Source organism: Lactuca sativa, chromosome 5 (genome assembly GCF_002870075.4).
Source record: "Lactuca sativa cultivar Salinas chromosome 5, Lsat_Salinas_v11, whole genome shotgun sequence".
NCBI lineage: Eukaryota > Viridiplantae > Streptophyta > Magnoliopsida > Asterales > Asteraceae > Lactuca > Lactuca sativa.
This window is the reverse complement of record NC_056627.2, coordinates 293,875,946-293,947,659: the sequence shown is the minus strand read 5'-3', so window position 1 is coordinate 293,947,659 and position 71,714 is coordinate 293,875,946. Positions and strand designations below refer to the sequence as shown.

Below are 71,714 nucleotides of genomic sequence, written 5' to 3'. Positions count from 1 at the left end.
TTGGGGCGTCTAAGGCACTCTTCACGAAAGCATGAAATAACACCTTCCACAAACTTTATAAGAGCATCCTTTGTTACAGTTTCACTCATTCTCAAATATTCATCATGTGCATCTGCTGATGTTCCATATGCCAACACCTGCATAGCTCCGGTACATTTTTGTAATGGTGAAAGACTGTGTCTGCCTGTGGCATCCGTATAATGGCTTCCGCATTCGAAATCCACCTCAAAAATTTTCTTCACCATACGTTGGGTTGTCAACAAAGTAGTCTTTCATCAAATGTGCCTCACCCTGCTCACGTTCCCAATCACAATACCTCCTTGCTCTTGGGTGATCTCTTACGCTCATATTTGGTATGCTTATGAGTAACTCACTCATGATAACATCAAGTTGTCGATTTTGTTGAACAACTCGTGCTTCCCATTCATCATATTAAGTCATTCACATTCAATGAACCGGAACCATCTGATGAGTTTGCATTATGAGACATTTTTCAAATAGATTAGAAATAAAGAGTGAAATGAAGAGTTAAAGGTGGATATGAAAGTACGTAATGGTTATACTCGATTTATATAGGAAGCATATTGATTTTTTTGTTATTAAATGTTAAATAAAGATAATGTTAAAATAGTTTATCTAGATAAAATTCGAAGATCCAATAAAAAAGATGACACATCAGAGAATCTTATATTCATAAGATATTGGCATATTTTATAGATGATAAGATTATACTGAAAATGAGTGGTGTCTCTGAAAGATGATAATGACAACCCTGCATTCAATAAAGATGATAATGACAACTCTGCATTAAATAAAGATGATAATGACAACTCTGCATTCAGTAAAAGCGTATAACATATATTACAAATACATTGAAAGCATGAAATACAAATACATGATAAAATATCTTACAAATACATTAAAAACATGAGATACAAATACATAATAAAATATCTTACAAATACATTAAAAACATGAGGTAAAAATACATAACAAAATATCTTACAAATACATTAAAAGCATACTGAAAATAAAACATACACTTGAAACATCCCAAAAATACACTCCAAAAGTTTCTTTTTAAAATCATTTAAGAAAATCATAATGCATAAACATCATACTAAAATCACAAGTCATGTAACCAAAACATCATATCACTATACGGTATCAAAACCATGTATAAAAATATCAGAGTCTAAAACATCCCAGGCTATAAAATGTGGTGTGTGTCATGCAGTCATCCCAGACTCTTCCCCTTGCTAGTAGAAGTACCTGAAACCAAAACTGAAAACTATAAGCACGAATGTAACACCCCGAATTCAGAAGGTCAAGAAAGGAAGGAAAAGCCCCAAGTCAAGAGGTCTACTCGTCGAGTCCAGGGAGAAACTCGATGAGTAGGAGCAGATTCTTACGTCGCGGGTTAAGTGACCTACTCGACGAGTCGGTGGACCGAATCAGCGAGTTGGTATGGGTTTGGAAAACCCTAAGTTCGGGACCTGGTAACCCCCTATTTAAGCATCTTATTCTCTTCTCTTTGCCTCATTTCCAGCCTCCAAGACCAGAACCCAGAGATATCGACACCCTAATGCTTGTGAGCCACTTTTGAGAGAGTTTTGTGTTCTTGAAGTAAAAAAGAAGAAGAGGGAACTTGAAGGCTCAAGGAAAGGATTGTGGATCCAAAAGTAGCTTCCCCATCTCATCACTTTCTGGCAATCAAGTCTCTAACTTGATCATTAGTTCATTAGATCTATTATTTTCCCCTTTTTATGAAGATTTTGGTCCAAGAATGGTTACTTGTGGGATTGGACGTCCCCAAGCAAGATCCTTTCATATATAGAAGTATTTAGGGTGGTTAAGGCATAAAGATGGAAGCTTTATGCCATTAGAACTCCCCATGCAAGGTTTAAGAGGTTGTTTTGGCCTTTTGAGCAAAAAAGGCCATGCATGGAAGTAAAGGCAGTAGCTTTGCATGTTATTCCGACCCTAGAAGGTTAGATCTGGATCTTGGATGCTTTGTGCCCGACTGAAATCTTCTGAATAGAATTGGACTTAGAAGGACTCGACGAGTTGATCACAGGACTCGGCGAGTCAAGCCGTTTTCTTGCTCAAAACCCTTCTGTTAGTGGGTATGAGTTGAGTTGGAAGAGGACTCAGCCAGTTGGGTTCATTATAGACTTGAAGATCATCGTACTCAACGAGTTCAAGGATTAACTTGACGAGTCCAAAGCAATATCCCTAACTTATGAAGATGGACTCGACGAGTTCAAGGGTGAACTCGGCGAGTCAGATGAAAAAGGGTCCTGACATGTTTAAAGGTAAACTCGACGAGTTCAAGGAGAGCTCGACGAGTAGGATCGGAGTCTAGAAGTAATAGGTGGATTGTGGGACTCGACGAGTTAGTGGGTCAACTCGGAGCGTTGACTTTGACCGAGTTTGACCAGGTTTGACTTTTGAAGGTTTTGTGGTCTAAGTGTTATTTTGGGTATTGATAGTTCAGGGAGCCGAAGGATCAACAGTTCAAGAGTTGTCGGTTAGCGGTCAGAAGTCTTTCAACCAATCTTCAGCAGTGCGAGGTGAGTCTCCTCGCTGTGTGTATTGGTCTACGGCCATAATGCCGACCCATTATGTTTATGTTTATGTATAGTATGAAGACTCGGGGTTAGCCCTAGGCACTTATTGTTATATGTTCCGGGTTACGGTCTGATGTCGGGAGAGGCCAGAGGAATGTTATAATACTAGAGGTCTTTGTGATTCTTGCATGTGTAGGTATGATAGATTCTGGGCTGAGGGTCCGATGTCGGGATAAGCCTGAATTATGCTAGATAGTAGTATGTTTCCGGATCGGGAGTCCGATGTCGAGGAAATCCCGAGGAAGGTTCTTATGTTGTATGTTAGATTATACTTGTTGTCTATATGATACTTGTATGTACCTGGTAGGGAGGTGAGTGTGGGCGCGGTCTCGTATCTCATCACTAGCTGAGTATGGATGGAGTTCTATATCTTAATATTAGCAGCGTAGGGGCGAGGCTCGTGATAGGAAGGGAGTGAGTGTGGGCGGAGGCCCGTATCTCACTACTAGTAGGAGTATGGACAGGGTTCCACAGTTTCTCAGTAGCAGACCAGGGGCGGGTGATAGCTTCATTTGATTACTTCTTTATGTAGTTTATTTTTAGTTAAAACCATCTCATTTTAGTTAATCTTCATGCATATTTTCTCTTTTTGTTATTTTTCTCCTTTACCAGGTGCTTTCTAGTCTTTTGAGCTTATTTGCAGGATTTATCGAAGAATTTTTGTTATTGGTGGCTTAGAAGGATGCGGGACTTATGGATGCTTGTGGTTTGCTTGTGGATTTGGAGTGGTGCGATTGGGCTTGGTGCTTGCATAAAGAAGAAATCAATTTGGACTTAATTTGTGAGCAAGGATGATGATGAGGCGACGCGGAATCGAGCTACAAGAATGTAACATCCCCCTCTGGCACGTATCACAATATTGTCCGCTTTGGGCCACTTGGCACGAGGACTTCCCAGGGGGTCACCCATCCTGGTACTACTCCCGCCCGAGCACACTTAACTGCAGAGTTCTTATGGGATCTGCTGCCCTCACGGCTTTAAAACGCGTTGTGATAAGGAAAGTATCCACACCCCTTATAAGGAATGCTTAGTTCTCCTTCCCAGCCGATGTGGGATCAGATCTAACCCACTTTCACCCCCCATTATAGGGTTCGACGTCCCCGTCGAACACATCGACCCGTGCCCTGGCTTTGATACCATTTGTAACATCCCCCTCTGGCACGTATCACAATATTGTCCGCTTTGGGCCACTCGGCACGAGGACTTCCCAGGGGGTCACCTATCTTGGTACTACTCCCGCCCGAGCACGCTTAACTGCAGAGTTCTTATGGGATCTACTGCCCTCACGGCTTTAAAACGCGTTGTGACAAGAAAGGTATCCACACCCCTTATAAGGAATGCTTACTTCTCCTTCCCAGCCGATGTGGGATCAGATCTAACCCACTTTAACTGTGACATCCCCAAAATCACGGCCAGAAAAGACCGGTTTGTTTATGCTTTGTAAAAATCAGAGTACTTCTTTTAATGAAAGTGTTGCGGAATTTGTTCCCAAAAAAAACACAATAAATACGTTATTAAAACATTTTCGAAGAAACGTATTTTATTCACCTTAAAACGTTTGGGATTTCATCGTTAATACAGAAACATAAGCATAAACAGAACTTACATTTGTTTACACTAGTGATCTACATCTCTTTAAATCTCTCAGTGTAAAGTGACTTCATATCAACACCTGTGATATAAATAAGCTGAGTGGGTCAGGTTGGGAAACCTGGTGAGTACATAGGGTTTTCAACCCACAATAATATAATTATTATGTTAAACAATCAAACAATCCACCCAATTACCCATCCCCATTATCTTCTTTACTCTTAAGGATTTAACCTAAGAGTCATCTATCCTGCATTCGTTTATTCCGAAGTCCCTTACTTCCAGGGTTATAGGACTGGCACTAAATCCATAGCTGTCAATGTTCGTTCGTAAAGCACTAATTCCATAGCTGCTATAGTCTACTCATCGGGTACTAAATCCATAGCTACCAGTGTTCATCTAATAGGTACTAAGTCCATAACTACCAATTCCTAACAGGTACTAAATCCATAGCTACCAGCGTCCAACTAATAGGTACTAAGTCCATAGCTACCAATTCCTAACATGTACTAAATCCATAGCTACTAACGTCTAACATGTACTAAGTCTATAACTACCGGTGTTTGTCCAATAGGCACTAAGTCTATAGTTGCCAACGTATACTCTCATCATCTTATATCTCTCATCGTTCATCTACCCATGTCATACCCAACATATTCGTATGAAATACGTATACAGTTTAAATTATTTAAAACATGTATAAAACGTTCATCCAGCATAGACAGCAAGTATTCAGATAATATGTACACATAGCACGTAGTTTATATAAAATACTTCATATCTATGTGTAACATGAAAGGGACTATGCACTCACCTGGGAAGGTAGTGACTCGTCACTCGGACAACACTTCGATACTCTCAAAACAATTATCCCTTGACGAAACCTAGTATCAATACCACTAGGGTTTAGTCTAACGATAACCGCGATAAATTAATAGTCTAGCTATTATTATTATTATATAAGCGTTAAATAACACTCAATATAACTCATAATAATAGCCCAAATACTCATTATAAGTTCCTAATAACGTTACTATATTAAAACATAAGCTATTCTAAAGATAGGGTAGGCATAGCTCACTTACAGCGGGTTTTCTCAAAAACCGGGCTTCGTTGGAGCAGCGTTCCCGAGCCGAAAGGCTCTTTTCTCGAGGCTCCGGGAGCCTCGGGGCTTCCTTCGGGTGCTAGGGGGTTTACCCCAGGCTTTAGGGGTTAGGGAGGCTTAGAGAGAGAGAGGGTTTAGAGAGAGGAATAAGAGGGTTGAGGGGTGAGGAAGTTTGAATGCCCGGCACCTCTATTTATAGGGGTGCTGACTGACCTACTCACCGAGTAGGAGGACCTACTCGCCGAGTTGGTGCATGTGGCAACCTTCTGGTGGTGCCACGTGTCCAATTCTGGTGGTGCCACGTCACCCCTATCGCGTGTCAGCCTTCAAACTTAGAAAAATCATAACTCTCTCATACGAGCTCCGTTTTCGACGTTCTTTATATCCACGCATAGGTAAAATCAAGATCTACAACTTTCGTTTAGACTCCGTAGGCTAATTATCGACCGATCTTAAATTTAACAGTAGGAGGCGTTTAGACTGTTAAAATGACCGCGAAGAATTCGTAACTCTTTCATACGAACTCCGTTTTCGTCCATCTTTTTACCGTTGAGTTCCTATTAAAGAGATATTCAACTCTCATTTAGGTCGCATAAGCCAAAAACCGCTCGAACTAAAATTCGAGTTTCGGGTCATGCACTGCTAAGCCGAATCTTAGAAAAATCATAACTTCCTCATACGAAGTCAGATTTAGGCGTTCTTTTTATGGATTTTCTCGGTTGAACATATTCTACGACTTTTTCTTAGATCACTAAGGCTAAAAAGTCATCCATCGTAAATTCACTATTTACGTCTCCCGGTGTCATGCCGGTTTTGCCGTAAAACTTTGGCGGGTCATAACTTCTTCGTTATAACTCGGATTTAAGCGTTCTTTATATGTACAGAAACCTTGAGACATATTCTACAACTTGGTTAAGACTATTTATTATAAATAATCTTTTGTAAAAAAGTCGTTTTCGACTCTTATCTCCTCTAAATTGATTAGCCCGGATCTGCGGGCGTTACAAAGAAAATTGAAGGAGTATTGGATCAATCATTAGAAGGATTTGGAATGGCACAAATGGTCTCTAAAGAGTTATGCATGTGGACTGAAGTTGAAGAATTGAAGGTTGGGCTAGGTTGCATGCTCAATGGCCCAAGTCCCTCATTCAGCGTGACCCACGCGGTCCGCGTGGACCCATATGCGGTCTGCGTGACTTGTGTTGAGTTGATTCCGGGTTTTGACTTGTTGAATCTATTTGTGGAAGTTTGGTGGGTGGCTTTTGGCATCTTTTTGAATCCGAAAATCAGCTCCCTTTTGCTGGAGATTGGAGCCATTATTGAAGGGGATCACTTGAAGAACATAAACCATTCTCTCTCAAGAAAGCGTTTGAAGATTTGAAGGATTTTTGGAAGAATAGTGTAATTTCCTTCCATCTTGCATCTAAGACAATGTTTGGTACCACTAAACTATATTGCTTTTCTTTTACCTTGGTCATGCTTGGCTAAACTTTCATTTGGTTGATTAGGGTTTAACCCATGGATGATTAGTTGCTTTGAAGACTTATTATTATATTGTGTTTGAGATTTATGGAAATGTTTTCTAGTTAAACTTCTTGTTGTGTTTATTTATCTTTGATCATGAGCTTGGATGAATGAATGCTTGTTTTTGTTGACTAATTTCTTGGTTAAGTAATGGATCTTCAAATTAGTAAGCAACAAATGGTTTATATGTTTGTTTTCATTTCATTTAGACCATGGAAATGTTTCCTCCATAATGATAATGTAAGCATTTGATTATCTTTTGGACTTGGTAACTCTTATAACTTAAAGCTAATTGATTTTCACAAGATTTTATTCTTCATTGATTTTGTGACTTCAATTAAGGAAATGTGTTAAGAGCTCCTCTAACCATTTTAATTTCTAAGAAGATTTGAGGCAATTTGTGTTTATAAATTGCTATAGCCAAGCTCAACCAATTCACAAGTGTTATTCCATTAAGTCTAATGATAAGTCAATCATATCATCCATGAGGTGTACCCAAAAACCAACCAATTTTACTTCATTTAATTTAATCCAAACTTTCACTTCTTTACTTGTCATATTTTCATTCTAGCTAGTTTTAATTTTGTCAAACAATCAAAAAGAATTACCCCCCCCCCCCCCCATGTTACTTTTAATTTTGTTTTGCAAGTGTTTTACAAAGAGATTTACATAGAGATTTAAATTGAAACAATCTCCGTGGATACGATCCCTTTACCACTATACACTATTTTAGTGTGTAATATTTAGGGCATTTATTTTGTTGGCCTCGACAACCACCAAATTTTGGCGTCGTTGTCGGGGATTGGTTTATTTTTAATCAATTTGTTTTCTATGCCCAAATCTCAGCGTACAGGTGACTTGATTTACAACCCATAAATCGAAAAAGAAGCAAGGCGTTTGGCGAAGGAAAAGCGAATTGAAGGTGGTCAAACTTCTAATCCTCACGGGGATCCGGAAGTTGAACCCACTTCATCAAGTGATATGGAAACCGATTCTAGTCCATGTAACAACGTAAATTTTCAACACAATTTTTCATTTTAAAAACATACATTTACTCATAAAATATTGTCAAAACATATTGTATCAAATGTTATCATCACAAAACATCTCCCCAGAATCTCAAACATAAACTCCTGCCGGCGCCTTCCCGCGCTCATCACTGGTACCTGAAACACATATCACAACAACTGTAAGCATAAAAGCTTAGTGAGTTCCCCAAAATACCGCATACAACACATACGCCACTCGAGGCTATAATACGACCCTCCGGTCGATGTGTCTCAGCGGGACCCTCCAGTCCCATAGCTCGTTGGACCCTCTGGTCCGGTCATAGCTTGTTGGACCCTCCGGCCCGGTCTATAACATCATACACATACATATATCACATAGCACATAAACTCATACGTAACACATAAGACCCTCTGGTCAACACATAATACCACTCTAGGTAATGTATAGTGAGAAGACTCACCTCGGTGTCTCGGTAAGTATCTGACTCGGTAGAAATGTGATATATCCTCCGCCTAATCACATAAAGTAAATACTCTCATAAATACAACTGTACTCAACCCTAAAAGTCAACAAGTCATCGGTCAAACTTTTCCCGACTCGTCGAGTGCACTAGGGCGACTCGGCAAGTCTACACGTGTCCACTGACTCTCTTAGTCCTTCTCTTGGCACGTCGAGTACTTCCCCCGACTCGACGAGTTCCACCTGGCATGAATCGCGGGGCCACCCCGACTCAACTCGCCGAGTCTCAAGAACAACTCGGCGAGTTCAAACTTGAACTCCGACTCCCCTAACTCTCCCTGACTCACCGAGTTATTCCCCAACTCGGCAAGTCCACTCACTGAGTGATTAACGGGAAACCTTCATACTACTCGCCGAGTCTGCTCTTCGGACTCGGCGAGTTCATGTCATGCACAAACTCTATACCACTCCTAAGGTCAGATCTGTTCCATACAATCATAGATTTGGCCTCCCCAAGCATGATAATCACGTAAAGCTCGGACCTTGGCACTCATATAACATCTAAATGGTCCAAAATGGTGATTTAGCCCCAAAAATGACATCCCATGCTCATGGCTCCCAAAATGACTCATAAAGCTCCAAGGGTTAAGGTCTCTGGACCTCTTTGGGTCTAGATCCAGAACACAAACTCGAGAAGGGACCAAGTGCTCTACTTAATCAACCTCTAAAAGGGTTAGAAAACCCTAACCTTAAGAATCAACACCAAAACTGAAGAAGGTCCGAGAATAATACCTCAATACAATCTCTATGAGCTCAAAAACCACCAAAATTGCACCTCCTTCAGCCTCCTCTTGCCTTGGTCACTTCCTTCTTGCAAAAACACCCACAAAAGGATCAAGAATGGCCTCTCCTTCCTCACAAACTCTCTAGATCTCTTAGGGTTTCTCTCTGGGGGTTGGTGGCCGCAAATGACGGCCCTAAGGGACTTTAAATAGGTCTCAAACCCTGGAAATTAGGGTTTCATTAAACAGCGTGGACTCGCCGAGTCCGCTCATGAACTCGCCGAGTCCAACTGTGAACTCGCATGCAAATCCGCGACCATACTCGGCGAGTTTTGACGCCAACTCGTTGAGTCTCCCCACAATATCCAAAAATAAAAGAACAAAATATAATACCTGAGAATCCGGATGTTACAATTCTTCCCCACTAGAATCAGACTTCGCCCTCGAAGTCTCACTCTGCAAACAACTCCGGATGCTACTCACGCATCTCATGCTCCGGTTCCCAAGTCAACTCCGACCCTTTCCGATGCTGCCACTGGACCTGCACCAGAGGCACTTCCTTGTTCCTCAAAACCTTGATCTTCCGATCCCTGATCGCCACTGGTCTCTCAGCATAATTCAGGCTCGCATCCACCTGAATATCTTCTAATGGCACCACTGCCGACTTGTCGGCTATACACTTTCGCAACTGCGACACGTGGAAAGTGTCATGAATCTGACCCAACTCTGCTGGCAACTCCAAGCGATATGCTACCCTGCCTACCCTCGCGATCACCCTGAAAGGACCAATATATCGGGGCCCCAACTTGCCCCTCTTTCTGAATCGAATCACTCCTTTCCAATGAGAGACCTTCAGGAGTACGAAGTCGCCGACCTGAAACTCGAGCTCGGACCGGAGTCTGTCCGCATAACTCTTCTGAAAACTCTGAGAGGTCAACAACCTCTGTCTGACCTGCTGGATCTGCTCTGTCGTCTGAAGCACAATCTCGGTGCTCCCCAACACACGCTGCCCTACTTCTCCCCAGCAAATAGGGGTTCGACACCTCCTCCCATACAACAGCTCAAAGGGCGGCATGCCAATGCTCGAATGATGGTTGTTGTTATAAGAAAACTCCGCCAAGGGCAAATACGTGTCCCAACTCCCGCCGAAATCCAACACACATGCCCGAAGCATGTCCTCGAGCGTTTAAATCGTCCGCTCACTCTGACCATCAGTCTGTGGGTGGTATACGGTACTAAAATGCAGTTTCGTACCCAATTCCTCATGAAACTTCTTCCAGAATCTGGAAGTGAAACGTACATCTCGATCTGAGACAATCGAGATCGGCACTCCATGCCACGATACCACCTCTCTCACGTACATCTCTGCCAACTTCTCCGCGGAAGAGCTCTCACTAATGGCCAGGAAGTGAGCACTCTTCGTCAACCTGTCCACAATCACCCAAATTGCATCGACACCCCTTGCGGTCCTTGGCAATTTGGTGATGAAATCCATGGTAATCTGTTCCCATTTCCACTCGGGAATCTCTAATGGCTGCAGCTTACCGTATGGACGCTGGTGTTCGGCCTTCACCCTGCGACAAGTCAAGCATCTCTCTACAAACCACGCGACATCCCTCTTCATACCGGGCCACAAATAATCCTTTTCCAGGTCCAAGTACATCTTAGTGACCCCAGGATGGATCGAGAATTTCGATCGATGAGCCTCCTCCATCAAAATGGTACGTGTGCCGCCCACGGACGGTACCCAAATCCGACCCTGAAATGTCATAAGCCCCCGGCTATCGGTAACTAATTCCGATACCAGCCCGACAACTCGCTCTCTCTTTTGGCTTTCTGGCTTCACAGCCTCAGCCTGGGCCCCACGAATAGCATCCAACACTGGGGTCATCACTGTCAATCTCAAACAGACATCTCGAATTGGGGTGCCCTCCGCCCTATGGCTCAATGCATTCTATAACAATAGCCTTGCTCGGGTGGTACAGGATCTCACAATCATAATCCTTTACCACGTCCAACCACCTCCTCTGGCGCATATTCAGGTTGGGCCGATCCATCAAATACTTCAAGCTCTTGTGGTCCGTGTATATCGTACACCAAACCCCATATAGATAATGTCGCCAGATCTTGAGGGCGAACACTACCGCTCCCAACTCCAAATCATGAGTGGGATATCTCGACTTATGAGGCTTAAGCCGCCTCGATGCAAATGCTATCACATGCCCCCTCTGCATAAGCACTGCTCCCAATCCGGATATCGATGCATCACAATATACCACAAAATCTTCCATCCCTTCCAGAAGGGCTAACACTGGGGCTTCACATAATTTCTAGCGAAGTGTCTCGAACGAGGTCTGCTGCTCCGGACCCCAAGAAAACGTAACACCCTTCCGGGTCAACTTGGTGAGTGGCACGGCGATCTTGGAGAAATCCTTAATAAATCTCCGATAATAGCCGGCCAAACCCAGAAAACTCCTGATATCGATGGGTGATCTCGGCACCTCCCACCTCATGACCGCCTCAATCTTGGCCGGATCGACCAATATCCCATTCTGGTTAACGAGGTGCCCCAGAAACTGAACCTCTCGTAGCCAGAACTCACACTTGGAGAACTTGGCATAAAGCCTCTCCATTCTCAGAACTTCGAGGATCTCCCTTAAATGCTCCTCATGCTGCTCTCTGGATCTCGAATACACCAATATGTCGTCGATGAACACAATCACTGAGCGATCCAACATCGGTCTGCACAACCTGTTCATGAGATCCATGAACACCGCCGGTGCGTTGGTGAGTCCGAAAGGCATCACCACGAACTCGTAATGCCCATAACGAGTCCAGAATGTTGTCTTCTGGACGTCCTCCTCCCGTACCCTCACCTGATGATAACCAAACCTCAAATCGATCTTGGAGAACCAAGATGTTCCCTGCAACTGGTCAAACAAATCATCGATCCTCGGTAATGGGTAACAGTTCTTGACTGTTAGCTTATTCAACTCATGATAATCAATGCACATCCGGAGCGAACCATCCTTCTTCTTGAAAAAAAATAGGCGCCTCCCATGGCGAACTGCTCGGCCTGATAAACCCCTTCCCTAGCAGCTCCTGAAGCTGCGAGGATAACTCCTGCACCTCCGGAGGCGCAAGGCGATAAGGCGCCTTGGCGATAGGCGCAGCTCCCGGAACCAATTCAATACCGAACTCTACCTGCCTCTCCGGAGGCACACCCGACAACTCCTCTGGAAACACATCCGGAAACTCACGCACTATCGGGACTTCATCAACTGACTTTGGTCTCTCTGAATCAACCCTCACATCCATCACATATGCCACAAATCCCCTACAGCCCTGCTGTAGACTCTGTCTTACTCTGGCGGCCGAGCAAAATGCTGACCTCGTACGTGTACCCTCGCCGTACACCTTAAGAACTCCCCCACTAGGGTCTCGAATCGTCACCAATTGACGCTCGCAATCTATCACAGCTCCATATCGGCTCAACCAATCCATACCCACTATAACACACACGTCCCCCATCGCGATCGGAACCAGATCTATCGGGAACTCCGCACCGAAGATCTCAAGGACACATCCTCGAATCACATCCGAAGCATACACTGCTCGCTCATCAGCTATGGAAACTCGCAGAGGCCGATCCAACGCCTCTCTACAGATACTAATATGCTGACTAAATGCTACGGAAACAAACGACCGACTCGCACCCGAGTCAAATAATACCAACGCAGGCACAAAACTCACAAGAAAAGTACCTACGTATATCATCATATAAGCATAAAAACTCAACTCAAATAAAAGATGAAAAGAGAATACATACCAGCCACAACATCGGGCGCCGCGCGGACCTCCTCCGCAGTCAACTAAAATGCTCTCCCACGAGCCTTCGGGGCCTCGGCCTTCACCAGCCGAACCTCGGTAGCCTTAGTAGCAGGCGCAGATCCCTATGCTGATCCCCGAAGAAGCTGCAGGCACTCGACCTTCCGATGGCCGGTCTGGTTGCGATGAAAGCAAACCGAAAATCCCTTGGGGCAATCCCTCGCGATATGCCCCTCCTTCCCACACTTGTAGCACACCCCAACCCTGCACGACCCCTCGTGACTCTTACCGCACTTCCCACAAGTGCGGCCCTTCGCGCCCCCAAATCTCGAATCAGCGGGTCTAGCCCGCTTGGCTGCCGGCTGAGACTGAGCCGGCCGCCGATCCACCCTCTGTGACTCGGCCTCCTCCCTGGCCTGAGTCTCCAACTCGATCTCCCTCTTCCGGGCATTTGCCTGGAGCTCAGCAAATGTCCGGTAAGTCGAGTTCGCCATGAACTCCTAGATATCTCTCCTCAGCACACTCAGATAACGGCTCATACGAGCCTGCTCAAAAGACACCTGCTCAGGGCAAAACATCGCCCTCTCATGAAACTTCCTGGTGATCACTGCCACAGAATTAGTACCCTGCTTGAGGGTCAAGAACTCCTGAATCAACCGTTCCCTCTCCACCGGGGGAACATACTCCTCTCTGAACATAGCGGTGAACCTCTCCCAGGTCACCTAGGAGATCTCAGCCAAAGTGAAGTTCGCCGTCACGAACTTCCACCAATCCTTCACTCCCAGGCGGAGCTGGTTCAAGGCGAACCGAACCCTCAAGTGCTCTGGACAAGAACACATATAGAAACATCACTCGATGTCAGAGATCCATCTCATAGCGGAAATCGGGTCCTGCGTCCCGTCGAACTCTGGTGGATTCGTGTTGCTGAACTCCCAGAACAACACAAGTCACCTCCCTGAGGTTTGGCAGCAGCAACAGCAGCAGTAGCTGCAGCTGCAGCAGCCTCAGTCAGCGCTGCGTACCGCTCATCAAAAGTCTCAATCAACGTGTTCTAGATGTCCCCAAACATCTCAAGAATCTCAGCCCAGATGGCAGCAACCACCTCCTCATGAATCAATCGACGGATCTCCTCGTCGCTGACACCACTACTCTCAGGTGTGAGTTGAGTCCCAACCATGATGCCTCTGAAATACAACAAAAATTATCAGATACTCGATCGAGCATACACATACTCGATGACGCAACCCTACTTGTCCTCCGTTGTCCAAAAGATTCTTACTTGGAATGCCCACTGATCCAGGGTCTTCAGTAGTACGGGCCCAATACTACCGACCACACCACATCAGCATTCACTCCAAGTCCTCCTCCTATGATCTTGGATTACAAGTACTCTATTATCATGAGCTCCTAACTGCTATCTACTCGTTCTCAAAGCATCTCAGCAGCAAAAATCTCCTAGGCTAAGGCATCACAAATCAGGCCACTCTAGTCCTAATATGTATACCTAGCCTACTCTAGCATGCATAATGTAACATAACATATCTCATAACACATAATGTAAGGGTACTTTTGGGGATTCACCGTTTGGGCGTTGGCTGAACGTACACACGGCTCTGCTCTGTTTGTCTCAAAACCCTTTTTACTCTTTTTAAAAATTTTACTTCATTATCAAAATTTTCCTCAAATCCTCAGTTTGAGTTCAGATACGCCCGAAGATGCATCCGAATCCCTCAAACCAAGGCTCTGATACCAACTTGTAACAACGTAAATTTTCAAAGCAATTTTTCATTTTAAAAACATACATTTACTCATAAAATATTGTCAAAACATATTGTATCAAATGTTATCATCACAAAACATATCCCCAAAATCTCAAACATAAACTCCATAAGTGTGTACGAATCATGCCGGCGCCTTCCCGCGCTCATCACTGGTACCTGAAACACATATCACAACAACTGTAAGCATAAAAGCTTAGTGAGTTCCCCAAAATATCGCATACAACACATACGCCACTCGAGGCTATAATACGACCCTCCGGTCGATGTGTCTCAGCGGGACCCTCCAGTCCCGTAGCTCGTTGGACCCTCTGGTTTGGTCATAGCTCGTTGGACCCTCCGGTCCGGTCTATAGCATCATACACATACATATATCACATAGCACATAAACTCATACGTAACATATAAGACCCTCTGGTCAACACATAATACCACTCTAGGTAACATATAGTGAGAAGACTCACCTCGATGTCTCGGTAAGTATCTGACTCGGTAGAAATGTGATCTAGCCTCCGCCTAATCACATAAAGTAAATACTCTCATCAGTACAACTGTACTCAACCCTAAAAGTCAACAAGTCATCGGTCAAACTTTGACCCGACTCGTCGAGTGCACTAGGGCGACTCGGCGAGTCTACACGTGTCCACTGACTCTCTTAGTCCTTCTCTTGGCACGTTGAGTACTTCCCCCCGACTCGACGAGTTCCACCTGGCATGAATCGCGGGGCCACCCCGACTCAACTCGCCGAGTCTCAAGAACAACTCGGCGAGTTCCAACTTGAACTCCGACTCCCTGACTCTCCCCGACTCACCAAGTTATTCCCCACCTCCCAAATTTTCATGGATTGGAGAACGAAGACCCGCATAAGCACTTAAAGATGTTCCACATTATTTGCACTAGCATGAAGCCACAAGGGTCAACCGATGACCAAATAAAGCTAAGGGCATTCCCCCTTTTCATTGGTCGATAAAGCAAAGGATTTTTTATTTTATCTTCCTCCGGGGTCGATCAATTCATGGAACGACATGGCAAGAGATTTTCTTGATAAATTCTATCCTGCTTTAAGAGCCTCAAGTCTTAGAAATGAGATTTGTGGAATCCGCCAAGGTCAAAATGAGACTTTTCATGATTATTGGGAGAGGTTCAACAACTTTTGCTATAGTTGCCCACAACACCAAATTCCGGAACAACTCCTCATTCAACACTTCTATGAGGGATTGTTTCCAATGGAGAGAAGACTAGTTGATGCCTTAAGTGGTGGTGATGTCTTTAGTAAAACTCCACAACAAACAAGACAACTTTTCAACACCTGTAACGCCCCATTTTCTGGTATGTAATTTAAATAAGTATTTTCATTTCTTAAGGGGTACTCGACGAGTCTGTAACCCGACTCGTCGAGTAGAGACATGACGATCACGCAAATTGAGTTGGCTACTCGATGAGTCCATATGCTGGGACTCGGCGAGTCCGCTTGTCTGGATGAAGCCCTAATTTTAAGGGATTGCACCCTATTTAAACACATTTATGCGCCCCAACCTTGCCTCCATCACCCTCAGAGCATTTCTTATCAAACCCTAGCCTCCTTAAAGAGTGCGTGAGTGATTGTTGCCTTGTGAAGGAACTTTTGGTGCATTTTGGAACAAGTAGAAGAAGGAGAAGGTTGAAGAGTTCAGGGAAGAAGAAGTAGATCTGAAACACACTCCTTTGTGGTCATCTTTTCTGGTAATAAAGTCTCCATCTTGCTTATTGACCTTATAGATCTAGTTTGTCCCCAAATGGTTGATATTAAGCTAAAAAACCCCAAATCCTTTGTAATAAAGCCTTATGATCGTGTTATACTTCAGATTTGGCCTCTCTTGAACTCCAGGTGCTCATTATAGCCATCTTTATGCAATCTTGGCCTTGTTCCAAACCCTAAGTGCTTAGTATTTGATGAGTTTGGGTATTTTAGCCTCATACCCTTGTGCATGCACGTAAAGTTGGAAACTTTACGTGTAAAACCAGTCCTAGAAGCCCAGATCTATGTTTTGGAAGCACTGAAATCGATTAGAATCAACTGTATAGTAATAGCATGCTTGGGACTCGACGAGTTGTTCTTCAGAATCGATGAGTTATTCATACGACTCGGTGAGTCACAGACTGGTCGTGATCATATGTTGGAGGAGAACTCGACGAGTTGTTCATACAACTTGACGAGTTGGATGAAGTTAGACTCGATGTTAGCATCGAGGAAGAACTCGTCGAGTCTTTGCCAAACTTGACGAGTAGAAGCGGGTAGAGGTCTAAAGTGGATGATAGGGACTCGGCGAGTCCGGTCAACAGGAAGTTGACTTTGACTTGCCCAGGGGTAAATAGTCATTTTACCCTGAGATTAGTTATCAACATTTGATTTAGTGTTTATGGGATTTGTAGCCGGGGAGTTCCGGAGCAGCGGTCAGGCAGTTTCAGATTTAGCATCTCGGCAGCCAGCGTTATGAGGTGAGTTTCCTTCCAATACGAACGGGTCTACGACCATAATGCCGGCCCGTTTAGTTAGCAGTAGTACCGGACTTTGGTCCGATGCAGTGGTTCAGTGAGCTTGATGTCTTTGTGATTCAAGCATGTCTTTGTGCTATGTGTTATGGACTTCGGTCCGATGTAGTATGTAATATATGTGCTTATGTTAGTTGATATGTTTATGCTATGTTATGCTCAGTTAGTTTCCGGACTTCGGTCCGATGCAGGGGACACAGTCCCGGTCAATTCCGGATTTCGGTCCGATGTAGTTAGTTCTGAACTTCGGTCTGATGCAGGGGACATGGTCCCAGTTAGTTTCCAGACTTCGGTCCGATGCAGAGGGCAAGGTCCTGGTTAGTTCCAGACTTCGGTCTGATGCAGTTTCCAGACTTCGGTCCGATGCACTGGGTAAGGCACAATAGTTGTTTATGTGTTATTGTATGGTATGTGGTAGTTTGGTGGAGCTCACTAAGCTTCGTGCTTACAGTTTCAGTTTTGATTTCAGGTACTTCCGCTAGCAAAGGAAGAGCTCGGGTTGATGGTATCGTACCCATTACAGCTTCAGTTTTATCATGGGAGTTTTATTCAGACATTTTGTTAGGATGAATACAGTTTTGTTTTGACATAGTTAATATGACTTTTGAGTACTCATTCTATGGTTCTTGTTATATATGACATTGGATGATATGATTTTTAGTAATATTAAAACAGAAATTTTTGGGTCGTATGTTGGGTCGTTACAACACCATAGCCACGAATTCCCAACACTTTGGCCCGCGCCAAGACATGAAAAGAGACACACAACACAAAGTCAATGAAGTGGTATCATCGAACCTAGAATCTCAAATCAAAGACTTAACCTCCGTTGTTTAAAAGCTAGCCTTGGGAAAAACTCCACAAGTGATGGTTTGTGGGATATGTGCAACAATGGGACACCCTATGGATATGTGCCCCATTCTTCAAGAAAATGCGGAACATGTAAATGCCACGGGAGAGCTCCAAAATTACCACAACAAGCCATCTAGTTACCAAAATGCTTACAATTCAAGTTGGAAACCAAATCCCAACATGAGCTACAACCCAAGATCATTGCCTCAAAATGCATTGGTTAGACCATCCTATCCGCCACCACAACCTCATTACCAACATCCACAACCACACTATCAATCCAAACCACACCCTCCACACCACCAACAACCTCCTCAATCCCAACCAAGTAGCTCCGGAATGTCTCTCGAATACATTGTCAAATCCCTAGCCACTAACTAGCACCCAACAATTCCAAAAAGAGACAAGAACTAGTATCTCTAACCTTGAAGCGCAAATGGGAGATATAGTTACATCCATAAGAAAGTTGGAGTCCCGTGGGAAATTGCCTTCTCAAACCGAAAAGAATACTAATGTCAATGTGGTGACCTTGAGAAGTGGCAAACAAGCTGGAGATATTAGTTCAAAGAAAAAGCCAATGGATGAAGAGGAAGAAATAGAAGTCATTCCCATTGAAGAACCTATGGTCAAGAACGATGCACAAGCTGGAGCCCGAAGAAGACTATTCCCCTCGTAACACCCATAGCCACTCAACCGTCATTCCCCTCCCGACTTGCAACTTCGAAGAAGAAAATGGAGGAGAAAGAGATTTTGGACACCTTCCGAAAGGTGGAAGTAAACATTATTTTACTTGATGCAATCAAACAAATTCCGAGATATGCAAAATTCTTGAAGGAGCTTTGCACCAACAAGAGAAAGTTGAAAGGAAATGAGAAAATCTCGATGAACGAAAATGCATCCATGGTTTTACAAAGGAAGCTTCCACCCGAATGCAAAGATCCAGGAATGTTCACGGTCCCTTGCAAGATTGGAGATGTCACTTTTAACAGTGCTATGCTTGATCTTGGTGCCTCTATCAATGTCATGCCTTATTCGGTGTATGAATCATTGAATGTCGAACCCTTAAGTGAAACCGGTGTCATAATCTTTCTTGCGGATAAATCAAGTGTCTTTCCTAGAGGTGTTTTGGAAGATGTCCTAGTGCAAGTAAACCAATTGGTCTTCCCAACGGATTTCTATGTGATTGACCAAGATGAACAAGTATCCTCAAAATCAGGCATAATCTTACTTGGGAGACCATTCTTGAAGACGTCTAGAACAAAGATTGATGTGTATGCGGGAAGCTTAACAATGGAATTTGATGGTGAAACAATAAGTTTTCACATTTATGATGCTATGAGGTATCCTAGTGATGTTTCATCCTTGTTCTTTGTTGATGTTGTTGAACCATTAACCCAAGAGTTGTTCGAGTTGTCTAATGGTGACATGTTGAAGATGGTTTTGAGAAAAGGGTTTGATTGTGAAAAATTAGCCAAGAAGTTAAAGCTCTACTCACTAGACCCCGAAGTTGAAAGATCAGTCAACAATTTGGAGATCAAGAAGACCACCCAATTTAGTGTGAAACAAATTGAATTACCTCAAACTCACACGAGATTGCCACCCTCCCTTGTCCAACCGTTGGAATTAGAATTGAAGATCCTTCCTCAACATTTGAAGTATGCGTACTTGGGAGACAACGAGACTCTTCCGGTCATCATTTCGACTTACCTAACAATGTGTGAAGACGAACAACTCATCAAGGTGTTGAGGGAACATAAAGAGGCAATGGGTTGGATGATTGCGGATATCAAAGGTTTCAGTCCCTCCACTTGTATGCACAAAATCTTAATGGAGGATGAATGTAAGCCGAGTAGAGACGCGCAAAGAAGGTTGAATCAGCCAATGATGGAAGTGGTCAAGAAAGAGATTTTGAAGCTCCTAGATGCGGGAATGATCTATCCAATCTCGGATAGCAAATGGGTGAGCCCGGTTCAAGTCGTGCCGAAGAAGACGGGAATCACGGTGGTCGAGAACAACAAAGGTATGATGATCTCCATCCGTATGCAAAACGGGTGGAGAGTATGCATTGACTACCGCAAACTTAATGCGAGCACATAAAAAGATCATTTTCCATTACCTTTCATTGACCAAATGTTATAAAGGTTGGCCGAAAAATCCCACTATTGTTGTCTCGACGGGTATTTCGGTTTTCACCAAATCCCGGTGGCGCCGGAAGACTAAGAAAAGACAACTTTTACATGTCCATTTGGCACTTTCACATACCGTAGAATGCCATTTGGATTATGTAACGCCCCAATCACTTTCCAACGTTGTATGGTTAGTATCTTTTTGGAATATGTTGAAAATATAATTGAAGTTTTCATGGATGATTTTACGGTATATGGAAACTCCTTTCAAGAGTGTTTGACCAATCTCACCAAAATTTTGAAAAGATGTATTGAAACAAATTTGGTTTTAAACTTTCAAAAATGTCATTTTATGGTGAGTCAATGTCTTTTTTGGGTCATATTGTGTCAAAGAAATGAATTGAGGTAGATAAGGCCAATATAGATGTTATTCAAAGCTTACCTTACCCGACTTGTGTTCGGGAAGTTCGTTCTTTTTTGGTCCATGCAGGTTTCTACCGACGATTCATCAAGGACTTTTCGAAGATAACAAGACCAATGTGCCAACTATTGCAAAAGGATGTTGATTTCGAGTTCAATGAGGCGTGCAAAGAAGCTTTCGACAAGCTCAAAGAGTTGCTCACATCCGCCCCATCATGCTGGCACCAAATTGGGATCTCCTATTTGAGATTATGTGTGATGCAAGCAACCATGCCATAGGCGCCGTTTTGGGTCAAAAGAATGGAGGAGCCTCCCATGTGATCTACTATGCATCGAGAACACTAAACAATGCTCAGAGCAACTACTCTACTACGGAGAATGAGGTATTGACCATAGTGTTCGCCTTGGAGAAATTTAGACAATACCTACTTGGTACCAAGGTCATTGTGTATTCGGATCACGCAGCTCTTAAGTAATTGATGACGAAGAAAGATGCAAAGCCTAGACTCATCCAGTGGATTTTATTGTTACAAGAATTTGATTTGGAAATCCGGGACAAGAGTGGATGCGAGAACCTTGTTGCCGACCACCTAAGCCGGATCACTTCAAATGAAACTCCTCTCCCTTTGCGGGACGAGTTTCTGGATGAGCATCTCTTTTCCCTCACTCAATCTACTCCTTGGTATGTCGATATCGTTAACTTTTTGGTCACAAAGAGGTATCCCGACACATTCACATGTGCTCAAAAAGACAAGTTGAAAAGTGATGCAAAATATTATGTGTGGGATGAGCCTTATTTGTGGAAACATTATCCCGATCAAATCATTAGGCAATGTGTACCCCAAAAAGAGTATCAATCTATTTTGCAATTTTGTCATGAATTTGCTTGTGGGGGACACTTTGGACCTAGTCGGACTTTGAGAAACTTGAGTGTGGATTATTTTGGCCAACCATGTCACGTGATTGTTACTTGTTTTGCAAAAGTTGTGAACGGTGCCAAAGGACGGGGAACATTTCACAAAAAAATCAAAGCCACAAAATCCAATCCTTGTTTGTGAATTTTTTGACGTATGGGGGATTGATTTCATGGGCCCATTCCCCGTTTTGTTTGCCAACGTTTACATCTTGCTCACGGTTGACTATGTTTCTAAGTAGGTTGAAGCCAAAGCCACAAGATCGGACGATGCCAAAACAGTTATCAACTTTCTAAAATCTAATGTTTTTGTGAGGTTTGGTGTGCCTAGGGCTTTGATTAGTGATAGGGGGACGTACTTTTGCAACAAGATGATGGAGTCTTTATTGAAGAAGTACAACGTGACCCATCGTGTCTCAACCGCCTACCACCCCAGACGAATGGTCAAACGGAAGTTTCTAATCGTGAGGTGAAGAGTATTCTTGAGAAAACCGTGAATCCTTCAAGAAAAGATTGGAGTTCTAGGATTGACGATGCATTGTAAGCCTATCGGACCGCGTATAAGACCCCGATAGTAATGTTCCCATTTAGGTTGGTTTTTGGAAAACCATGTCATCTTCCCGTGGAATTGGAACACCGTGCATTTTGGGCGGTCAAACAATGCAACTTCAACATCGATGAGGCAGGAAGGCATAAGAAGCTTCAAATTCAAGAGTTGGAGGAGTTGAGAAATGACTCCTATGAAAACTCAATGATTTACAAGGAAAGGACAAAGTTTTTCCATGACAAGTCCATTACCCGCAAACATTTCGAGCCGGGACATAGGGTTTTGCTTTATCATTCGCGATTGAAATTATTTCCTGGAAAGTTGATTTCAAGATGGATAAATCCGTTTGTTGTGCTAAAAGTCTTTGAGCATGGAGCAGTTGAGATCCAAAGTGAAGAAACATGGCAAATCTTTAAAGTCAGTGGGCATCGATTGGAAGCTTTCTATAAAGGTTTTAACGCAAATGTCTTAGATGTCATCCAATTGGATGCCCCGGTGTACAGAAATCAAAAGGGAACCACGAGTCGCCAAAGATGTTAAAGAGGGGAATTATTGGAAAACTAAAAGTTTTCGTCTTTTCTAGTTCCGAATAAATGTCGTAGATGATCCATTTTTGCATTTAACATCTCTTCTTCTTCCTTCTTGCGATAAAAGAATGTTGGATTTGAGGACCCGGTGTTCGTATTGGTCAAAGAGCAACAAAATTGGGAAAAATGGCAAGCCAACTCACGCGGACTGCGTGCACTCCAAGGGCAGTCCGCGTGTTTATTACAACTGTCCGCGTATTGTTTCTCAAAACGTCTGCGTCCAACATCAGCAAACAGAACAAGTTCAGTGAAATTCACGCGGACCGCGTGTACTCATGGTTTCGTCCGCATGTTTATTAAAACGGACCGCGTATCACCCTAAGATTCATCCGCGTGTAAACGATGCAAGACAATGTAAGTTCGAGGTTATTCATGCGGACCGTGTGTACCCGCAGTCGCGTCTGCGTGAGTTGTTGACCGAAGTTGACCCAGTTTTGACCGCAAATTAAAAATCCCTTATACACCAGCCGACCCTTCTCCTTCCCACTTCTTCTTCTCCCTTTCCCCTAACCTCCATTAGAGAACCTCCATCTCCACCACTAAAACTCAGTTTCCTGTCAAACCGCCGGTCGGAATTTCGCGAGACCACCGTCATTCTTCACCAATTTCCGAGCTCTACAAAGCCCACTAAAAAACCGGTCCGATCTGTTGTTGTATCTCGGGGCGCCACCAACACTCAACCGCTACTTTCCAGCCGTTTTCCGGCTAACTCCGGCCACCTCTCGCGATTCCGACACCACCATTGTGCTCCTCTTGGACAAGGCTACAAACCCCACCAAAATATCTCTCAAAGCTCACTGGAAAATTTCTCCGGAATTTCAAGCCATTGCCGGATTCGTCAGGTTTTCGCAGTAAATTGCTTCTCGTGGGAAAGCTTAAAGCTTGGGGTGGAGAGTTGCAAGATTTTCAAATCTCGAATTCTCGCGAACAAATTTTGAACTTTCAACGAAAACGGGTACTTTCTTTCCTTTATTTTAATTGATCAAGATGCATGTCTCTGAACAACCATTCATATGCTATTGCATCAAATGAGTTTAGGAATTATTTCTTGCTTTGATTGTTGAACTGCTTTAGAAGTCCATAGAGAGTTAGTTGGTGATTGGGACTGACATATCGTTTGTTGAGATTGTGGTTCGTGTAGTGGTTATTTTTCGTGCAGGTAGTCCATGTCCACATCTAGGAAGCGTCCGGCTGCTGCCCGAGGCAAGGCCCCGGCTAGAAATCAAAACGATGCTCCCGATATCCCAAGATTTCTGTAACATTAGGGGTTCTTGAAGGGGTCACCCAATTGTTCCGTAACATTAGGTAGGAAAACCTTCTCAACCTCATGGCACACACTTACGAGCTCCCCACTAGAGAGTTTCTTGCCGATTGCAGGTACGATAGCGAAAAAAGAAAATTCGCGTTCTAACTTCTAGGGGACCGAAGGTACATCGATTTTGCAATGATAAACGACATCTTGGGCTTGCCTTCGACGTCCTACTTGCTGAGTTCAATCATGAGACCTTTTGGATGGAAATCACCGGGAGTATCTTTTCGTGTGTCGGTCAGGATAAAGCAACCTCTATCATTCACCCGTGCCTCCGTATTGCCCATCGCATCTTGGTGTGTATAGTTTTTGCCCGAAAAGAAGCAGGCCAGGTCACCAAAAATGAGCTCTTCTTCCTTTGGTGTATGACGAGACATGACAGCCCACCAATCCCGGACTTTGCTTCGTTCTTTTTCCATAAATGCGCACACATGAGAACAAAAACGTCTGGTGATATTTGCATTGGGGGATTTGTCACCCTTTTGGCTCGCGGTCTTGATATCGAGCTTCCTGATGAATACCAGCCTGTTGATAGCAAAAATCTTTTGGATGAGCGCACTCTCATAAACATGCACCATATCCGTCGCAGGAACAGAAGCAGTTTCACATGTTATTGTCCTCAAAGGGTCGGATATCTCATTCTTCCCGACCCTCGAGTCACCAACTTCACCTTCCACGATCGCACTCAGTGGAGACTCGCGAGGACCATCACTCAGTCAGTCGATGAGGATGTGCTCCAGGATCAAGATAATGACGAGATGCATGTGGATGACGAGCCCAACGATGAGCCCACCCATGGTCCATAGCACGCCCAGCTACAAGCCCCTCCCGGGTACTACCTGCTCCCCCCCCCCCAAATTTTTCCGAGTGATTTGAGGCTCTCTGTGTCTCAAACCAAATCATGTCCCAGGAAATGCATCATATGTGGGGGTGGCACCAATCCCAAAACCATTTTGAGAACGTCCCACTTTTGCCTCCCTATCCATACCCTCCACCCACCCATCATTATCCCCCTCCACCTTACCATTACCCCTACCCCCAATACCCGTATCCCCTAGTTTAGGTACTTTCGCCTCGCACCAAGCATTGAGGAAAATTGTAGCACCTGGTTCCTGGTACGTAAATGTTATTTGAGTATTTCCTTTCTTTTAGCCTTGGACTCGGCGAGTCATAGGTCCAACTCGCCGAGTGGATGCGGGACCCGGGACACGTTTAAGTTGGCGACTCGACGAGTCCATATCCTGGACTCGGCGAGTCACAGCTGTTGGATGAAACCCTAAGTTTCAGGGGTTTGCACCCTATTTAAAGGACTTATCCGCCCAGGCCAGCCCCCATTCTCTCCCCAGAAGCTCCCAACCCTCGTTCTAAGCTTGATCCTTGAGAGTTTGAGGCTATTGTGTGTGTTCTTGAAGGTTTTGAGGAAGAAGGGGAAGTAGATCAAGAGGAAGGAAAGGAATCCAGACATCTTTGCACTCTTTCAGCAGTTCCTTTGAGGTATAATCCGTTTTTCCCCTGTTTCTATGCTTATTACTTCATGTAAGTCATTCTTGAGCCAAACCCCAAGTTTGTTTGTGCAAATTACTTCGTAATATGCTGATTGGCCCTTAGATCTAGGCAAGATTGAGCTCCAGGAGCTCAGATCTGTTAGCTTTATGGCCCCATGATGCTTGTTCACCCTAGATCTACCCTTTTGACGCATTTTGAGCCCTAAAATCCATATTGGTGAATATCCACACGTAAAGTTGGAAACTTTACGTGTGATTTGTGTCCTAGAAGTCCAGATCTGTGAATGGCATGGACTGGAATCGAGCAAATCTGTGTATTTAGTGGGTGCATGGCAACGACTCGGCGAGTCGTTCATATGACTCGGCGAGTCTGTTCGCGAGTCTCCGAGTTTGTCCCCTTTTCGTAGTGTCGAGTGAGCAGTGAGTCACGGGGTGTGACTCAGTGAGTCGGAAGCCTAACTCATCTATGGAGGTACTCGGCGAGTCAATGCCCTGACTCGGCGAGTTCAAGGCAATCTCCTTAGATCAAGAACAGACTCGGCGAGTTGTTCATACAACTCGGCGAGTCGCAGCATAAGTGTTCTTCGGGTGAAGATGGCCTTGAAGAGTTGTTCATACAACTCGGCGAGTCTTAGCTTAAGTGTTCATCGGATGAAGATGAACTCGACGAGTTGTTCATACAACTCGGCGAGTGGGATGAAGGACTTGAATATTGGTTAAGAAGGTGAACTCGTCGAGTCGTCGCCTAACTCGACGGGTAGGATCGGGATTCAAGGCAGTCGTTTGCGTAGGGACTCGGCGAGTTGGAAAGCCAACTCGGCGAGTCGGGTCAACTGAAAGTTGACTCTGACTTTGACTTAGGGAAAGGTCAGGGGTAAAATGGTCATTTTACCCAAAGGTCAGTGAGCATTGTTTGATTGAGTATATTGTGGGAATTGCAGCCGGAGGGTTTCCAGAGCAGCAGCAGCAGTAGTAGGTGATCAATTCCCACACAGACCAACAACTATTTCGAGGTAAGTTTCCTTTCCAGTAGGAACGGGTCTAAGGCACCAAGCCCGACCCGTGTAGATGAGATGCTAGTACTAGAGTGTGGGCCGAGCCCGTATCTCTCGGTTTAGTCAAGTATGATATATGTGATAATATGATAGAGTTGATTATACTTGTTGTCTACGTGATACTTGTATGTTATGGGTTAGCGGTTGAGTGTGGGCAGGGCCCGTATCTCTCCGAGGTTGGAGTGTGGGCTAGGCCCGTATCTCCCAGATAGCGAAGTGTGGGCAGGGCCCGTATCTTCTCAAGTGTGGGCGAGGCCCGTATCTCTCGGCTAGCGAAGTGTGGGCAGGGCCCGTATCTTCCCGAGTGTGGGCAAGGCCCGTAACTCCTAGTTGAACATTGGTTGTTATATGTTGCATGGTATGGGGTATTATGGGGGAACTCACTAAGCTTTGTGCTTACAGTTTCAGTTTTGGTTTCAGGTACCTCCTCAGCTAGGGGAAAGGAGCCGGCGCGGTAGCAGCATGTCACACACACACACTCCCTTGTTTCCGCAGTTACGATATTCTCTGGGATTGATACTCTGATATTTTGATTAGTTGTATGTTTTGGTTTTCAGACATGGTTCACTTTATGTTATGGTTGATCAAACAATGTTTTTAGTTATTAATATTTTCTAAAGTAATGTTTTTAAAACAAAATTTTTGGTCGTGAAAATTGGGTCGTTACAAAAATGCTTATTTATAAGCTTAGGGTGGGGTATTCCTTTTTCTTTTTAATTTATCATGAATTTTAATTAGGTTGCATAGCATTTTAGTATAAATTGCATTCATTTTTTTTATATAAAACCCCAAAAATATTTTATTTTCTTCTTTTTCATATTTTATTTTTGCATGGCATTTAGCTTAGGGCATTAGCATTCATGCATTATTGTTTTCTGTTTATTCTCACCTCTCTTGGATGCCATGGAACAGGTTCATAGTTATTGTATCATTATTGGTCCAGGATCTTGTTGCTATTTCACACATCGAACCGGGACCACTAGTTACAGTTTGGGATTTCATACTTGGGATAAAATGATTGTGGCTTAAAAAGGTAGGTGATCATGGCCAGGTAGTTTTCATGAAGAATTATGCATACAATACTAACGACTATAGGATATATTATAGCAATGGATGTCTTAGCCTTGCGGTCACAACCGCCGAGAGGATCATACTTGATCATGTTTGAACCGTTAGGATGAAACACTGGTGCTTGTCCCCGAGTAGAATCCATATCCGGTCTCTTTACATCACCATATCTTTTTTCGCGATTTTTTTTAGGATTTTAGAGAGTCTTTTAGCCCACATTAGGGCATTTTCTTTATTTTGGAAAATCAAAAGTTTGAAAAGGATCTTGCATATTTACGCTCCACACATGGTCATTTTCACACTTAGACCATTCGGATTATTATTTCTACCCATTCGGTTCCACTTACATACTTTCGGGAACCAAATTTTGAGTCAAAAGGGGTTTTCTATCTAGTTAAAAAAAATCGGTTCCACTTACATACTTTCGGGAACCAAATTTTGAGTCAAAAGGGGTTTTCTATCTAGTTAAAAAAAACAGCAGGCAAATTCCCAGCTGTAGAAATCTGAGAAGGGTGACTGGTTCAATTATTGAACAAAATTTTCCAACATTTTGGTCACCCGGCGTTTGATATTCATTTGTATAGGTTTGTTTTATTGTATTTAGATCGATTTGTTTTTCGCAAATTGGTGATGTTAGGGAGACTGTCGAGTCGGATACTACGGGAGGTTTGGGCCAACACTAAGTGAGCTGATTCCTACAACGGTGCCCGAGCGATTAAACCTAGTTACACATGAGAGAAACCGGAAGACGTGATATCAGAGTGTGCATTTAAAGAAGAGATCCACCTGAGCCCATCCAGTTGCTTTCTACCTACTACAAATGTTCTTCATTGTATGCATGTTCCATTGAGGTTGCGACTGACCATCCCTCCTTACTCATCTAGAGGAGTTGTCCTGGCTGTGGTTTATGTTCCCATTGTCATCGGATGAAAAAGTTGTTAGATAGCAGCGAGATCAATTTTGACCATGTTGACTAACGTTGAACAGGTTCCATGGTTCTATCCATTGTTTTTATTTTTAGGGTAGTTCATCCCAAGTTCATTTTAGTCTTGTCTTACTTGAGTACAAGTAAGGTTCAAGCTTGGGGTGATTTGATAGCTTCATTTTATTACTTCTTTCCGTAGTTTATTTTTAGTTAAAACCATCTCATTTTAATTAATCTTCATGCATATTTTCTCTTTTTGTTATTTTTCTCCTTTACCGGGTGCTTTCAGTCTTTTGAGCTTATTTGCAGGATTTATCGAAGACTTTTTGTTATTAGTGGCTTAGAAGGATGCGGGACTTATGGAGGCTTACGGTTTGCTTGTGGATTTGGAGTGGTGCGATTGGGCTTGGTGCTTGCATAAAGAAGAAATCAATTCGGACTTAATTTGTGAACAAGGATGATGATGAGGCGACGCAGAATCGAGCTGCAAGAAAATTGAAGGAGTATTGGATCAATCATTAGAAGGCTTTGGAATGGCACAAATGGGCTCGAAAGAGTTATGCATGTGGACTGAAGTTGAAGAATTGAAGGTTGGGCTAGGTTGCATGCTCAATGGCCCAAGTCCCTCATTCAGCGTGACCCACGCGGTCCGCGTGGACCCATATGCGGTCTGCGTGACTTGTGTTGAGTTGATTCCGGGTTTTGACTTGTTGAATCTATTTGTGGAAGTTTGGTGGGTGGCTTTTGGCATCTTTTTGAATCCGAAAATCAGCTCCCTTTTGCTGGAGATTGGAGCCATTATTGAAGGGGATCACTTGAAGAACATAAACCATTCTCTCTCAAGAAAGCGTTTGAAGATTTGAAGGATTTTTGGAAGAATAGTGTAATTTCCTTCCATCTTGCATCTAAGACAATGTTTGGTACCACTAAACTATATTGCTTTTCTTTTACCTTGGTCATGCTTGGCTAAACTTTCATTTGGTTGATTAGGGTTTAACCCATGGATGATTAGTTGCTTTGAAGACTTATTATTATATTGTGTTTGAGATTTATGGAAATGTTTTCTAGTTAAACTTCTTGTTGTGTTTATTTATCTTTGATCATGAGCTTGGATGAATGAATGCTTGTTTTTGTTGACTAATTTCTTGGTTAAGTAATGGATCTTCAAATTAGTAAGCAACAAATGGTTTATATGTTTGTTTTCATTTCATTTAGACCATGGAAATGTTTCCTCCATAATGATAATGTAAGCATTTGATTATCTTTTGGACTTGGTAACTCTTATAACTTAAAGCTAATTGATTTTCACAAGATTTTATTCTTCATTGATTTTGTGACTTCAATTAAGGAAATGTGTTAAGAGCTCCTCTAACCATTTTAATTTCTAAGAAGATTTGAGGCAATTTGTGTTTATAAATTGCTATAGCCAAGCTCAACCAATTCACGAGTGTTATTCCATTAAGTCATCATCCATGAGGTGTACCCAAAAATCAACCAATTTTACTTCATTGAATTTAATCCAAACATTTACTTGTTCACTTGTCATATTTTCATTCTAGCTAGTTTTAATTTTGTCAAACAATCAAAAAGAATTAAACACCCCCACCCATTTTACTTTTATTTTTGTTTTGCAAGTGTTTAACAAAGAGATTTACATAGAAATTTAAATTAAACCAATCTCCTTGGATACAATCCCTTTACCACTATACACTATTTTAGTGTGTAATATTTAGGGCATTTATTTTGTTGGTCTCGGTAACCACCAGCGGGGCCCAAGTTAGGCGAGGCCTTAGATCAGGGTACAGTTAGGGTATGATTATTATGTACTAGTATGTTATTTGACTGTATGTATGTGTTTAGCGTGTGAGGCCCAGAGATAGGCCGGGCCTAAGTGAGACATATTTGTATACCGAGCGGGGCTTGATGCAGGGCGGGGCCCGATGCAGCAGGCAGGGGCCAAGTATGTGGTTATGTGTATATGGTTATGCGTATGTGGTATGTTATAGGTTGCGGAACTCACCAAGCTTCGTGCTTACGGTTTTCAGCTTATGTTTCAGGTACTTCCGGTAGTGAAGGAAAGAGCTCGGGATGATCGCATGACACACACCAAGAAGTTTTAGCCTGAGATGTTTTTACTCTGATAATTAGAACATGTTTTTGAAATGATACTCTAATTTGATATATCAATCTTTAGTTATTATTGAAATGATTTGATACTTATGGTTTTATTAATGTTTTAAAAAGAAATTTTTGGTCTTGGTTTTTAAGATGTTACAAGTTGGTATCAGAGTCTTGGTTTAAGGGATTCGGGCACACTCTCGGGTGTGACTGAACTCAAACTGAGGACGCGATAAGAAAATTTTCAAAAGAAAATCGTTTTATAAAAAGAAATTTGAAAAGAGAAAGGATTTTGAAAAAGGAAAAAGGACTTTGAAAAGACAAAAAGGGTGTGGTGCATGCAATCAGCCGAGCTCAAGTAAGTTCTCCCAAATTACCCATACAAGTTTATGTTATGATATGATTATGTGATCAACATGCTAGTTAAGGATAAGGATCTAGGAAGGATGCCTTATATTCCTATTATATGTGATTGTTGAGTTGCATGCTAGTATTGGTTAGACAGTGGTAGGGTAGCCTGATTAGGTTATGCCTGATTATATGAACTTAGATCGAATGCTAGTACAGATTCTTGATATGTGAATATGATTGCTTGATTGTGTTATGGTTAGACTTTCCTTTTGTCTGAATGTTGCTTGCTTTGTGCTTTGTGGGACTCCGAGTGATGGGAGTTAGCTATTAGGTGAATACGTTAAGTCACATGTAATCAGGGTTGAATAATCTTAGAGTGTTGGATTTGACCCTATTGTGCAATTCTTGTCTGAGTCCTAACCGTTGTAGGGATGAGTCCTCTACTCAAAGGATTATCCGATCCTCGTTACATGTGATGGTATTCAACTGATGACTAATTGGCATTACAAGGAGACCTTCAGCAGCTGAGGACTGGTTAGGTCTGAGGTTTACATAGGGTAAGCCTAGGATGAGTTTAGTGCTGGGAGTAGTAGTAGTAGTGAAAGGGACTTGGTGGAGTCAAGGCAACTCTTGAGGAAGTACGGATAGATGTGGAAGGTAGTATGGGCCCGTATTACTGAAAGCAGAGGATCCATACTCGATTCAAGAGGGGCCAGGATAAAACCAAGGAACTTGTAGTGTGTGTGTGATCCCTCAGCTACTAAACATACATACCAGTATCACACAGACAACATTTATAGCTATATCTATCAATCAATCATATATCCATACTCAAACTAAACTACGAGATATAGGCCCTGCCCACACTCGACTAACTGAGAGACACGGGCCTCTCCCACACTCGGCTACTAAACATGCATATACGGGTCGGCCTTGGTGCCTTAGACTCGTCCTACTGGAGGAAAACTCACCTCGTATACTAGCTGTGAAATCTCGTGTAGGGAATTTTTGACAGCTGCTCCGACGACTCCCCGGCTATCAATTTCATAATAACACTTAATCAAAATCCGATAATCCTACTTAGGGTAAAATGAGCATTTTACCCCTGTTCAAAGTTAACGCTTGGGTCAAATTCAATATTATGGTTGACCCAACTCGTCGAGTTGCTCCATCAAGTCGTCGAGTCCTAGAACCTGAAATCGCGATCTAACTCGTCGAGTCTCTCCCTGACTTGTCGAGTTCCCAGGCTACTCACAGTCGCAATCTACTGATTTAACTTGTCGAATCCCTTCACCAACTCGGCGAGTTCTACCTGAAGCTAAAACGGGACAAACTAACTAAACACATCGAGTCCCTTTATGGAATCGCCGAGTTCCTCTATCTGGTTGAGCCATCTCAATGGATTAAGCTCCTACCCTTCAGATCTAAACTCCATACTTCTCCTACACACTGGGAATACACTTATAAGGGTAAAGTTTCCAACTTTACCCGCTATTAGTCCTTCTATATGGGTTTAGCTCAAACCCTAACTCTCTATAACATAGATCTTGGTCCACAATCCATAATATTTTAAACCAAAGCACACTAAAATGGATCTAGGCCTTGGACATCAGTTGGACACGTAAAGTTCCAAGCTTTCCTTCCATGCATGGCCTTTTAGGGCTAAAAAGACCATAATAGCGCTTTTAAGCTTGCACGGGGCTTCCATGGTCATAAAGTTTGCATCTTTATGCCATGGAACCCCTTCTAGATCCCATATCTAAAATGTAAGTCACTTTGGACGTCCAAATCCCAAAGACCAAGGTTCTTGAACCAAAACCCTCATAAAAATGGAAGTAAATAGATCTAAGAAACGAATGATCAAGTTAGAGACTTGATTACCAGAAATGCAGCAAATGGAGTGTAGTTCTTAGATCTACTCCTTCCTTTTTGAGCCTTCTATCTTCTTCTTCCACAAGCTTCAAAAGTGCACAGAGATCACTCAAAATGGATCACACTCTCAAATAAAGCTATAGGGTTTCGTGGATTAGGGTTTAGGACAAGGAGGCTGGAAATGAGGCCAAGGGGTGGAGATTAAGATGCTTAAATAGGGTGCAAAACCCCGAAATTAGAGGTTCACTCTGACAGACCTACTCACCGAGTCAAGGGCTCTTGACTCGTTGAGTAGGTGGCTGAAATCCCGTATCCAAGACTCAAATCTACTCGACGAGTCTAGGGCTTCCAACTCATTGAGTAGCTCTATAAAAATGAATAATTTGTAAATAAATGCGTACCAGAAACCGGACGTTACAACACTAAACTGTAATTAGTTTCCATAAAACATACACATTAGAAAACGTTTCATGTTTTCTTCTTCAGGCGACAATTGCTCCTTTTGTAGGAGTGTGTTCAAATGCAAACTCTGCATCTTTATTAGCTCCCTTTCATCCGTTTTTTGCTCCCTTTGTTGATCCAAGCCGAGTCTTTTTTTTTTCATTACTTCTACTTCACTATCTCTACTAAGCCTCATCACACAAATTTCTGCAACAACTTCAATTAAAGACTTACCTTTTTCTTTTCTTTTAGCTGCATCTCTACCTGTTGGACGTTTAATTGTTGAACCACCAATACTTGCCCCTTCTGTGTTGGATTGGACACAATAGTCTCCTTCTTTAGTAGACCTTGATCTTTTTGTGCTACCACCACTTTCTTCATCATCCACTTCATATTTAGGATGTGATCGTGTTGCATCATGATCTAGTTGTAGATCCCATTTTCGATGCTTACACATAACCTCATTAAAAAGAATCGTGTCATTGAACTTGCTTCCACTTGTCTCATATAACTTATGAGCTTCATTCTCAACATCTTTCATACTCATTCCAATTCTTCTTTTTCTATATGCTTCTCGATTAACACCAACCTATTTTCCAGCACTTTCATTAAGTCGTTTATAACAACCTTTCATTTAAGCTATGTTCTTATTACCAAACTTTCCTGGGTTTTCTGCTTGATTTGCATCTTATAGCTCTTTCACTTGTGCCCATATTGATGTTTTCTTTTGGTTTTTTCCATGACGCTTATATTCACTAACGATGCAATATGCTGACATTAAAGTGATATCTTCATCAGCATCCCATTTATCGCCTCTTGGATTTTTCTAGTATTTTGTGAAGTTTGAATATTTTCAGTGACAGGGAATTGATTGAGATTTGGAAATATTTGAGAGCTTTCATAACCTTGAAAATTTTGATAATCTTGAGGACCGTCAAGATTTAAAACGAAATTTGGATCCATAGTATCAAATAAATAAAAAAGGTTTAGAAACGAAGAGTTAAGATGAGATATGAACTATATCAATATTATACTCTATTTATAGAGAAAAAAAAAAAATCATGAATTTTAGTATTTTAACTATTTTTTAATTTTTTTTATTAAGATAATGTTGGATTTTTAAAGATAATAACCGTAATCTAAAAATCTAAATCTAAAAAAAGAATATACAACTACCCTTTCATTGTTAAACACATGGCAAGAAAAAGTTTGGTGAACTTTTGTGAACCTGGGTCGTCCATGTGGCCTAGGCCACAAATATTAATTTATTTATTTTTAATTAAAATGTGTGATCCATTCGTCCATATGCACTTATGGGGGTAATCTTATGGTCTAAAATTAAAAAAATTATGTGGTTTTAATCCTAAAATTAAGAAATTTCAGTGATTTTGATCCTTGGAAAACCTTAAAGGACGATTTTTACCCTTTTAATTTCTTTTTTGTATTTTTTATATTTTCCTTAATAATATATTAATTAAAAATAAAGAAATAATAAAACTGGGACCACCTTCTCTCTTCTCTCTCTCTCTCTCTCTCTCTCTCTCCCTCTCTCTCTCTCACACACACACACAACATTCAAGCAAAAAAACCCAAATTTTTCTCACTATTATTGTTTGAATCCGACATATTTGTTGCAAAATTTCATCCTTTCAAAACACCAACATCGATGATTAAAACCACCCTTCTCTATCGTACCCCACTTTCTCTCTCCATTCCTTCTCATCTTTTTCTTCACCACCCATCACGTGCTAATCCTAAATTACACACATACATAAGAACATAAAATCCAGCTGAACAAATACCCAACTAAACCTAGATGGTTTGGATCATCGATTTAGAGAAAAAGAGAGAAAGAGAAAACATAATTGGAATCTCTATTACAATTCAACTAAACTACAATCTTCACAAAATAAAAAATCAATTTGATTAAATCTCCATTACAAAATCATCAAAATCAGTACATGTTTTAACATCTCGATCCTTCATCTTAGTTTATCAACTTCGATAATTCATCTTCTTCAAAGAAACAATTTGATCATTCATCTTCGTTTCTTCATCAAACCTATTTCGAAAATCAAAATAAAAACATCAAGAACACTTGGAAATATCAAACCTTAAATCATCCGTTACCCCATTGATCGCTTTTGAAAACCCTAAAGCCTTCATCTTCGATCTCGAAATCAAACCATAAACCCTCTCTAAAAACCCTAAAGACCCTTCACTGAACCTGACAAACTGAAAAAAAAAAAAAAAGAATTACTAACTACCAAGTTTTTGTGGTGATCGGAGAAACAAGTTTCGGGAAGATAAATCAAGCGACCCAATAGCTAGTAGAAGCATGGTACACCATCAAGGGTAAAATTAACCCCATAGAGTTGCCATGTATGTCGTCAAAAGAGTTGGAGAAGAATCCAGGTGTCGATTGGGTAAAGAACTCGGATACACGATATTAAGTGGTCGTCAGTGAAGGATTGGCTAGAGGCGGAAGATGGTTTGGTCTCGTATGATTGAGTTACTGGTGTGTGTATGTGTGTGCATGAGAGAGAGAGAGGGATATAGAGAGAAAGAATGAGAGGTTTACTAGACAGAGGGGGATACCGGTGGAATGATTGGTTGGATGGGGTAGGATTTTAGTTTTTATTTTTTTCTAAATATTTAAATGTTGAAATTAATAAAGAAAATAGAAAAAGCAAATGGAAAGGGTAAAAGAGTCATTTCAAATTGTTCAAGGACCAAATCCACAAAAAGTTTGTAATTTTGGACCAATGGTGCAAGTTGGAAACTTTTAGGACTCCTTGCACACTTTTTTGATAACCACATGGACCAAATTTGCAGTTTAGTCTTTTCAAAACAACTTTATTTGTTTATTGTTTTTTTTAAAAGACAAAATTGCAAAAATGGTCCTTGTCGTATGCAATTTTTTGGGGTTTTAGTCCAAACCCCAAGTTTTTTGGATTCACGGTCCTTTTGGAATGATCTGTATGTGGAATTAGTCCTCGGACTTAACTTCCGTTAACTTGTTGCTGTTAACCCCTCATGTGCCTCTCATATGAGGGTATATTTGTCTTTTCACTTCTAAGGGACCATTTTTGCACTTGAAAAAAAATATATCCCTCTTTTTTAAAAAAAATACCTATTTATTTATTTTAATAATTAAAAAATAAAAGAGTTCTATTAGGTTTGAAGGTTTATAGAGGTCACGGTCAGACATTACATGAACTTTCGTTGGCTAATATTCCATTCTTGAATCCTTATGATTGGATTTCATTGTTCAATATCGTTGGAAAGGATGTTGTGAAGTATGGGCCCATATTACAGTTTTTGAGAATAATGATTCGGGAATATATCCTTGAAATTGCAAAGATGGATAATGAAATTGCAAATGTTCTTAATCGGAAGCCAAATTTGAAACCATTCACAGTTCCTGATGAAGTTGATCAATTTCAATTTGGATTTATTGAAAATAAACAATGGGGAATTGCTTACAAGATAAAGGAGAAAGAAGTGGTAAAGCATTGCATGGTGTTCTTATGGGATAAACACTTGTATTATACTTATATTCTAAATCAAATTATTGCAAAGGCTGAAGCGAACAAGTCAAATTAAGAAGGAGATATAAAGTGTATTTCAGACATGATCAAATGGTGGATAGTTATTCAACATACTTTATTGAATACTATTCCGAAAGTGTTTGAAACTGTACAGAAAACCGAAGAAAATACCACTACAACAACTTGACACAAAGGGGAAGATTGTTAGAGTTCGGATATAGATAGTGTCTAGTTGTATGTGTCTGTAATGTTTAATGTCTTTTCTTAGATTCTGAATTAAGTATTTTAGTTCCGATTTCGGAATTGTATTTAATCTTAGGTTTGCAATTATGAACCGTCGACTTATGATTCAATTCTAGTGTTTATTTGATGCATATATATAGGAGCATTAGTTAGTGGAGATGTAAGAGTTTTTGATATAGAATAGTTTTGCACAATCTATTGTAAATAATTGTTATCTCGAACCTCTAAGGTAAACATATCTTATTTACATCTTTGTGTTCATCAAACTATTTCATATCTTCATATGACGTTTTCATTTCCGTGTTCTTCGCTTGCTCGCCTAAGTTGGCTCCTTAAGTTGTGAAACAAGAACGAGATATCATGTTTTGAGTTTGCAGTAAAAAATCTACATGATGTTTGAATTGCAAAGACACATAATATGATATATATTTTCAGTTGGGTATATATCTTTCACATTGACAAACTTTATGAATAGTTAACAAACCAAATGATCATTTTGGGATATAATTTGAAAGCATGGTTGTATGATGATATTTGAGTTCCAGTTTTTTTTTCATTTTGGTGAATAACTCTAAATTTAAAGTGAAAAGAATCCATTAATCTTTGGAGAAAAAGTCGAAGAGAAATTAAATATCCTCCTATTTTTTGTTCCTACACATCATCCTAACCAATGAAATGGTCACATGCGTAACATTTAATGTTCATTTAATGAGATTTAATGATATTTTAGGATATTAATATGATACATATCATCATTTAAATTCAAAGTCCAGGGTTTGTTATTGTGCGGAACATTATTAAGGGTCGAAAAGCAGACTCCTTATAAACTTGAGGGTTTGTCCTCAAAATTTCGATGCAGTCATCCCCGTTCAATTTATCGGAGATATTGGGAGAGATCGAGCAGACGACCTGTTGGCCAAATATACATATACACACACATCTACGGAAAAAGAAAGAAGGATTGTCATGGCTTCAACCGCTGCTGTGCCGTTTTGGAGATCAGCCGGGATGACTTATATATCGTATTCGAACATATGTGCCAGCCTTGTGAGGAACTGTCTCAAGGAACCCTACAAGTCCGAAGCTATCAGTCGGGAGAAGGTCCATTTCTCCAGCACCAAATGGACCGATGGCAAACCTGAGAAACCTAGTAATTTCCTATCCTTATTTTAAGTTTTTCCCAATTATTTCGATTTCTAAGTCTCCTAGATCTAGGGTTTCTTCCACGGTGCGATTATTGTTGATTATATTCTGCTTGTGTTAATCCTCATTCGATGATCGTGATGGAGTTTTGTGTCTAGGCAATTTCTTTCTTTCTGTGATTATAAATGTATGATTGGTTACACAAATTGGAACCTGCAATTATGCTAATGTCAACAGATGATAAACTTATTGGATCATTCCCATTATGTCATGATCCCAGTTATTCTCTCTTTCCTATAAGAATCAGGAGAAAAAGAAATGAGCTTTTCCATGTCGATTGTGAAAAGTTCCATAGCTGTTATGTCAATTTGGAGGCTATTTGGCATTTTCTATGTTTGGGATTGTAATAATATGGTTTCCTGAACTCAATAAGCCATGTTTTGGCACCTATATTTTGTATTTTGGTAATGGGCAAATTTGTATCTTCAAATTCCATATATTAAAATTCCATATACTCAAACTGAGCATTAGGAATTTGATGCTATCCTTCGAGCTGAAATCATCTAACACACACATGCTAATCCACAATCACATACATGGTTAGAAACAGCTTTGTAATAGCAATGTACTATTAAGAGTTCACACACATTATTTTTTCCATGGTTTTTCCCTTTCACGTAAATATCTTAATGTATTTGGCCATTAATCTTCATAACATCTCTTTTTGATTTATCATTATTCCCTTTGTTTCCCCATGTATCATCTTAATCCCTAATGAATTCTTATTGGATTTATGCTTTGATTTTTTTGATGTTAATGTAATATAGTTTGTTTATATCTTCGAATAGATTTTTCTGACTCTTTGTTTTTGTCTATTGAACAGCTATTCGGTCGGATTCTCCTGATGAATGAAGGCAGGAAGATGTTACATTTTGCAATTTTTACTGAAGTTGATCAAGGTCATGCTTGTTGAATATTGAGGCCTTGTTTCTTGAAAAATGTTGGCAATAATAAATTTTTTAGTCATTTTTGAATGGATTTTGTGTGTTACTTTTTCCTATGTAAAATTACAAGCAGATTGCATTTTGATGAAATGCGAGGTTTTCTTTAGTATGGAATATGTATTATTTAACAACTCACTGACACCAAATATTGGTTGGATTCTGAATACCAATTACCAACTCATTTGACCAAAATCAATATAAAAATAATTAAAAAAATAATAATTAAAAAGCTTCAAAAGTTCAAATAAAAACGTAACTCTAGAAAAATTATCCTTCGAAGCAAAGCAATACTGGAAAAATAAAAAATAAAAATCGTCCTAACGAGTAACAACAAACAACAGTCTCTCAATAAGCGAAAGAGAAAAGTCTAAAATAAAATAAAAATAAAATGAAACAAACCCAGCAATAATTTGCAGATACATCGTCTAAAGTCTTAAACCAACTAACCTTCTCTCTCTCTCTCTCTCTCTCTCTCTCTCTCTCTCTGAGGTGGATATCCGGCGTAGCCAGCCACCGCTTTGATCCTTGATCCATCATCATTTCATAATTGTCTCTTCGATGCCGATTCATTACCCTCATACAATCATCACAAATTCAGATCTGAGCTTTTGATTCATTCAGCAAACGACTTCCGTCTCTTATAATCGTCTTCTTTACACCTATCTGATTCCAGCCCTAGATTCTCGTTCCTTCGATCTTCTTTTACTCAGCGATATGTCTTCCAAGCTGTCATCTCGGTCAAGAGGAGGCGCCCCTGTAAAAGCTAACTCCAAGGAAACCGGCCCCAAGCTCGAGGAAAATCTCAACATATTCAAGTCCGATAAGTTCGACGCCGATGGCTTTGTCAACTCCAAGTGTAATTCCTTGAACGAGAAGGTCAGTATCGCCCAAAATGCTTCATGCGCAGTCTTACAATTCTAATTTTAGGACAATTTTGTGAGAAATTGTAGGTATTCTGTCCATTGTTATAACGTTGCCTGAATATTTTTTCTTCAAGTTCAAAATATCTCGATAATTATAGTCTATATAACAATTCATCTATACTTCAAAGTCGCATTTGTGAATCTTTATTTCTAGTTATTGTTGTGCTATTGAGCATTGGCCTTATTTGCTGTGAGGATAGCTGCTTATGATCAACCAGGACTTCATCCATGTTAGAACAGCTAGTAGGTTCGGATCATCATTATAAGATTGTTCATTTCACCTTGAAATGTATCAATACTAGGTCTATATGATACTTGAAGCCACCCCTTCTAGTTCTAAGTTTTAACTAATGTTCATTTCACCATCAGATGTATCAATACTAGGTCCATATGATACTTGGATCCACTCCCTCTAGTTCCAACTAGTTTAATCTGTTACAACATGTATATCAATTCGATATATCTGATTAGGTATCCGTGTGCTTCTTGTGTTCGTGTTTGTTTGACATGGCTCATTATAATACTGCAAGTCATATTTGTAATCTGTGTTAAAGTGATGGATATATGCTATACCAAGAATCGTAATATCTTGTCAAGATCGTAACTATTTCCAAAAAAAGTTCGATTTGTCTGCTTCTTTTCGCTGTTCAGCTATTAATAGTAATTATTCAATCCCATACTATAACGCATCTTCCATTCTATTGATATATTGCTTCAATATAACTCACATGTACCTCATTCACAGGAGATAAGACAATTATGCTCATATCTTTTGGATTTAAAGAAAGCTTCTGCAGAGGAAATGCGAAGGAGTGTATACGCTAATTATACTGCATTCATACGGTGGGTCCTCTCTTTCACTTTATAATCTTAATCCAAAATGGTAACTAATATTGGTATAAATTCAAAAAATTTCAGCACATCAAAAGAGATATCAGATTTAGAAGGCGAACTACTGTCCATAAGAAACTTACTATCCACTCAAGCCACCATAATCCACGGTCTAGCTGATGGGGTCCATGTCGATTCTTTATCCATCACTCTTCCGGAAGGTTCCGGTTTATCTCCCGATCTAGACAGAGACCCTTCAGACTTAGAAAATTGGTTAATCGAATTTCCCGATATTCTTGATGTTTTATTAGCTGAAAGAAGAGTAGAAGAAGCTTTATCCACCCTAGATGAAGGCGAACGCATAGCTTCAGAAGCAAAAGGAAACAATTCACTAAGTCCTGTTGTTTTAGCCTCCCTCCAAACTGCCATAACAGAATGCAGACAAAGATTAGCCAATCAGCTTTCAGAAGCCGCCTCTCAACCCACAACACGTGGCAGTGAGCTTCGTGCAGCTATTAGCGCCCTTAAAAAACTAGGAGATGGGCCCCACGCCCATACTCTACTCCTTCAAGCACATTACCAAAGACTTCAATCCAACATGCAGAACCTTCGCCCTTCAAGCACTTCATATGGTGGAGCCTACACAGCTGCCATTTCACAGTTAGTTTTTTCTGTTATTGCACAAACAGCAACGGATTCAAATGCTATTTTTGGTAAAGAACCTGCGTATATCTCTGAGCTTGTGATGTGGGCTACAAAACAAGTTGAGGACTTTGCTGTTCTTGTGAAGAGACACGCGTTAGCTTCATCTGCTGCTGCTGGTGGACTTAGGGCTGCTGCTGAATGTGTACAAATAGCTTTAGGACATTGTACATTGCTTGAAGCTCGTGGGTTAGCACTTTGTCCTGTTCTTTTAAAACTTTTTAGACCGAGTGTCGAACAAGCACTCGATGCGAATCTAAAACGAATCGAAGAAAGTACAGCTGCTTTAGCTGCAGCCGATGATTGGGATCTTTCCAATTCGCCAGGTGTCACACGCCTTTCCGGAAGGTCCACAACATCCGTAACATCTCAACACCATAAGCTCTCGAGCAGTGCTCAAAGGTTCAATGTGATGGTTCAGGATTTCTTCGAGGATGTGGGCCCGCTTTTGAGCATGCAGTTGGGAGGGAAAATGTTGGAGGGGTTGTTTCAGGTGTTTAACTCTTATGTGAGCATGTTGATAAGAGCACTCCCGGGGTCCATGGAAGAAGAAGGAAGCTACGAAGGGTCTGGGGGTAAAATTGTCCGGATGGCAGAGACTGAAGCCCAACAAATGGCGTTGCTTGCGAATGCATCTTTGTTAGCCGATGAATTGTTGCCTCGTGCAGCCATGAAACTTACCCCACAAGGTCAAGGTCAAAATATTTACAAAGACGACCCTCGTAGACGCCCTTCAGGGCAAAATCGGAACACTGAGCAAAGGGAATGGAAGAGACGGCTTGCAGGTATTGTAGATAGATTGAAGGATAGTTTCTGCAGGCAGCATGCATTAGATCTTATTTTCACTGAAGAGGGTGATAGTCATCTTACTGCTGATATGTATATACACATGGATGGAAATGTTGAGGAAATCGAATGGTTCCCTTCTCCTGTTTTTCAGGTACTTAGATTATATTAAATCAATTATTTGTAATATATAAATCAGAATTGCTAAGTGTTGGTTTTATTGGTTGGTGTTGTTCAGGAACTTTATGCAAAGCTTTACAGGATGTCTGGAATAGCAGCAGAAATGTTTGTTGGAAGGGAACGTTTTTCGACAATGTTGTTTATGAGGCTTACGGAGACTGTGATTTTGTGGCTTTCAGAAGACCAAACTTTTTGGGACGATATTGAGGAAGGACCAAGGCCTTTAGGTCCTCTTGGTCTTCAACAGGTACATTACATGGTGATATGATCATGATTATGGACAAAAGACTACAAAACGGGTATTTGTGAGAAATAGAATATTTGTTTATGTTATGCGATGGAAATTTGCAGTTTTATCTGGATATGAAGTTTGTGCTGTCGTTTGCTGCGCAAGGGCGTTACCTATCGCGGAATTTAAACCGAGTGGTGAACGAAATCATATCTAAAGCACTTGCAGCCTTTGCTGCAACGGGAGTGGATCCATATGCGTGAGTGTTACAAATACAAATTATCAAAATATTTATGATTACATGAGTAATAATGGTAGGATTTTTTTTTTTTTTTTTTGGTTGGCAGTGTACTACCTGAGGATGAGTGGTTTGGTGAGATAAGTCAAGAAGCAATAGATAGGTTGAGCGGGAAGCCAAGAATAGCAAATGGGGAAAGAGATCTAAGCAGTCCAACTGCGTCTGTTTCAGCACAATCCATATCCTCCATCAGATCTCATGGGAGTTCTTGATTGTTTTGTTTGTATATCTCTTTCTCACCAACATTTCTTTTGTAGAATATTTTCATTTTTTCGTGCTTTTCTTTTCTTTCCGTTTCATATAATATCATTGTGTTAGATATGGGCATTACAAGTTTAGGAATTCTTTCTTTATGTTTCTCCAGTAGAGGGAGCTTTAGCATTTGAGCATGTAAATTTGTCTCCTTTCTTTATTTTTTATGACTTTTGAGTGCAATTTTTTTTGGTATTCTTTCACAAGTGTGGGTGGATAGATGCAATTATATTTTTTTCCAGATTTTTACCGAGTATGATGTCGATTGTTTTAATTCTGTTTAGTATGGGAAAAGGAATGACAATGACATATACTATAATAAAGATGTACAAACAATATTTGGTACCGATGAACTAAATAGATCCTTGTTTTTTGTAGGGTATAGAGATTTATATAAGATAACATTATTTTGCAGACAATTATTTTAGTATCTTTACGTTGAGGGGCTTGTTTTGTTTTTCGTATGTGATCTATGGTAACATTCTCCATTGGTTGTTAGAGTAAACAAATTTGGTCCTTGTGTTCAACAAAAACTGGAGGTTCAGAAATTTGGTCCTTGTGTTTAACAAAAACTGGAGGTTCAGTCAAGAGACTGGATTTTTTTTTTGCAAAAAATGTACTTGTTATGGTCATGTTTTCATTGGAATGTATTTGTCTCTTTTATTTTGTGCATTGAATATGATAAAGATAATGAATTAAACAGGTCTCTCTGGTAATGGAAATGACAAACACTATTGGAATGGTAGTTGTCTATGGAATCCGTATGGAATCCGTCAAGGTAAAGTTAAACCCTTAGGATTTCATGGAGTCCATCAAGGTAAGTTTAAACCCTCGGGTCAACGGCAAGCACCATCATGGCTTGATTTGTTCTTCCATTCATGCTCTGGTATGGAATAAAAGAAAACTAATTATGATATGAATATTTATAGTGTTCATGTATTGTACTTCATTGCATTACATAACTATGAAAGATTCGAGCATGTATCTTGGCAAACATTTAAAAAGTAAGATTTTTGTCCAAACTTATGTATCCTACGAGACATTTTGTTTTGGAAAAATGACTCAAGAGGCTAATCCACTGTTGATTTTGTTCATATATTTTTTTTGTTTTTTAAATATGCAATATACCATCTAACTTATTATTTGTGTTTATCATAACCCTTTTAACCGACTAACAAATGTGATAACCGGTCAAAATGATTATTATTTAGATCCGACTTTAACCCAATTGCTTTAGAAAAACCGTCATTCCCATCACTCAATATCAACACTTCATCGTCAATTTTTAAATCGTCATTCCCATCGCTCAATATCAACAAACATTGCAGGGAGGAATCATCAGTTTCTTAACAAATCCTAGGTGGGGAAACTGAAATTGAAACATGAATGAAAGGGCAGAGTAAGAGGAATGGGTGAATACATAGACCAAATAAACAGTGACAATGTCATAGAAAGAATCCACCACCACCCCCTTCACTCCCCCTTCTCCCTTCCCCGCAACAAAACACACACATATACACTAAAAATCAAAACACACAAATACAGAGAGACATATAGTGAAGAAATCGACATCATTTTGGATTCTCTATATGCCAAACCTTCATCTTCTATGTTCATCTTATTTTAACTTATGTGCAAAGAAATCGACAACCTTACCCTTGTTTTACTCACTTTTTTCACCCATAAAATAATCTCCATAAACCTTTGATGGATCGTGATCTGAATCTTTCATCTTCCCTTCCTACCATCGCCTTTCCACTACAACTTCTCCCTTCTCTATTCTCTATGCTTTGTGTTAATTAAAGAACCCTAGATCCGCCATTTTCTTTGAGAATTTTGGCTTTAAACGCTTTCCCGGTCAATGAATCTGTAGGGCATCGTACTACTTTGATGCTTCTTTGTTGTTGTGTGTATTTGAGGATGAGAACGATGGGCATGATGGTGGAGATATTGATGTCGGTGTTAAGGAGACGAGTGGTGGGTGTTTGTTGATGAGGATGGGTGATAGCAAACGAGGAAGATGAAAGTTGTTCGATTGAGAAGTGGTTGTGAAGCCGTTGGTGCTATTAGGTTTAAGAGAGAGAGAGAGAGAGAGAGAGAGAGAGAGAGAGAGAGACTTTATATTAAATAATTATATTTCATTTTTTTTTAAATAAGACAAAACTTTATAAATTGTTCATATAGTAGTGAAATGATGAAAATGTCCTTCACTTAACGGACAAAACTTAATGAAATGAAGCTTAAAGACCAAACATCAAAAGTTTTGAAAGCATAAAGATCATTTGTGAAATTTTTTGAACTTAAGAACTAAACTTCAAATCTAGAAAAAAATACAGGGACAAAAAATGATGTTTTTTCAAAAAAAAAAAAAAATTAAAAGAAGTTGTAATTTTTGTTTTAAAAAGTCTTACTTATATAAAAAAAAGAATTTTTTTAAAGAATTAAGGAAAGATTGTAAACATATTTGTATCACATCTATAACATCCATTAAAATGGACCAAAGTTATAACTAAAAAGTGGGGTAATTATTATGTAATGACCCAAAATTTAAGACCAAAAATTTTATTTTTATAACAAATAAACCATCATCCAAAACATTTTCATAAAAACCATAATGAAATTAGTATGTCAAAATCATCCAGTTACATCAGAGTCAAATAAAATGCGGAACAACATGGTGTGCGAGATGCAATATTTTATCCTGGGCTCTTCCCTTTCGATCCAGAAGTACCTGAAACATAAATTGAAAACTGTAAGCACGAAGCTTAGTGAGTTCCCAAAAACACCACATACTATACATATTAAACATATAATGGGTCGCCCCCGCCATCGAGCCCCGCTCGTAACATATCGATTAGTAAATAATGGGCCTTGACCGTCATCAAGCCCCACCCGACATTGGGTCCCCGTCCGTTATAAATACAAAAACATAAACACATGCAAGAATCACAAAGATAAATGGCATACAAGATAATCATCAGGCCCCACCCGATATACATAACAAATATCATACATGCAGAGTCACACATACAACTAACATCCTAGTCATAATAAATCATGGGCCGACATTGATGCCTTTGACCCGATGAACACATTGAGTAAACTCACCTCAAGCTGCTGAATATCTCAAATAAAGGCTCGGTCTGGTGATCCAAAATTTTCATTTTTATAACAAATAAACCATCATCCAAAACATTTTCATAAAAACCATAATGAAATTAGCATGTCAAAATCATCCAGTTACATCAGAGTCAAATAGAATGCGGAACAACATGGTGTGCGAGATGCAATTATCCCGGGCTCTTCCCTTTCGATCCAGAAGTACCTGAAACATAAACTGAAAACTGTAAGCACGAAGCTTAGTGAGTTCCCCAAAACACCACATACCATACATATTAAACATATAATGGGCCCCGCCCGCCATTGAGCCCCGCTCGTAACAGATCGATCAGTAAATAATGGGCCCTGACCGTCATCAAGCCCCACCCGACATCGGGCCCCGTCCGTTATACATACAAACACATAAACACATGCAAGAATCACAAAGATAAATGACATACAAGATAATAATCAGGCCCCACCCGATATACATAACATATATCATACATGCAGAGTCACACATACAACTAGCATCCTAATCATAATAAATCATGGGCCGGCATTGATGCCTTTGACCCGATGAACACATTGAGGAAACTCACCTCAAGCTGCTAAATATCTCAGATAAAAGCTCGGTCTGATGATCCAGAAACTCCCCACGCTAACTAATCAAATAAACCCAATTAATAATTGGTCCACAACCCATAGCTGGAATCCTAGTCCGATTGTCCAACACTCAGGGTAAAAGTCCATTTTACCATTTCCATGCTTGGCCCAAAACCGAGGCCTAAACCAATAACACCAAAAAGCCCAATATGTCCCAACTTCCTAAATGGGCCCAAAACCCATCATAGGCCTACATCCAAGAAGGCCCAAAGTCAGAAGGTTAATGGCTCAACAGGGCCCAAAACTCCTCTAGTCCAAAAGTATCCCAAACCGAAAAAAGTCAACATAAGTCAAAGGCAGCCAAGTACCCCGTCGTACTCAGGCTTACGCCCCGCATACTCCAAAAATCCTAAGTACACAATGCGTACGAGATAGGTACACCCAATGTACTACTAAACCTTGCATGATCGGGTCCGGGCAGCGTACGCGCAACATACACATAAGTATGCCCAACGTACGTGCCCATTAAGCACTTTTACCCTTAAGTGATTAATACTTGCACCCCAAAGCCCAAATTTCAGATCCAAGTCTTATTAAACGTCTTAATCCATAAAGTTATGAACTTGGAGCCTTTGCATGGCTCAAAAGGACCCCAAACCTCACTTTTAGCATTCTACTATCTCTATAATGACCTAAACACATGCATGGTTGATCCACAACCATCAAGATGCTAACTTTATGGACTAAGGACCGCACAAACATCAAGAGAAGAAACTCCTAACTCCTGGAGTGGAAGGAATTCACTAGATCTCATAATACGACTAAAAAGGGACAAAAACTTCATAAAGACTTGCTCTAAGCAAACAAGGAGAAGGTTCCAAGCTTTATGCCTTAATGAAGCTGTAAATGATGTGAGAAATATGGATCTAAAAATTATCCTTTGATCAAAGCTCCTTCTTCCAAGCTCTTCTTCTTCAACTTTCACCAATACATACTAAAACACACACAAGAGGGTCAAATCTCTTTAAAGAAGGCTAGAGTTTCGAAAGTGCACTCTAAGTGGAATGGTGACTGAGAAATGAGAGAATAAGGGGTCATAATGTTTTTTAAATAAGGTCCAAACCCTAAATGTTAGGGTTTGTCCCCTTCATGCGTACGTCCATCGTATAAGGAGTACACCCTGCGTACTACAGGTTTTTCGGAATTAGCAAAACTACCCCCCTATGGACTAAAACTGCAAAACATTTACATACCAAGGGTCAAAATGAGAGTACCTTGAATCGGGTGTCACATATTAAAAAGCTTTTTTTTACCAAATTTGTAAAAAAATTAAAATTTAGGTGTAAATTATAAAAACAAAAGTTTGAGAGGGGGCGGTGGCATAAAATTAATTGTTAAAAGAAAAATAAAGAAGTAGAGGCGGATGGATTCAAACCTAGTCTAGGAGGAAAGAGATTGTTAATATTAAGGAAAATGACTCAGGAGGGTAACCAACTATTGATTTTGTTCATATTTTGTTCTTTTCCTTTTTTTGTATGCAATATACTATCTAGCTTGTTGTTTGTGTAAACCATAACCCTTTTGACCGATTATCATAGCCGGTCAAAATGGTTATGATGAACACAAACAACAAGTTAGATAGTATATTGTGTATGAAAAAAAAGTGACCAAATATGAACAAAACCATTAGTTGGTTACCATTCTAGGTCATTTTCCCTTTTGTTTTATGTATTCTTTTATTATTGTGACATGTATCCTAGGATTCAGTGTGAAGCTATTGAGGGCATAACCTCTTTGATACGCTTTTTGGGACTCTAGAAGAATGGAAATTTGGAATTAGTATGACGGAGAACCATTATCTAGTTATCATTTTGCAAGGTAAACTTGGGTGTAGATTTATATTTTTTCCTATAGCTTTTAGCGATCTCTATTACCCTTTCTCTCTCTCTCTCTCTCTCTCTCTCTCTAATGAATCCCGATGGCACATTTGGCTCCTTCCTCTATTATATCAACGAGAAATCGGTAACCCTACAACGCCACAACCTTCCTACCACCACCACTACAATATTGACGAGGATCACTGACAAACCCATCCTCACCCACTCTTATCTAATTTAACATGGACATCCCTATCTCACCTATCCCTTCTTACCCCTATAACCCTCCACCCTGGATGCGAATATTTGATCACCAAAATACCCATCTCCTCACCCCATTTCCCCATTTAATCCTCTCCAGTATACTCTACTCTTGTCTATCATCGTTACTGCAAGAAAGGTGGGTTTTAAATCTTGAGTTTGGTTTTCGTGTGGGGAATCATGGAAATCACAAGTTCAGTTCTACAACCACTTTTTGTTGCTTCAAATTTATTACATAATCATTGCATGTTTTAAACCCCAATTTATTAAATACTCATTATTATTTGAAATCATAAATTCTATTATGAAGTAAGATAACCGTCATGGATCTTTGTTTTGGGTTACATAATCTTGTTTTGTTCTTAATTTCATTAGTTATTGATTGTTTGAAACCCCTGTGTGTTACTTCTAATTTACTATGATATTTCCACTTAAGAAATTGATCCATCCATATAAAATACAATATCATTATAGCTATCATACAAATCAGTAATACATACATTTTATGTGGATGAATAAATTTCTTAAGTGGAAATATAATTTCCCTACTAGAAAGCTCGAGAGCATGGTGGAGAGATCGAGACAATTGTATATTTTGGTCAAGTCGTTGTCGGATGCTGTAAGGTATATTGTGGAGTCCAAAATACATTGTTTTACCAAAAGAGCTCTTATGAAAAGAGGGGACACCAACATATTTAGCCATTTATATGATTATGTCGCACTAATATGGGGTACATTGACACTCCTCAGAGTGATAGAGGCTCAATGTGTATAGATGCAGATATGTGTCAAACCACTACAAGATGCTAAAATTTGATAATGATAACATGTAAGATATATATGAGATCCGATATCATATCTCCAAAATAACTCTTATGAAGTAAAGAAGATTCCAACATATATAGTCACTTATAGAACAATTTCTCACCAATATGAGATACATTAATAGATGCAAGCATGGTGACATGTTTCATAATTTTGTATGAGTTGTATGAAATGTGTATTGAGTGAAGGGAGATGAGGAAGGTCATGTGAATGGTGGGTGGTGCGACCACATGATTTAAATAATGTATAACAATTAAATTAATTATACAACTATTTAAAAAATTAGATAAGGTTATAATAGTATTTTCAAGTTTGTCGGGAACAAAATCAAAGCAAAGCCATATAAGGACGGTCCAATTGAAAAAAAGAGCATTAAGAAGGACCAAAAACGCAATACAGAGCAAAACACAAGGACTATTCGTGTTACTTATTCAAGAATAATCGAAAGACGAACTAAAAGAAGAATAAAAGGAGCGGGGGAAACTGTAAATGTTGACCAGAAACAAGGGCTCACTTCAGTCTTCTCTCCCGTAAGAGCTCTCTAGGGTTGTCTCTGCGGCTGCGTTATCAATCAAAGGAGAGGACATCCACAACAACAGCAGCCATGGCGACCAAAGTCCAGAGGATCATGACCCAACCGATCGTATGTATTTCTCATACCTCAACAACTTACCCTAATTCTTTCATCGGTTAATTACTAATGCAATTTCAATATTTTTCTTTACTCCTTGGCTTCAGAATCTGATCTTTAGGTTCCTCCAGAGTGTAAGTTCCTGCAAGCTTTTTCCTTTTGATTTTCTTACACCTTGCTGGATGATTTCCTTACTTTATGTTTTGTTTGCGAAACAGAAAGCTCGTATTCAGATATGGCTATTTGAGCAGAAGGACTTGAGGATTGAAGGCCGCATAATCGTATGTTTTTCCATGAACTTTCTTTCTAGTCCTTAAGACCTGTTTCCTGTAGAATTTGAGCGACCCCAGTAGCAAATGATATCTGTGGTTCGGGTTTTAGGGCTTGACTGGTAGTAAATGATACCCTCTTGACCTTACAGACTTTGATTATGATGTCAAAGGTTTGCTTTCTTCAAAATTTATATGGACATATGAAACCTTCTAGGGGATTTGTTAACTACATTTAGCTTTGTAAGTGAATGGATGTTAAATTCAGATTGATAAGTATTACCCATAACATTAAGAATCAAAATATGCCTTTGTTTTCCTTTTCTCTTTTGATAATGGATATGCATAAATGGTAAATCAAGAATCAAAGTGTGCCTTTTTCTCTTTCAACAGAACAACATGATGCATACTATCCCTTGAAAAGTTATGTGTTTATTTGTTTGATGTAGGGGTTTGATGAGTACATGAATTTGGTTCTTGATGAGGCTGAAGAAGTCAGCATTAAGAAGAAGACCAGAAAGCCACTAGGTTTGTCAATGATATATTTTCATCTTTCTCTAGATTAGTTTCCCATCGTTATTTCTATTCTAAATTCTAACTTTTTGGATGTGCAGGAAGGATTCTACTAAAAGGGGACAACATTACGCTGATGATGAATTCGTATGTCACTTGTTGTCTCTGTTTGTGTGAAATTTTTATCCATTTTTAGTTTCCAATATTACAATGTGCTTAAAATCCATTTCTTTTCATTGTGTTCAGGGGAAAGTGATGAGGAGCATTTGCATCAGTGTAGGCTTAAAACAAGATTTGCAAGTTATGTTAGGCATTGTTATGATGAAGGGAATTGTGTGTGAATTGATCCGGGATCTTGTTACATTTTTATTTTCATGTAACTGAGCTTTATGAACTGTAATGTTGCATTTTATATGGTATCTAAGCTGATCTATCATTTTGCATAAATTTCTTTACTTTACTTGACAAACCACAAAAATCTGCACAAATTGCGGGAAATAGCATTGTACATTGCCTTTTATACTGGCATAGGCAGTTTACTGTAAGTTTGACTAGCATCGTACATGTAGACTAAATCAGCTGCAAATTATATGCATTTTTATGATGAGTAAAAATTAAAATATAAGTTTATTCATTAAATCTGTTATTTCCCCCAAGTTTGTCCTATATATTTTCCACTAATTTCTGTTTAAAACCACCTATTATTTCATATCCACTAAATAAAAGTACATTACAAGCGTCAACTTGCTCAGAACAAGAATTCACAAATAACAATTAGCATCAGACCATAGTGGCTTTATTAACTCACAAGTCACAATTCTAATTACATGATATAAAATTTTGTGTCATTAATGTCATTTCCAACATGAAATTTTGAATATCTATCATCAGTAACAGAAGCCATGAATGAATGAATACAACAAACAAGGGTGTAAATGTGTAATATTAACATAACAAGGAAATCAAAATCAAGTGTTTGCCTTTTGCATTCTTTCTATCAAAATCTTCAAACCCATATGCCTGCAATAATTACAAACCAACAATGGTGGTGTCAGTGTCAGTCAAACTCAAACTCCAATTCAAGACACAACACAAGCTAAAAAAAACTTACCTCCCAAGCATTAAAACAGTAGCCTGTGGATTGGTGCCAGGTGAAATTGAGAAAACGGAACCATCAATTACTCGAAGAGAATCAACACCGATGACCTTCAAATTTGGATCCACCACCCTCCCCACCACGCATCCGCCATGGTAGTGCCATATTGTGCTCACAGTCCGCCGGCAAAAATCACTCATCTCCTCATCGCTTGTTTGGTTTGCCGGCAATGGCAGACCCATGAATCTAAACTCTGCACCAGACCATCCCAGGAACCTGTAACTAGACATCGCCTGGCTTCTAAGCAACTCACCAACCTTACGCGTTCCGTTTACACATCTCTGCAAATCCACCGGGTTGCTGAAGTAGTTAAAACGTACGTTTGGGTTAACTCTGATTTCTGTGGACGCCAAACGAAGTGATCCGGCAGATAGAGGGCCGATGGTCTTCTCCATGATGCTGGCGACACTAAAATACAACGGAGACGATGAAGATCGCATGAAGATAGAGTGTACAGGAGAAGGAAAAGGGAGAACGTTGGATGATGCTTCGAGATAAGCACCGGAATCAGTAATGCCCACCACCTGTATGAGAGAATGCTCCAGTAGCTTAGGTGACACAAACGATATACCGTTTCGTGGATTATCATACAGAAACTCCCCAACAAACGGAGAATGATTTACCACCGGAATGCCCCAAGAAGAAAGGTACGAGCGTGGTCCGACGCCACTCAAGAGAAGCAGGTGGGGGCTACCAATGGCGCCGGCGGAGAGAATGACCTCTCCTTTCTCCCTTAGCAGTGCATGGTGAAAATAGCCAGCACTATCACGAATCACAACGCCGATGGCGCTCTCCTTGGACTCAGGAGAATCTGAAGCAGCGAATAAGATCCTCTCAACGCTTGCATAGACGGCGATCTTGATATTTGTTTCTCTAGCGAGATTCAGAAGATCAGCGGCGCTGTGTCTATGGCCGGAGCTGTTGAAGGTAGAACCACCGATCTTGGTTCCAAGAGAGTGTTTTAACGTAAATCCGTTATAAGGTTGAACACCGATTTCCAATAATCCATCACGAAGGGCAGTTTGCCACAACTGTAGCTGGGGTTCAAACACGATGGATTTCTCAACCCATTGATAAGAACGCTCGAGCAAAAGCGGATCCCAATTGATCCCCGATCGATCATAAAATTCATCGTCTGCTCGACTATAAAATCCGGCGTTAATGGCGCTGCTGCCGCCAAGAATCCGGCCACGAGCATTGGGAACGCCTTCCTCGGAAGTGAATGCTTGGGCGGCGGAGTGGAATGGGTCGACTTGCCGGAGAGTGGGGATGAAACCCTCTTGTCTCATGATGGTAGGGTTGATGTGCGGAACACCGCCTCTTTCAAGAAGCAAGACACGGTGATTGACTGATAACGTCGCTGCCAATGGGCAACCTGCTGTGCCACCGCCGACTACTATGTAGTCAAAAGAGTCCTCCGGCGGAAGAGCTGTTGCGTTAACGACGAACGCCATGTATGTCGGACCTGGTAATAATCACAAAACAAATGATATGAGTAAATGAAGAAGCATCTAAACAAAGAATAAAATGGCGGTGATTTACTTTGAGATAGCGCTGATGAAATTAGAGAAAAGAGCATCATGTTGATGATGAGGATGATGAATGAGAAGCATTTGGGGATGATTGACGCCATTCTTGGTGGAGACGAAATGCACAGAATGGAGAATAACAGAGCAGTGCAGGTTCTACAAATTTCAGGAATTGTGTTTGTGGAAAAAAGAAATTGAAAATATTTCTTGTAAGTTTCTGGTGGGAAATTCTGTTAGAGTTTGGGATACGTATGCATCGCTCATTTTGTAATTACAATACAAATGTATCATCTTAATAACACTAGACTTTATTATATAGTCCCTAATATATATCATAAGATAAGGTATAAGATTAATTTAACATATTCTCCTAAATTCGTAACTTAAATAAAAACCATGAAATTTACCACATACCATTAATTTTGTTGTAACTAAAATATAATTCAACCTGGTCGTTAGAAAAAAAAATCCTTTCACAATATTTAATTGTTTGAAGAACACCATATGATGTTTAAACTGCTAGGTATAGGTCAAAAACCTCGTGGAAAGGCTGATGTGGAAATTAAAATGACATGGTGAGTATTTCCTAGCTAATATGAAATTATATAAAGATGACATAAGATATGATGTGACAAACAAAATTATATGGAGAGTATGACCCATACTCAACACTTTTACCCCAACACCCTTACCCACGTCAGGCTAATGCCCACGTAATATATGTTATATCATGTACACACCACTTCTTTATGTGTTATGGTGTGTTAAGATAAGGAGGAATGAAAGTTTGTTAACTTGATAAAAATTCATAACTAGCATCTCTTTTTCTCTTTTTTCTTTCTCTTTCTCTCTCTCTCTCTCTCTCTCTCTCTCTCTCTCTCTCTCTCTCTCTATATATATATATATATATATATATATATATATATATATATATATATATAATTTTGTATTAAAAATTAGAAGTATTTTGGGATGGTAGAGTGATGGAGATTTCCCAGGGTAAGTGATTGTGAAGTGGTGTTTATGTGGCGATGAAGTGACTAAGCTTTTATTATTATTATTATTATTATTATTATTATTATTATTATTATTTTTTTTTTTTTTTTTTATGTTATGGTGTTATGGGTATATCCCATAGCCTTATTGTGTTTATTGAAAAAGTAATCTCCTATGTTATGTATGTTGCGTTTTATTCTCAAAATTACACGATTAGTAACGAAATCATTTTAAAATTTGAATAAATTTAAAACCATTTTACCCCATCAGTGGTCATTTTGCAATCATGAAAAGATTAAATCAACTACAACAAGAAAAATATTACAAGATTTGAAGTCTTTGATTCTCATGGGAGATGGAAGTTGATGAAGTGATGCATGAAGTTCCAAAGGAGAAACTCTCTAGAGGTATCCACCAAGCAAGAGTAAACCACTAAAACATGCTAGTCTTCATTTCTATATAAGTTGTTCTTAAGCCTTAAGAATTTATACCAAATAAACCTTAAAAGGAGAAGCAACTCAATCATCTAAAACATACACCAAATTGTCGTGATAATTATTTGGTATGTTGTTATTTGTCATGATTATGTGCTAGCATGATATGAAGTGATAGTAGATAGTAAGGAGAATAGTCCCCGTGTTACGGTCGTAAGGACCAAAGGGTAGGTCGGGCAACCCAGATAGGTCTGACAATATGTTTATGCTATGGTATTATATGGTAGTGGTAGGGGGTTAAATAGTCCCCGTAGCCGGTTGAGATAAACCGGAGGGTAGGTCAGCGCCCCATAATTGCCAGACAGGGTAGGTCGGCACCCCAGAATTACCAGACATAGTAGGTCGGCACCCCATAATTTCCAGACAGGGTAGGTCGCGCACCCTAGAATTGCTCGACAGTATGCATGTTATATGGTATGTGGTATGATGGGGGAACTCACTAAGATTTGTGTTTACAGTTTTCAGTTTTGTTTCAGGTACCTCTTCAACGAAGGGGAAGGAGCTGGCACGGTAGCAGCGCATCGCACACACATGGTTTCCGCACTATGATGTTCCTGGGATTGTACTCTGACATTATTATTATTCCACGACATGTTTTATGATATTTGAGTTATGGGATTATGGTTTGTTATGATATTGATGATGTTTTTCAGTAAACTGCTTTATAAGTTACTTAATTAAAAACAAAATTTTTGTTCTTGAAAATTGGGATGTTACATGTGATATGCTTTTTTTTTTGGTATAAGTATATGAGAATTGAATGCTAGATTAGGGCTAAGGATCTGCATGATAGAATGCTAGGAGATATGCCTTTATATACCTATTAATTGAGCTTTTGGAGCTGCATGCTAGTATGGATTTCAGTTGTTTGATAGAATGACTCAATTTAAGTGAGGCACTGGTTTAGATTACTCGATTCTTGAATGCTACATGCTTTGTTCTTTTAAGGATCTCCATTAATATTGGATAACTATTAAGCGAATACGCTAAGTTACATACTACGGGGAGTAGATAATTTTAGAAGGTTAGGTTTAACTCTATTGTGCAACTCTTATTTGAGTCCAATCGTTGTAGTGTGAGACCTTGCAATCGAAGAATTATCTTATGCAAGTGGCATGTAATTGTGTTCATGAGGTAGTTACAAGGTATTAGAGGAAGTATCTTCTGCAACTGATGGAGGAGAATGGTGTTAAGGGAACCCTAGTAAGCCTAGGAAGAATATTATAATGTGCGTGTGTGAACATTTTCGGAAGAGAGTGTAACATCCGGAAATTTCAGGTATTATATTTATTGTTTTTATTTTGAGTCTTGAGGAAGAACTCGGCGAGTTGGTGCGTAGACTCGCCGAGTAAATACACGATTTCTCATCCAGATTAATGACCGGACTCGACGAGTCGCAATGGTGGACTCGGCGAGTCAGCGCTGTTTAATGAAACCCTAATTTCTCGGGTTTGGGGCCTATTTAAAGGGCCTTATGGCCGTCATTTGTGCTCACCAGCCCCCAGAGCGAAACCCTAGTGCATTTGAGTGTGTGGAGTGAGAGAAGGAGCCATTATCAACCATTGGGGGTGTTATTTAGCAAGGGAAAGGAAGTTTTAGCCAAGAGGAAGCAAGAGGAACAACTTCCTGAAGATTTGAGGTCCAGAACATCACATTTGAGGTACCATTTTCGAACCCTTTTCTGTTGAGGTGATGTTCATGTTGATTTAGGGCTTGTTGAGCCTTTTTGTGGCTAGATCTAGTGCCCATTTGGTCCCATAATCGAGTTAGGTTCTGGATCTGGACCCTTGGAGGTCCAGAGTGTCCCTTTGTCCAAGCTTTTTATGAATCGATGGAGGTTTTGGTTTGGGGATCTTTGTGTTTAAGGTCAAAACACCATTTATGAGTCATTAGGTGTGTTATGAGAGCTAAGGCATGAACTTTACGTGGTAAATAAGCTTGGAAGGACTGGATCTATGAATTAGTGGAACAGATCTGACCTCAGAAGGTCATTTGGGGTTGTGCATGGAATGCACTCGTCAAGTCCATTGGCAGACTCGACGAGTTGGTGCGGGTTGTTCATAGATTTCGAACCAGGGGTTGAGTAACCGAGTTGGGTGAGTGACTCGGTGAGTCGGAAGGGACTCAGAGGAAATGGGGTCCCCGTAGAGACTCGACGAGTCCACGCCAGACTCGGCGAGTTGAGTTGACCGTTGACCATTAACCAGAGTTGACCGGTGTTGACTTGTTAGGGTTAGTCAACCCTAGTTGGGAAAGTGTTAATTAGAGATGTATTTGTGTTATAGGAGGATTATAGCTCGGGAGATCGAGCACTAGTGATTTCAGGGATTTACAAGTTACCGAGATACGCGAGGTGAGTCTTCTCACTATACTATACCTTGAGTAGGTAACCAGAGTTATGTGACAGAGTATTTGTATGCTATGTATGTTATGTGTTGTACTGCATTATTTCTATGTGATTTATGCTGTGCATGTTTATAGAGTTAGAACCGGAAGGTTCACAGAGTTAGAACCAGAGGGTTCACAGAGTAGGGTCCACGGACCCATAGAGTTATAGCCTCGAGTGGCTAATATGTGTTATGTGTGGTATTTTGGGGAACTCACTAAGCTCCGTGCTTACAGTGTTTGTGTTATATGTTTCAGGTTTCTCTCAGGATCATGGGACGGCACCGGCTCGATTGTACATACCAAAGAAAGAGTCATGTTTTGAGGATCCTGGTTTATTATACAAGTGAAAATGGAGTTATGTTTTGTAATCTGGTTACAAATGAGATTTTAAGAAAGGTGTTTTTTTTTAAGAATTAAACGATTATTTTTAAATGAAAAATTGTTTTGAAATTTACGGTGTTACAGAGAGATTCTAGGAGGATAATCTTGGAAGATGAAAAATGTTTGTAGAAGTTCCTAGCATCGTAGATGCAAGTTAGTTGGAGGATGCTTTTTTTTTAATGTTTTGTGGCCTATATAATGTTATTGCCCGAATGTTGCTTGCTTTGTGCTTTGTGGGACCCATATTGATGTGGGCTAACTATTAAATGAACATGTTAAGTTACATGCTGCAAAGGTTAAGTAATCCTAGAATGATTGATTTGGCCCTACTACGCAATTCTCATTTGAGTCTGAACGTATTAAGGTTAGATCTTTTATTCGAAAGATTATTTAAGTTTTATTGCATGTAATAAAATGAAGTAGTTAGTTGATATTAGTAGGGGTTCTTCAACCGTCGATGGAAGGGTGAGGTAGGAATCCAAAGAGATCCTATGAAGTGCCTTAGAGGAATTGGTGTGCTGTCTAGTGGTGTATATTCATTTGAGAGCGGGTATATATGAATGGATCAATTGGTAGTGGACTTGAGTAGTTAATTAGAGGATGCATAACGATTCTTGAGGAAAGTACGGATAGGTGTGGAAGGTAGTATTAGGACTATACTACTGAAAGCACATGATCTGTACTCAAATAGATGAAAATTTTGGGGATTCTAAGGAGCCGATTGAGGGTAGATTGTATGGTTTGGCACCACGATTCATTGCAAGGTATTTCTGTCTTATTCAGTTTATCGGTTATGATTGTTCAGGCGAACAATGGGCCTAGTGTTTGTTGGGGCCTTGGAGGCCATGTCAGTTGGTTTGAATGGTGCAAACCTAGGTGAGATAACTGATTTTGAGGTCCCGAGGGTCTTTCTCGAGGTAGTGCCAATTGAGTCATGGGACACAATAAGAGAGCGATCATGATGATCAACTTGAGGATTGCAGCCGGAGGCTCAGTGTTTGGCAGATGGATTGGGATGTCACTAAGCATAACATTGATTATGCACTTCTAGCTTTTCGTGTTTGGAGGAGAGAGTGTGTATGTGTGTGTGTGAGAGAGAGAGAGAGAGAGATAGAGAGCATACTTGGGATTTTCAGAGTTCGGATGTAGACCCAACATGTGTCTAGATAGCTTCAGTTTTCTATGGAAATTATGGTAGTGTGGGAATGCACAAGTTGATTCTTGTGGTGTAGTTGCCTTGAGATGAGATATAGGGTCCGACTTCTTTGAATTTAGTTAGGTCAGATGATTGTCTCGGGTGATTAAGGGATGTGAAGTGGGAACGACAACTTTTGTGTCTTTGATGTATACTGAATAAGAGAATGATGCTTCTTATATTTATGAGTAAGGCTCTCGATGAATTGTTTATTGGGGATTTATAGGCTAGGTGTGTAGTAGTCCAATTGTTTTAGATAAAGAATGGATTTATGAATAGATCGTTATAATTATTGCTTGTGCATCTGCAAGGGATTCATGATATTAGAGGCGGTTATGATTGGGAGGTTTTCGAGGTCTCGATCTGAGATTCAAAATATCATTGAGTTTGCTTGGTCTTCATCTAGAAGATCATCTTGTTTTGTGTTATCCATTCGAAGAGTCAGGGTTGGTATGTATCTATTTGATCCTTTTTGAGTATTGGTTTGTTGCAATGTCAGTTGGCGGGAGTTCGAACCCTATGTGGGGGAGAATTGGGTATAATTCTTGGAGGATCATCGATCTGTTATAGTATATGGTTTCAAAAGAATGATTCATAAGGATCTAGGGTTAGGGTATGCAAGACTTGGCTCAGGATTTGGTCAAGTCAAGGGGGTGTTAGGTTTTCTACGCATCAAATTGATGGGTTTTGGCTATAAGAACATCCTATGTGCTCATACAAACCCTAATGCTTGGATCTAGGTTTCTCTATTGTACATGCAATTTATCCAAGACTATAAACCCTAGATCTAGCATATGATAATCAATATAACATATAATTAGGGTTTAGATCATACCTCGATTGTTATGTACCAATAACAATCTCAAATCCTTCTTGTATTGACTTTAGAAAGCTTAGAGTCACAAATGTCACTCCTCTAATGGTTCACAAACACCAAGAGCAAGAGGATGAAGAACAGAAGAGAAAGAAGCTGCCCAAAACGTGTGGAAACCCTAGAAGGAAGCTTGTCCACGTTTTTGGGGCACAAGGGCTCTTTAAATAGTGAGGCTAATAGGGTTATCAAACAAGGAAACCCTAATTTGGATGCTTAAGCCCTAAGCAACCCATGGACTCCTTTCCTTAAAGGCCTTGAACGATTTCCAATGGGTTTCCCCATAGAATTCGTCCAACCTTATAATATAAGGCAATCCATAGCCCAATTGCAATTGTCTTATAATTACAATTCCAGTCCCTTAAGTTTAATTAATCCCTTTTAGTCACAAACTTAATTCTTGTTAATTCTTGACTAATATTAATTAAACAATATGATTTCTCCTTTAATATATTATTCCCATAATATATTAATAAATCATATTTAATCATTTCTCTCCATAATTCATCATATCAAGTTGCTCTTGGTGAAGGCAACCCAAAAGGACCATGCACCATCGGGTCAAGTACATACCAAAATAGTTATGGACTTAGACACTAATCCAACAGTCTCCCACTTGGATAAGTCTAATAACTATTCTACGTATGGCTTCAGATCCTGATCTGCAATCGTAGCTTTCCAAAGCCGCTGTCAACTCTGATCTTGTCAGATACGCGTGTCCTTTAGATAAGAGATCATATAGTCCTCCATTCTAGATATCGTATAAGACATGATTTCAAATCATTCTTTCTGTACTGTTTCTCGACTTCTGATTTATGACGACTGACTAATTGAACAAATCAAATTAGCCCTAGCCCGGCCGAGCATTTACGTTTGTCATCACTAAATCATCGAGGGGCCCAAAGATATCGCTTTTATCCTTCTTTGGATAAAAGGAACGGATAAACTTTGATTCAATGCTTGCTTGCACTTATTCACCGAATCACACACAACAATATGTTTTATGACACCAAGTTACTGGTGCGTTTACATATTATCAATGTGCAACCGATTTGCAAGATACAACTCACACATCTCAGTTTCAAGAATATAAGATGTTATCGTCTCACCAATCACTCGTGATACGATTCATGGAGTGATCCAAGTGAGCGTGGGTTTAGTCCAATGCTCAAATCATATTCATAATCACTCATGAACGTTTCAACAAACATTTGCTTATGTCTAATACTCTTTAGATAATCCACACACCAATTCATGACAGTCTTTATTCATACCTACTTCCAACATATGAACGACTGTGGCCCGTTCGAATAATTTGATTGTTCTAAACCAATTAAATTATTCAGGAAGTCAAAACATGCAAAGTGAAACACAAGAATAATACTAATCCCATATGGCCTCAAACCTTTGAGCATAAATAAAACTCCTTTTATTTATCACCATATCGATTACTCATTATTTGTTGTTTCGGGTAATCAACTTCTTACTTGAATTATTACACTTGTCCCATGCTCTTATCATGCACACAATGTTTACCTATGGTTCTTACTTTGTGAAATAGATCAAATGGACATATTTCCAATCATACTCATTTCACAACTCCAAATCCTTTTTTCATAAGTGAAAGAATATCAAATTCTTGCCACTTATAGAATATGTTAGATTCTAACATTTTATGCAATGATCCTTTCATAATGTCATAACACAAAAGTCACAAAGACTATTGTCAACAATATTACAAAGTCCTCTATCGGAGATTGTTACAATACAATTCCTTAGATATGATGTCTCCCACTCAAAGTACATTCCTTTGAACATCCTTTTGCATAAAAGTTTCTAATCTAGACATAGATTTTCAATATTCAATTCCAAATATGGACACGTTTCCATATTTTCCATATGACAACTCATTCTTAATAGAATCTTATCTATTCATAATAATGTCGATATGGTCCATCAAATACTATACTTCCAACTACCCACAAGCGACCAATCCTCGGCGAACTTTGGATTGTCCTTTGATAGTTGTTTAATTATCTTAGTCAAAACCGATTCTTGTCCTTTTTCCCTCTAAATGCGCTAGACATTTGGAAAATTTTAGAATGGTCAAATATTATAGCATTTACAATCGATCCTATACCCGAAGCGTATGGGACATGATGCATAATGTCTTACATAAAGATTTGATATTTTATCAATCTTCTGCCATAATATTTTATGTGCTATGTTCTCAAAATTTGAACTATGAAGAGGAATGCCGTAATCATAATCGAAATTTGAGAACACACTACGTACCTTTGACTAAATTTATTAACATTCCACAACCTAAACCTTTAAATTTGAAATGAAGCATAATATTCTCTCCCTTAATTAGAGCAAAACAACTTTTCAACTATTGCGACTTTGCAAAGTATAACTCTTGTTTTCATAATTAATATTGCTAACTTGCAATACTTTCCATAATAATCATACAATCATAAAATTTATGCTCCCACTATCATGATGATTATTATAAACATAACACTTATGCTCCCACTAGCTTTGACATGTATTCAGAAACCAGCTTAACTTCCAGAAAAACAATTCTAATTGAATTTCTTAAGTTCATGTTTCTAATACTTAATGCTTTGATAATCCTTTATCTAAGCTTATACACCTTTCCCTTAGATAGCTCATATGCGTGTCTAAACAATTCAGACTAATTGCCAAATCTCACAATTCGAATCATGGAAAGGGATACCGTAACCATAATCGAATTCGAGAATCCAATTTTCACAGTCACTATCTTTTTAATATCTCTCTTAGTGGAAGCATTTCCTCACAGTCATTTTCATGAAGGAGGGAATCTTATGACACTTATATTTTAATGGTGTATGTGTTCCTATCCATGTGAATTTGTCAAAACCAAGGTTTACGACAAATTCAAACTCATATGGACTAAACTTTCTTAATCTTGATTTCTTGCCTTATGGTAGCACAGCTGCCCACCATGTCTTCCAAGTAGTTAAGCAGCTCACCTTTTCCTATAAATGTACTTTTCATTGATCAAGGTGCCTGCCTTTTATGCGTTCAAATGAGAACTCATAGAACTCACATGCATAATTTACTCAATTGGAATGGTACAGAAACAAAATAGTGTCAACACGATAGGTTGTAAACCTCAACTCGTGTGCTAGTGATGATCGACAAGGTGTATTTTGATTTGTTCTTGAAACCTTTCAAGACCATTAAGACTCTCACTGACTCCTTGACATATAAGATTCTCTTATCAATAAATATTTCTTGACAAACAAATATTCAAGAGTTAGTGTAGTTTTTATCAAAACACTTCATAAATAGGTCCTAGTTGGTCTTTGTCTTATCCAAGACATCACAACTTTCCTCATTTGATGAATGTTATAAACCTTCTTAATACTTATCACTCAATGTCACAATCTTAACTCTAAGACTTGTTTTGGAATGAAGTATGTTTGACTTCTTGATTTAACCATTTCTTCAATTCTTGATTCCTCTTCTTAGACATACAATTGTACTAAGGCTCACTTAGAGGATCAATTGAGATATGGTTCTTAATCATTAAGACCTATCATAAAGCATAAAAGGTACTCTCCCTTCTTCTTAGAATGGATAAACTTTTATCTTTCTGCCTACTTGATTCTTCTCATTCGTTCTGCTATTGATTTAAACATTTTCAATCAATTCAGAATTACACTTAATCTTATAAGTATAATCATATTTACTAAACCTTTAGTAAATCATGACGAATATCTTGGTTACTCTTATGGTGGACTTGATCAATACACAACTTTGTGTACTTGATCTCTTAGTCCTTCACTTGACACTTTGTCAATAAATTAGTCTAATTTCCAAATATGAAATTTCTCATTCATCGTGCAACCAAGTTGCGTGATTCCAAGTTTCTGTCCAATTGAAACTTGGGCGATGAGAGACTCTCCTTATTTGGTAAATTTTAGACATTTCCATAATTAAGAATCAAATCCATTATTGCTAATAATAGAAACATTCAAACATCAATTTTTCATATACGCCATTGCAAGGATAAACAAATAATATAAATTCAAAATTTATTTTATTGCGGAAAAATTTTGTCGTTACAATGCAATTCATTGAAAAACTATGCTAATACATATTTCTTAGCAATCTAATTCTAACTCTAAGTAGTAGCTCAAAAATCTAATCTTCAAGTAAAGCGATCGAAATCCATTTCTTCACGGTTAGATTCTGCTTACTTCTTCCCTTAAGCTTCCTCTCTTTTCTTCGATCCTACAAAACATCAATTGTAATCTTATCACATTATGTATTTAAGAATCTAGAATAGGAGCTTAAAAGAGTCAGTCAATGGATTTTACCTAAAGCAGAGCCATACGTTTTGACTCTCCCATCTCTTAGATCTCTTAGGTAAATAGGGCAGCTTCGTCTCCAATGCCCCTTCTCTTGGCAATAAAAGCAAATTGACTCTTTTGGAATAGGACATGGAACTACTTCAGACATCGCCTTTCTCTTATGATCAATCTTTTCGATCATAGCATGTCTTTCGTTGCCATTGTCTATATCCATAGAGGTCTTGAAGGCAGATTCACCAATCAACTTTGCTTTTCTATTGCGCCAAATCATTGCTGATTCAGCAGCAATAAGCATATAGGTGAGATCTATAATGGTCACGTCGCAGTTCATCTTATAGTACTCTCTTACGAACTCACTATACGAGTTAGGAAGTGACTGAAGAACCCAATCAACAGCCATATCCTCACAGACAACGGATCCCAACATTCTTAACCTATCAATGTGTGACTTCATCCCTAGGACGTGTGCACACACCGACTTTCCCTCTTCATGTTTACTTGCCAAAAGGGCTTGAATGAGCTTGAACTTTTCAAGCCTTCGAACTTGTGGGTTAGGGAGAATAATTGAAGGAGGTGGAGGAATTGAAGCATGATTTCTTGTTCCTCGATCGAATCGTGGAATATCATCTTCATGTGGAAAGCTTGTTCCACGGGATTTGGGAAGACCATAGTTGTCGTACTTTGACATCTACAAAACGGGAGAAAACAAATTCAAGTTAGTTGATTGATTGAGTCCTTAGTAAATCACCCAAATGAGATACTAAGGCTAGGACCCAACACAATACGCTACAACCTAGAAAAGGGATGTCGTAATCTAGTTGCAGAATATTTGAAGGTAAGTGAATGACGATTCACTAATTTCCACCACGAAAAACGAAAAAGAAATATAAGTTTTAAATCTATGAAAACTCCTAGATCCTTTGAGATTCATAGAACATTTCAATGGCATGTTTAAATCTCGATATGCCCCTCTTGTTTGTGACTGGGATGCCGAGGATCACAAAGCGGGTGTGAATAACCATGCAAACTTACATGGTGCCCTCACATGTTACAGTCACCTATTCGATGTGCCGGTAAACCACACACGCTCCACCGAACTATGACAAACATTGAGTCACCCTTGGTACCTTTGCTTAGAACCATTTAGTGTGCCGGTAAACCACACATGCTCCACTAACGTCTTCGCAAGGGCACAAAGTGTAATTTCATGGAATTGCATCAATTCACTTTTGCCTAAGTAACTAAGATTGGGAATTTGTAAAACATTTAGTTACTTTTGTACTTCATTATACTTATAATGGAAGGCTTTGTCCTATCCTACCCGTTCGGCTAACGACCCTCCACTAGTCAAGAGTGCGGTGGGTAAGAGTGGATACCCATTCAATCGCCATTTTATAGGCAATTTCCTTAAACACCCCTTATAGACTAGCTTCGTGAATGAGGCCTACTAACGGTAAGACTGACTCTTACTCATACATATATATAATGTTAGACTTTTAATGATATATATAGTATAGGGTGTATTTTACACTTTTAAAATACTAGGTGGTCAAATTTAACGATTATACTTTTAATTCAATTAAATTGTAAACCTAAACTTTTATGGATTTATTAAACCTCTTTTAATTATACACCTTAATTAATTAATAAAACTATAAGGGTGTGATTTGAACTTTTCAAAACAATACTAGGGTTTTAGAATTTAACATTCCTAGATTAAACTTTTAATCAACTTTTAAATTCCAAAACTTGAGGGCAAGTTTTGAAATATTTCAAAACATTTAGGTTTAGAATTTAAATATACATTAAACTTTTAATCAAAATTTAAATTCCAAAACTTGAGGGCAAGTTTTGAAACCTTTTTCAAAACATTAGGGTTTCAACTATTTAAATTTCAAAACTAAACCTTTTGAGTTTAAATTTAAACTATAAAACCTAAAGGGGAAAAATTGAAACTTTTCATAACACAAGGATCAAACAACAAATAATATAAATTAAACAATTAATTTCATCATTATCTATATTTGACCTAATTTCAATTTCTTGCAAAATAAGTTACCCAATTAATACAAATAATCCAATCTTTATCATATAAGGAAGTTATTATCTAATCAATTGGTAATTATCTTGTGTTTTGGCAAGGATATTCTTCAAAAAACAATAAAATTCGTATTTTATAGGTTTAAAACGAATATGGTAATAATCCTTAAGCAAAACAGCAACAAAATCCAAAGTTTCCTCTGTTTGACGCTCTGACTCGCCGAGTCACACTTTGGAACTCGTCGAGTCCAAGTAGTGACTCGCCGAGTCAGGTCGAACAGAAGGCCAGAAAACGATTTTCAGCAACATAAAGCATCAATACAATAGAAACCAATCTAGGCTCTGATACCACTGATGGGTTTTGGCTATAAGAACATCCTATGTGCTCATACAAACCCTAATGCTTGGATCTAGGTTTCTCTATTGTACATGCAATTTATCCAAGACTATAAACCCTAGATCTAGCATATGATAATCAATATAACATATAATTAGGGTTTAGATCATACCTCGATTTTTATGTACCAATAACAATCTCAAATCCTTCTTGTATTGACTTTAGAAAGCTTAGAGTCACAAATGTCACTCCTCTAATGGTTCACAAACACCAAGAGCAAGAGGATGAAGAAGAGAAGAGAAGGAGGCTGCCTAAAACGTGCGGAAACCCTAGAAGGAAGCTTGTCCACGTTTTTGGGGCATAAGGGCTCTTTAAATAGTGAGGCTATTAGGGTTATCAAACAAGGAAACCCTAATTTGGATGCTTAAGCCCTAAGCAACCCATGGACTCCTTTCCTTAAAGGCCTTGAACGATTTCCAATGGGTTTCCCCATAGAATTCGTCCAACCTTATAATATAAGGCAATCCATAGCCCAATTGCAATTATCTTATAATTACAATTCCAGACCCTTAAGTTTAATTAATCCCTTTTAGTCACAAACTTAATTCTTATTAATTCTTGACTAATCTTAATTAAACAATATGATTTCTCCTTTAATATATTATTCCCATAATATATTAATAAATCATATTTAATCCTTTCTCTCCATAATTCATCCTATCAAGTCGCTCTTGGTGAAGGCAACCCAAAAGGACCATGCACCATCGGGTCAAGTACATACCAAAATAGTTATGGACTTAGACACTAATCCAACACAAATACACTCTAAACCAGGTAGCGTAAGAATTGAAACTACGATATACCAAAGTGTACATGCAACCCATGGATCTATGGTTTCATGCTAATTACATCTACCCTAAAAAACGACTATATAAAGAATAAATACATACCTATTATGTAGCCCTTGATCTCCATGCTTGTGATCTCATTTTCCATGAAGTTGCTTGGATGAGAGGACCCAAACAAGAATCCCTCTAATGGTATCACACCCAATGACACCAAAGATTGGAATAAAAATAACTAGGATAAGGGTTAATTTCATAAAACATAATAGGGTTAGAAATCGTCCCTAAGAAGGGAAAGAAGAAGGGTTGGAGAAACTTCAAGCCAAGGTGCTAGGAAGAATGAAATCCCTAAGGCCCTATTTATAGTCTTGGATGCCTTCCTAGGTTTTGTACTCCTTCCTGTGTGGGATAAGAGCCTAACCAAAAAATTCACTTCTTTTCCCATGTGGGATGGAATGATTTTCGTCCAAACCTAATTCCATAAGGGTTCTGGAACATTATTGATTAACCAACTATTGATTAATAAATATTCAACCCTTTAATTAATTAAACTGTTAATTAATTCTTAAAATATAATTCCAATTATTTTCTAATTAATTATTAACTATAATAATGAATAAACCATTTTCTCCTTTATTTATTCTACTCAATTTGGGTCTTGAAAGACCCTATTATTATTAGAAATTTATCAACAGTTAATGACCTTGGACACTCTTTCCAACAGTCTCCCACTTAGACAAGTCATCAAATATACAAGGATAAATACTTCTTCTATAATCAACAGAGAGTTAGCCACCCAATACAACTAACAAACTCTTGATCTAATCAAGATTCATCCCTTAGCTACGTGATCAAATATTCCTTTGTTCTATGATATCTGTATGAACTCGAGACATGGATAATGGTCAATCTCAAAATTCAACATTATGTTTCCTGATATATATTTCTGACAACTACATATGACTACTAAACTGAACACATCAATTTCAGTCAGGGCTCGGCCAAGCACTTTAGATGTCATCACCAAATCATCAATATGCCCATACATATCACTTTTTATGCTAAGTCAGAAGGAACAAATAAACTTTAACTACATAGTTTTTATCTACTTCATCATGTCACACATAAACATACCCTTTATAACTTCTAGTTACAGACAATGTTCGACTAGACCAATGCATAACCACATCATAGAGCAAAACCCGACATGTATCTAGGTTTGAAGAATAGAAGATATTATTATCTTAGAATTACTCGTGACTGGATCCATGAAGTAATAACTAATACTCATGACAGTCTTGAATCACTACTTACTTCAAAGAGCATGACCGACTGTGGACGTTTGAGTAAATTCATACTCAAGAAGTGGGTTGTAAACATGCAAAAGGAGAGCACAGTAATAAGATAATTGTAATGCAGAACTCCATCATATATTAAGATCTCCACTTAATAATCGTCAAAATTGAAATAACACTTATACTACTTAAGTTCTCAAGTTCAAAACAAACTAAGGTAAGAGTATTTAAGCCAATTCATTTTCAAATCTAATGCCTATGAATTGGTCAGTGACATTGGCTTACAGAATGGATCAACAAGATTATCTTTCAATATACCTTATTGACTATGATGTCTTTACATTTGACCGACTATCAAATGTGATGGTACTTACTAAATATGTGTCTTGTGAGCTTGTGTGACTTGGGATCCAAACTCGAGGTAAGTTCACACTTAAATTCACAAAGAGCCTCCAAAAGGACAACCAATGATTAAAACTCAACAAATATGTCACTAATGAATCTCTTTTAGTCACATTGTTTTCTTTGCAATTTAAGAAACTATATTATACTCTAAGCTTGTTAAATCCACTATGGTGTATTACTTGGTACTCTTCCAAGCGAATACATCATCATTAAGTAAAATCACAAATTCCGAATGCAAATAAAATCGTGTTTATCAGTGTGGAACTTAGCATCAATCTAACTTTTAGAAAGAGCAATTAAGAATGTTCCTGATCTTGATTCATTGATTCTTGCCAAATTGGTCTTATTTAACTTGTCATGGTCAAGGCATACGAGTTATAAGATCTGGTACATGTCATGTCGTATATGATCGATCCCATAGCGAATCATGTGGGAAACAAATTATTTCCTTTAGCTCAATTGTAGAACTAAGCCATTAGCATCGCTTAATATCTTGCCATATTTATTAAGCACAAACCTCTACAAGTTCTACATGGCGAGTTTCCTCAAGAGTCCATATACTTTAGCTTAATCCAATGAATCACTTTGATCTATCTCCATAGATCCTTATTATGTGCGTGTTTTATATCTCCTATGTATATCATAGTGAAGAACTTCCTATACCAAGCCAAGTTTTTACACTTGCTAAGTTAGAACATAGTTTCCTATGAATCATACATTGTTTATGTACTAAACAAGGGTGATAACAGTACTCCCACTAGCACTGACATATATATATATATGGCTTATCTAAGTTTCTTGAATTTCAAACTCCTTGAACTTTCTCATCATATATATATATATATATATATATATATATATATATATATATATATATATATATATATGGCTTATCTAAGTTTCTTGAATTTCAAACTCCTTGAACTTTCTCATTTAAACAAAGATTCCAATCACTCTCACGAGGTTTGACATATGTATGGCTTATCTTTATTTCTCGAAATTCAAACTCTTTGAACTTTCTCATTGTAACAATGATCCTACTTCCGAGATGGTTATTTCGTTCCATAAATGAACTTATTAAGCTTATACATCATTCAAAACCTATCTTGGTTTGATTATGTGTTTGTTCCTATTCATGCTTGTCTCTACTTGAAGATCCACTTACACCTAGTCGCTAAGGCCAAGTGCTTCATCCACCAAGTTTCAACATACATGGATTGAATCTCGCCTTCCATGTCTTCCTTTCATTTTGTAGCCTTTTAGGACTACTATAGCTTTCGATACCTGGTAACTCTGATTGGTATCTACCAGTGACTTATATACCTTATTAATATAAAAACTTATTTAACTAGGTGTATGATGTCCTCTATCAGATCTATAAGGAAAAATTGGAAATATATGAGTTTCCTTAATAGCTCTTTCAATCCCAAATTGAATGGTATGTCCAACTTTAGGTTCTTTTTTGGTTGACTCACGAATCTTATCAAGATCAATATGGCTCCCACTAGCCCTTTTGGATATTGGCTCCCCTTATTGGAAGATTTCCCTTCGATTGACATGCACTTTGTTCTAAAAAGTTTGTTAAACAACTATCCAAAATGCTTGATGGGTTCTCCAACAAGATAACACATCTCTATTCTAAGTTCTAGATTGTCGAGCACTTCATGATGTGTGTAAGCCTCCTAATTGAAGATTTCCATATATGAAAGCAAGGAGTGAATCCCATTTCATATCTCATAGAGTGTTTCATGAACATTCTCAGTTGGTAAATGACCAAAGGACTTCTTGTAACACTATTCATGGTACATCCATGAATTGTTAGCAAACATAGTGTGACACATCTAGTAAAAAATCAATGAGTGATTTG

The 71,714-nt window shown here is 39.3% G+C and overlaps 7 protein-coding genes across 7 annotated transcripts in view; 4 read left to right on the top strand and 3 right to left on the bottom strand.

Annotated features, from left to right (window-relative positions):
* The window catches only part of LOC111910098 (uncharacterized), a 753-nt gene extending 508 nt beyond the window's left edge, over nucleotides 1-245 (bottom strand). The window contains exon 1 of the mRNA XM_023905888.1: nucleotides 1-245. This exon is cut by the window's left edge and continues 53 nt beyond it. Coding sequence (XP_023761656.1) covers nucleotides 1-245 — 245 coding nt within the window.
* Nucleotides 246-22,127: 21,882 nt separating this feature from the next.
* Nucleotides 22,128-22,637, top strand: LOC111910097 (uncharacterized). Its single transcript, XM_023905887.1, has one exon. It carries the CDS (start codon nucleotides 22,128-22,130, stop codon nucleotides 22,635-22,637), a length of 510 nt encoding a protein of 169 aa, XP_023761655.1.
* A 10,683-nt stretch (nucleotides 22,638-33,320) lies between these two features.
* Nucleotides 33,321-35,699, bottom strand: LOC111910096 (uncharacterized). Its single transcript, XM_023905886.1, has 5 exons — nucleotides 35,649-35,699; nucleotides 35,442-35,563; nucleotides 35,357-35,390; nucleotides 34,032-34,154; nucleotides 33,321-33,917 (listed from the first exon to the last, which is right to left on the bottom strand). Exons 1-5 carry the CDS (start codon nucleotides 35,697-35,699, stop codon nucleotides 33,321-33,323), a joined length of 927 nt encoding a protein of 308 aa, XP_023761654.1.
* A 2,290-nt stretch (nucleotides 35,700-37,989) lies between these two features.
* Nucleotides 37,990-39,378, top strand: LOC111910384 (ATP synthase subunit epsilon, mitochondrial). Its single transcript, XM_023906228.3, has 2 exons — nucleotides 37,990-38,272; nucleotides 39,149-39,378. The coding sequence occupies exons 1-2, from the start codon at nucleotides 38,089-38,091 to the stop codon at nucleotides 39,175-39,177; spliced, it is 213 nt and encodes a 70-aa protein (XP_023761996.1). The 5' UTR covers nucleotides 37,990-38,088; the 3' UTR covers nucleotides 39,178-39,378.
* A 303-nt stretch (nucleotides 39,379-39,681) lies between these two features.
* On the top strand, nucleotides 39,682-43,653 carry LOC111910383 (exocyst complex component EXO84B). Its single transcript, XM_023906227.3, has 6 exons — nucleotides 39,682-40,145; nucleotides 40,938-41,035; nucleotides 41,111-42,665; nucleotides 42,750-42,938; nucleotides 43,043-43,179; nucleotides 43,268-43,653. Exons 1-6 carry the CDS (start codon nucleotides 39,984-39,986, stop codon nucleotides 43,428-43,430), a joined length of 2,304 nt encoding a protein of 767 aa, XP_023761995.1. The 5' UTR covers nucleotides 39,682-39,983; the 3' UTR covers nucleotides 43,431-43,653.
* A 6,968-nt stretch (nucleotides 43,654-50,621) lies between these two features.
* Nucleotides 50,622-51,998, top strand: LOC111910382 (uncharacterized). Its single transcript, XM_023906226.3, has 6 exons — nucleotides 50,622-50,781; nucleotides 50,877-50,903; nucleotides 50,988-51,050; nucleotides 51,488-51,566; nucleotides 51,653-51,698; nucleotides 51,798-51,998. Exons 1-6 carry the CDS (start codon nucleotides 50,743-50,745, stop codon nucleotides 51,805-51,807), a joined length of 264 nt encoding a protein of 87 aa, XP_023761994.1. The 5' UTR covers nucleotides 50,622-50,742; the 3' UTR covers nucleotides 51,808-51,998.
* Nucleotides 51,999-52,317: 319 nt separating this feature from the next.
* LOC111910381 ((R)-mandelonitrile lyase-like) lies at nucleotides 52,318-54,664 on the bottom strand. The gene is made up of 3 exons (XM_023906225.3): nucleotides 54,250-54,664; nucleotides 52,663-54,172; nucleotides 52,318-52,571 (listed from the first exon to the last, which is right to left on the bottom strand). Exons 1-3 carry the CDS (start codon nucleotides 54,338-54,340, stop codon nucleotides 52,520-52,522), a joined length of 1,653 nt encoding a protein of 550 aa, XP_023761993.1. The 5' UTR covers nucleotides 54,341-54,664; the 3' UTR covers nucleotides 52,318-52,519.
* Nucleotides 54,665-71,714: the final 17,050 nt, after the last annotated feature.

Coding starts and splice junctions, on each gene's coding strand:
- LOC111910097 (XM_023905887.1), top strand. CDS start 22,128: ATGTTCCCATTTAGGTTGGTTTTTGGAAAACCATGTCATCTTCCCGTG.
- LOC111910096 (XM_023905886.1), bottom strand. CDS start 35,699: ATGGGGTTAATTTTACCCTTGATGGTGTACCATGCTTCTACTAGCTAT. Junction 35,391..35,441: donor GGGGTAACGGATGATTTAAG/GTTTGATATTTC, acceptor TTTTCGAAATAG/GTTTGATGAAGAAACGAAGA. Junction 33,918..34,031: donor AAACATCAATATGGGCACAA/GTGAAAGAGCTA, acceptor GCTGGAAAATAG/GTTGGTGTTAATCGAGAAGC.
- LOC111910384 (XM_023906228.3), top strand. CDS start 38,089: ATGGCTTCAACCGCTGCTGTGCCGTTTTGGAGATCAGCCGGGATGACT. Junction 38,273..39,148: donor TGGCAAACCTGAGAAACCTA/GTAATTTCCTAT, acceptor TCTATTGAACAG/CTATTCGGTCGGATTCTCCT.
- LOC111910383 (XM_023906227.3), top strand. CDS start 39,984: ATGTCTTCCAAGCTGTCATCTCGGTCAAGAGGAGGCGCCCCTGTAAAA. Junction 42,666..42,749: donor TCCCTTCTCCTGTTTTTCAG/GTACTTAGATTA, acceptor GGTGTTGTTCAG/GAACTTTATGCAAAGCTTTA. Junction 43,180..43,267: donor ACGGGAGTGGATCCATATGC/GTGAGTGTTACA, acceptor TTTGGTTGGCAG/TGTACTACCTGAGGATGAGT.
- LOC111910382 (XM_023906226.3), top strand. CDS start 50,743: ATGGCGACCAAAGTCCAGAGGATCATGACCCAACCGATC. Junction 50,782..50,876: donor GGATCATGACCCAACCGATC/GTATGTATTTCT, acceptor CCTTGGCTTCAG/AATCTGATCTTTAGGTTCCT. Junction 50,904..50,987: donor TCTTTAGGTTCCTCCAGAGT/GTAAGTTCCTGC, acceptor TTTGCGAAACAG/AAAGCTCGTATTCAGATATG.
- LOC111910381 (XM_023906225.3), bottom strand. CDS start 54,340: ATGGCGTCAATCATCCCCAAATGCTTCTCATTCATCATCCTCATCATC. Junction 54,173..54,249: donor TTCATCAGCGCTATCTCAAA/GTAAATCACCGC, acceptor GATTATTACCAG/GTCCGACATACATGGCGTTC. Junction 52,572..52,662: donor ACTGTTTTAATGCTTGGGAG/GTAAGTTTTTTT, acceptor TAATTATTGCAG/GCATATGGGTTTGAAGATTT.